The sequence below is a fragment of the Danio aesculapii genome, chromosome 4, assembly GCF_903798145.1.
Source record: "Danio aesculapii chromosome 4, fDanAes4.1, whole genome shotgun sequence".
NCBI lineage: Eukaryota > Metazoa > Chordata > Actinopteri > Cypriniformes > Danionidae > Danio > Danio aesculapii.
The window spans coordinates 34,475,317-34,547,405 of NC_079438.1; positions in this window are offsets into that span (position 1 = coordinate 34,475,317).

Sequence of the window (72,089 nt, forward strand, 5' to 3'; positions counted from 1 at the left end):
CTTTTTTCCCTTCAAAAACTATTTGGTTGCTTTTGTAGTATGCTTTGGGTCATTCTCCATCTGCACTATGAAGCACTGTCCTGAGTTCTGAAGTATTTGACTTATTATGAGCAAAAAATGTTGCCTAAAACACTTCAGAATTCATCCCGCTGCTTTTGTCAGGCGTCACATCATCAATAAATACAAGATAACTAGTTCCAGTGACAGCCATACATGCCCATGCCATGTCACTGCTACCACCATGCTTCACGGCTTAGGATCATGAGCAGTTCCTTTCCATACTCTTCTCTTCCCATTACTCTTGTACAAGTTGATCTTAATCTCATCTGTGCATAGGATGTTGTTCCAGCACAGTGGAGGCTTTTTAGAACTGTAATCTGGTCTTCCTGTTTTTGAGGCTCACCAATGGTTTATATCTTGTGGTGAACCCTCTGTATTCACTCTGGTGTTGTCTTCGCTTGATTGTTGACTTTGACACGCATACACCTACCTCCTGGAAAGATTTGTCCAACTGTTGTGAAGGGTGTTTTCTTCACCAGGGAAACAATTCTTTGGTCATCCACCACAGTTGTTTAAGTGGTCTTCTGGGTCTTTTGGTGTTGCTGAGCTCACTGGTGCGTTCTTTCTTTTTAAGAATGTTCCAAAAAGACGTTTTGGCCACGCCTAATGCTTTTGCTTTCTTTCTGATGGGTTTGTTTTGTTTTTTCAGCCTAATGATGGCTTGCTTGACTAATAGTGAAAGCTTTTTGGATTTCATCTAGAGATTTGACAGTAACATATTTCAAATGCAAATAGCATACTTGAAATGAACTCTGGACCTTTTATCTGCTTATTGTGATTGGGACAATGAGGGAATAACACACACCTGGCCATGGAACAGCTTAGAAACCAATTGTCCAATTACTTTTGGACCCTTAACAAGTGGGAGGCATTGTGTGTGTGTGTGTGTGTGTGTGTGTGTGTGTGTGTGTGTGTGTGTGTGTGTGTGTGTGTGTGTGTGTGTGTGTGTGTGTGTGTGTGTGTGTGTGTGTGTGTGGACTTTTGAAAATAGTAAAGGGTGAGCAAATAGTGAGAAAATGTTAATTCTAGGGAGAACTATCCCTTTAAGTCCAACACAGTTATCACATCCTGCACCAGAATTGGACAGATCTGCTCTAGTATAATGTTATATGTTTTACTCAGGCAAACGTCACTCTAAATATTTCCTGAAAACATATACATTTACTATTCATTCTTTTTTTCCCATCACTTGCTGTTTTTTTGTGCTCTGAGATGCAAGAAGCCCCTCTTCTGTTTCCCTGAATGTTCATTTGCATGTGTGTGTGAGTGTTCGCACAAGTGTTTGTGAAGGCTGATGAAACGGGTGAACTGACGCCAAAGACTCTGTGACATTATCTTGGTGTAATCATGGGAGACAGAACATCAAAGCTGAGTACACAAACCTCAGACACACACACACATACACACACACACACACACACACACACACACACACAAGAAGACGCGTTACTGATGCAGCGGATGTGAGACCTGATCCGGTGAGAAGCTTACGAACAATTCACCACGGGACATGCCGCTAAGGGTCTGGAAAGTCACACTGAACGAAATAGAGAAGAAGAAGTCTGAAGCATGAAACGGAGTGAGAAAGAAGGCTCATAGAATTGTGCAGAACACTAGTCATTTTAATCAGTTTCACTACAAGGAGCACAAAAGCATATAAACTGTTTATGTGTGTGTGTGGTGTTGCTGGGATTGACACTGCAACATTTGAGCACTTAAAGAAACCCTCATCATCCAGTCAAGTGCCGCCATTTCATTCAGACACCATTATGATGGCAAATACTTCAGGATTCTCCACATGTCGACACACACATACTTACAGTACGCCAACGCATGTGTGACACTTTTCCTGTAAGCCTCTTAGCACAATGCTGTTTCAGTACACTGTGTTTTGGAGTGTGTGTCATTTGCTCTCTCTAAACAGGATTAACAGTGTACAGACCCTTTCAATACAGTTCACACATGGCACTGTTCATTACCTTTAAAATATATATATATATTTTACATTCTTATACATTTTACACCTTACACTCACTCATGAAAAAAAGGCCAATCAGAAATAATCGTAATTATGATGTCCTGATGGTAGATGCTATTTACAGTAAAAACATCCACCATTAACAATAAAAACACCCATATGACCCACAAATACAATAGCAAAGGTCTTGAAATGTGGTAGTAAGTTTCTGTTACAAATTCTACACAAAAAAGTGCAGTTTTGTTGTAACCGAAAGTTGCTTTGGTCCAAATTTGACCCAACTTTGGATTACAATAACCAATATTTATTGTGTTTTTTTATTTCAATTAAATTTTATTGACACTTTTTAATCCAGTGATTTGGTTTGTCCACACTTGACCCAATTTTGGGTTACAACAACCCCGCGTTTTCTTTAGAATGTACTCTTGTTCGATTGCTCTCAATCTTGAAATCTGCCAAATAGTCTAAAATGATATAGCTAGGAAAACACTGCTATTTACAGAATTGAATTTGCACAGCGTGTATGTTTAAATGTGCAAATTACCTTTCCCTAAACAAATCCCCATATATACAAATGACTTATGGAGAATGGAGAAAATAAATCTAAAATATGTGTTACAGTGGTGACCTCTGTAGCGCCACTTGTGGTGACATCGAAAATGTGTGTAAAGTGTGAATATTTAAAAATTAGGCTTTTTACATAATACAACAATGTAGCAAAAACAAAAATGTTTTGAAAACTTCTACATAATATATTTTTCAAATGATCAACATTCACATATCTATGCAATTGTCAGAAAATATTGTAATATGCCAGGCCAGTAATTGGCGCTGTCACCATGTTAGTAAACAGTACCTGTAGGGAAGTGATGACATGGCGTCAGGGGCACGGTGCCAGCCTGATGAGGAGACATAACTTTTTTACGTTTTGTCAGTTGAGTCATACGAAAATGTACGATTTTAAAAAGAAGGCTTAGCACCCAACCCTGCCCCTAAACCCAACCGTCTTGGGGGAATGAGCAAATCGTACTTAACTGTATGAATGAGATTGTACAAATTCATATGAATTAGCCACTAAATCAAAGTTACGAACTGCCGTGAGATTGTGTTGAATGTGGATAAGATACGTCTCTGTATTTTGTTGTAATGTGAAGTAAATCCACATTGCTGAACAACACTACTACATACTTCGCCATTGGTGTGTAGTTTTCCACTTGCATTTAATCTACACTCCCCTAAATGCATTCTTTGCACATGCTTGACGCCATTGTTTTTAAGACTTTCGCTTTTGGGTGTTAACAAAAACACAAAAATAGTCGCAACTTTTTTGAAACCAGTTTTCAAATTGTGTTTTCAGTCCCAAAAACAACATTGTTGTGTAAACAACCTGACAAAACTTTAAAAAGTTGACAGTTTTGGCGAAAAGTGGTTTGTAAACCACGCCTTAGTTAACATGAAAATTAACTAACATACCACAAACAGGACTTTTGTTAGTACACTGTAAAAAGCGATTAGTTGGCGTTACTTAAAGTGAGTAAAGTTAGGAGAATTATTCAAATTAACTTTGTTCTCAACTAAAATGTCAAGGTGTTAGGGATTTCTCTGTTGCAGCTTCAAGGCTCTTAAACGACCTTCTTCCATTTGTGAAATCTTCTCCAACACTAGCTTTATGTCAGAGTGCGCTAAACACGTACTCGTTTTCTTTTGCGTTTAAAGATGTCTTGTAAATGGTGCCTCTTTTAGGTTATGTTTCTGTTTCTCGTTGTTTTCTTATTTCTGTACATCACTTTGGTTCCACATGTGGTGTTACAAGTGCTTATAAATAAATTGAGTCGTAACTCTTTAGTTTGGGTCACAATTCATGCTATTAACTACCAGCTTACTACCTGCCTATTATTATTTTATGTTATTGTTATGTTATTATTATTATTATGTCTTTATTTTGAATTACCAACATCTACACATCTTTTGTTACAAAGATAGACACGTTAGCACAGCAATATGCAGGTGGTGCTTAGAAAATTACATAATGGACCAATCCTCATCTCAAACAACTTTTCCCACAATCAGAAAAGTGTATTAGTATACGGAAGGTGCTCAGTGTCATTCACACAGCTACTAAACACCAGTATGGTAATACGCATAAAATTAAGTCATGAAATAAACATTGTTTATCAACATTAGATGTAACATGAATCTCTAATATACATAACTGAAGGGGAAACAACTAAAAAGATCCATAGTAATGTCAACAAAAAGCATAAAAAGTGATGTGCCATCAAGGGAACTCTGCAAAAATCAATTTACAGTTATTAGCCATATATATTAAGGAAATATAATGTTAACCAGGTTACAGATTTTTACTGTAGCAATTTTACAGTTTTTTTACCGTTGAAATCATGGCCATTTTAGTTAATGGTTATTAATACCGTTAATTTTGACCTAAAGTCAACTTAACAGTTCCAAGTTACAACATGTACAATAAGCCAACTGGTTGCTTTTAAACCAATGAGATTACTCACTTTAGGTAACTAATCACTTTTTACACTGTATGGCTACTTTATTACTCAAGGTTTTGATCATTGTAGAGTTAGATGTAGACTAAAACTCAAGCTGAAGTTTTGGAAACACTCTGAAAATGCTAATAAAAGTCCTGCGCAGTTCGTCAAACAAGAAAAGGCCACAAATAAGATGAAGAAACTTTAAAGGAGAACAAACCTCAAACACTCAGAGCCGACGGTATACGCGTGTGTATGTTTGATTGAGTTGTCAGCGCTGTAAGGGTTTGTTATCTGACTGAAAGCATGTGTTCTGTGCTGATGTGTGCATGTGTTCTGTCCCTAATGGTCCTGAGGCAGTCTGAGATAATAATGTGATCTAATCACTTCTGCTTTCTCCACTCCACAAGACGAGTCAACAAAATGGCTCCCGCAGGAATTTATTTGCTGCCTTTTGTATTCGTTTGTGGCTTTGTTACATCAATCTTGTGGAATTGTGCATCTCTGTGCAAAACAGAGAGGTTCTGTAGTAAAAAAACAAAACAAAAAAACTGGGCTTTATTTATTCGTTTGTTTGTTTTTGCAATGTTTTGGTGTTGATTGTTCAAATTGAGGAGACTTTGAGATGTCTACAGTCTTATTTCTTTCTGTCTGCATGTATATATGTATGCGTATCTTAATAGTGTGCGAGATGCGGAGTGCATTACCACTGATGTTGCTAACAAGACCATTAGTGCAAAGATATTGCTGTTGCTTTTCCTGCTATATTGAAAAAAAAGTCTGCTTATTACCTGCCCACGCACAGCTTTCTCTTTCTGTCTGGCTCTCTCTCTTTTTTTCTTTTTAACACAAGACTGATTCCACATTAAAATTCACCACTTTTTCCCCCCGCAAACTTTATCAAATATTTCACCTAATACTGGGGTTACAAAGCATTGATTATATGAAATAAAAAGCATTTCATCTGACAACTTTTCCAGATATTAATATGAATTGTTCAACCAAATATGAAAATGTGCGCTTTGTTTACCCACCATTATGCCAAACATGCTGGATTTTACTTAATTCGAGGAACACAAAAGATGCTTTCAAGATGAAGAGCTTGAAAAATGGACAAAAATCAAATGTGTTATAGTAGTTGATTATTTATGGGAAAAGTAATATAAAAAGTAAACTGACATATTTTCGAAATCCAATTCATGCCTCCGCTATCTATTATATGTCTCCTAACTTTTATATAGGTTACAGGCTAAATAAAGATGCCTTGTCAGAGCTTTACAGTGCATGGTCAAAGACGCAATGAATGTAAGCCTGCCAACTGATCAAATGATAGAATATGTAAACTTAGTTTATATACAGTTTTTTACCCAATTTCTGTTTAACGGAGAGATTTTTTTTCAACACATTTCTAAACATAATAGTTTTAATAACTCATTTCTAATAACTGATATATTTATAAATGATGACAGTAAATAATATTTTACTAGATATTTTTCAAGACACTTCTATACAGCTTAAAATTACATTTAAAGGTTTAACTAGGATAATTAGGTTAACTAGGAAGGTTATTGTACTAGGCAAGTAATTAGGCAAGTAATTAGGCAAGTTATTTTATAACGATGGTTTGCTCTATAGACTATTGAAAAAAAATTGCTTAAAGGAGCTAATAATTTTGACCTTAAACTGTTTTTTAAAAAAATTAAAAACTGCTTTTATTCTATCAGAAATAAAACAAGACTTTATCCAGAAGAAAAAAAAAAATATTATCAGACATACTGTGAAAATGTCCTTGCTCTGTTAAACATCATTAAGGAAATATTTAAAAAAGGGAAAAAAAAAATACAAAGGGGGGCTAATAATTCTGACTTCAACTGTATGTATGTATATATATATATATATATATATATATATATATATATATATATATATATATATATATATATATATATATACATATGCTGGTTCGAAGAGGACTATTATTTTGAGGGCAACGTCACAAGCTCAGATTTGATTGCCCAGAGGAAAAGGGGCGTTTCAGCACTGCCTACATGTGTATAATGAATTTTAAAGTTGTTTATCTGTTTTATTATCCTAAACCAAAAAATGAAAATCAAGCCAAAATCTCGTTTTTACGTTTTTTGTGAGCAAACGAAAAACCAAAAAATGGCTTTTTAAATATTTTTTAAATTTGAAAATGGAAATGGAATGGACGGAAGATACCCTGATTATTTACTCACCCTCAAGCCATCTGAATTTGGTCTATTTTTCTTCCTCCCTTTCTGCAAATCATTTGCTCTTTCTGGATGTGCTTCCTCAGTAAGGATGTGTTCCTGTCACTTTTCACACATGCACACTTCAATAAACTGAAAGTAAGCAAGTTTTTGTATTTAGATACCGGCGTAAGGGGAAAAAATATAGCTGTGGCAATTGGTTTATTCTTAAGCCATTTATGACCTTACTCCAAAGGAAAACAGTTTTATATGATTGCATTGTTAGCTTGTGAAGTGTGACCATGTTAAAATGTGCATGTGGATGTACTCATGCACACAATTACTTATTTACTGCCAGCTAGTGGCAGTTGTAGTTTCCAATTCAGAATATAAGTGCATTAAAATATTATTTTATTAATAGTATATATTTTTTCAGAACATTAAAGACACTGTGAGAAATGTTTATAAGCAAAATATTACCAATAAGCTGCAGTAAACAGTATTCAAATATGCTACGGGACAAAAGTTTTTTTTGGATGGATCATCTATTGAAATGCATCATCACAATTACTGCAGAAGACCTATTGGAACACTCATGGTCCCAAGATTGCCACAGAAATCAGTTATGTTTGGTAAAGAAAAAAAAAATCATGGTTTGGGGATACATTCAGTATGGGGGCGTGGCAACATCAGCAGCCTGAGGTTTCAAGACATTTCTGCTGCCTATTACATAACAAACCACAGGAGAAGGGAAATTCTTCAGCAGGATAGTGCTCCTTCTTATGCTTAAGCCTTCACATCAAAGTTCCTGAAAGTAGAGAAAGTCATATGGCTCCAGGATTGGCCAGCCCAGTCACCAGACATGAACATTATTGAGCATGTCTGGGGTAAGATAGAGGAGAAGGCATTGAAGATAAATCCAAAGAATCTTGATGATCTCCTGGAATCCTGCAAAATGCTTTCTTTGCCATTCCAAATGACTTATTAATTATTTAATATATAATATAATACTTATTAATAACTTATTAATTATTTAATATATAATATAATACTTATTAATAATTTCTATTTATTAATAAAATAGAAGTTAAATCAACAATGTGTAATACAAAACCAAATGTTCAATGCTGGATAAAAAAAAAGTAATAAATTACAATATTAAGCCCATCTTAATTGCTTAATTGTTAATTTTTGTTTTATTTATTTATTTATTTTTAGATATAGATTATGAAAGGCTTAATATTGTAATATATATATTTTTTTTTTACCCAACTCTACTCTGAAAAAGGGACATTTGCTATTTGTTTTGTGAACTGAAACAACACAATTTAGGGTTGTTGTTTTTTTTTTGGGACAACTTTTTCTTCATGTTTCAACACAACTTGCTTGTGTGGAACCCACAATCTTTTACAGTGTAGTGTTTATTTATTTATTTGTTTATTTGTTTATTTATTTATTTATTTTGTTTGTTTATTTTCTTTCTTGCAAAGTAGTATTACTAAGTACTTGGTTTGTTTACATAATACTTTCCGCTTGAATGAGAATAAGTTAAATAACTAATTGACTACACCTAAAATTGTACAAAAATGCAATCCAATTTTTAAGTGCGTCGTTATCATGTAAATATAGCCTACATACACCTTCGACTTTCATTATTAGGAAAAGAGCACCATGAATTTTTTGCTAAATCTCTCTTTTTTTTATTTTAAGTAAACCATACTGAATGAAACTAAATGATAATGACACAATTTTTTGGGAGAAATGACATCGGACAAACTTTGTTGTCTGTATTTCAGTTGGTTATCGTTCAGGTTGGCACTTCATTTACTCCAGCTCCAGCATCTCTTCAGGTGCAATCCCATTTTCAAGTGTGTCTTATCATGTAAACATAACCAACATCAACCTTACACTTTCATTGTTAAGAAAAGAACAGCCTGAACGTTCTGCTAAATCTCTCTCTTTTTTTAACTAAACCATACAGTATAAAGCTAAATATATTATGACACCAATTTTTGGAAGAAATGACATCGGACAAGCTTCGTTGTCTGCATTTCAGTTGGTTGTCGATCAGGTTGGTACTTCATTTACTCTATAGCTCCAGTGTTTCTTCAGGTGCAATCCCATTTTTAAGTGCATCATTATCATGAAAACATAACCAACATCCCTTCAACTTTCATTGTTAGGAAAAGAGCAGCCTGAAATTTCTGCTAAATATTTCTTTTTTTAAAACTAAACTATACAGTGTGATGTTAAATAAATAATGACATCAATTTTTAGGAGAAATGACATGGAACAAACTTTGTTGTCTGTATTTCAGTTGGTTGTCAATCAGGTTGGCACTTTATTTACTCCAGCTTGGACATTTATTTCAGGTGCTCACACGGCTGGACCTGTATCATGGCTGACAGCGAAAACGCGTGTTTATGTTTGCCAGCTATCTAATTGTCCTTCCCTTGATGCCTCGTTCTATATTTACTTCCATTGATTGATTAACGAGTAGATATTGAACACCAGGGAGCTGCCGGGATGACGGCGCATGCAAGAGACAGAGAAAGTGAATGTTGAAGCGTGCTGCCAGTCAAAGTGGGCCTGTAATGAAATCTTCCAGCAATCCTGACAGTCTGTCTCAAGCACAAGCACATTTACTCAAGGGTTCGCTCTCTCACACATAGTATACATCCATCTAGCTATCTAGCTCTTATTTTCCCCATCCTTTTGCGCTCATATGCCTACGTTCAGTCTGCCAGCTTTCCATCTGATAGTGTTGGGTGTGTTTAATTTAAGTTTACTCTCAGCCTGTCGGGTTCAATATCTCTCTCTCTCTCCTGCCTCTTTTTTTTCTCTCATCCCTCTGTCATTCATTGCTTCATTATATCCAGGATAAACCAGCATGTAGAAATGGAGGCCAGCGGATGCTAGACTTCAAAGCACATCAGCAGAAAAGCTTCAGTTTGGCCCTAGTGGTGCTTACAAAATGGCCAGCATGCTCTTAGTTGAAGCGAGGTGGTGGAAGTTAAATTGTTGTTCTTTCGTTGTTCTTTTTTTTTTCTTTTAAACATCAGAGCTTTGCTGGAAGTCTTGCTCTTGTTAAACTTTTCACCACAAGGCGAGAAGCCAGTAAGATGATCAGATTGTTGTTGTCTTTGAGACTAGTTCATACTGGGGTTTCGAGATATCCTGGATTGATTTCAACAGAACTTTTGTTCTGTATACATTCTGTTTGATTGAGAGGTAGTTACTATTTATATACTATGATCTTATAGGTTACACATTTAAAAAAATTCTGGATTCAAAATTCAAAAACACAAACCTTTCTTTAACATTAACCTAGCAGATGTGTTTGTCTATACTTGAATTTGAGTTGAAACAACCCAGCTTTTTTATGTTTCATGTATAAGTAAATGTTTAAATAAGATGAAAAAAAATAAATAAATGTGTATATATGTATGTATATATATATATATATATATATATATATATATATATATATATATATATATATATATATATATAAATGGTGTAACGGTTCGCAAAAATCACGGTTCGGTTCGATACGACAGTGGTGTCTCAGTTCGGTATGTTTTCGATACAGCAAAAAAAGAAAAAAGCCAGAGGATTTCTCTGATTTAAATTTTTTTAATGTATTAAAACTAACATCATAAAAGTATGATCTTGTTTTTTTTTTGTTTTTTTTTACTTTAAACTGTAATAGAGCTATACTACCGGGGTTTCTGCTTAGCAGCAAATAAGACAAATCCTTCTTCATACTCAAAACCAAAAAGCTTCCTATAAAAATTTAATATAATATTGTAGTAGTTATACAAATAAAAACAAAAGAATAATTCAGTTTTTATATGGAACTACATACCTGAAGAGCTTGGAGGGATGCGGTAGAGAGGGGTGTGCGACGTATTTATGGACCAGGGGGGAGACGCGCCTTTTCCGGAAGATTATCATTCGTTTGCGGGCATGCGGGAGTCTCTATGCATTTGCGAGAGACTCCCGAAACTTCTGGGAGACTTGGGATGTCTGGGATTACATTAACGTTACTAGCCATTTTGCGAGCTAGTGTAGTGCGTGCCTGACTGGAGTAGTGTTTGGAGGTGGGCGAGTGTGGTGATATGTGAACAGGTTATTAAGATTGGCTGTTTTGTGTCGGGGCCCAGGGTTGCTGGGGCAACGGGGGCGGAGCCAGCACGAGCAGGCTGACGCAGAAGGCAGTAAGATTGCTAATGAGCGCAAGCTTCAATATAGTTATATTCTGAGTTCAAAAGCAATGTTTTACAGTTTAACATGACAGCGGGGAAGGCAGCATGTTGTCTGCTACGTCATTTGGGATGCCATGTTGAGGGTTGCTGCACTGAAAACATTATATATTGTGCTTATTCTCTTATCTTTTTAGATGTTAGTCTGAATCGAATTGTTGGGGTTGTAATGCGTACCGAATCGAAAGTCTCGTACCGAACGGTTCAATATGAATACGCGTATCGTTACACCCTTAATATATATATATAATATATATATATATATATATATATATATATATATATATATATATATATATATATATATATATATAAATAAATTATTTGTTGTTGATTTATTTATTTATTTGTTTATTAGAATTTTTTAAGAACACTACTCATAGTAAATTAAAGTAATAGCATGCCAGCTAATATTATACTCTAATTAATTTATTTAAATTCAGATGATTTGTATATATTTACTAATTTGTGTAAATGTAAAAAAACAAGTTTTATTGTAGAAATTCATGGATTTATTTGTATTGGATTTATGTATGCTATTTTTTTATGAATAGTTTTATACACTATGTCAATAAAGTTACTAGTAAAATAAACAACCCAACATAATAGGTTAATGCAGTTGTTCAGTATTTACCAAGGAGCTATTGCTTGAGCCAATCAATCAATCTCTCTATCTCTCTATCTCTCTATCTATCTATCTATCTATCTATCTATCTATCTATCTATCTATCTATCTATCTATCTATCTATCTATCTATCTATCTATCTATCTATCTATCTATCTATCTATCTATCTATCTATCTATCTATCTATCTATCTATCTATCTATCTATCTGAACAGTAATCTTTCAATTACAGTGACAGCACTAGAATTAATATAATATATAATACAGTAATAAATAAATAAATGAACTATAAAATTTATACACAATATAAAATTGTAAACACAAACACAAATACACACACAAAATAAATTAAATATGCCTTCTAGGCCAGTGGTTCCCAAACTGGAGGTCGCGACCCCTGCGGGGGTCGCAGAATAATTTCAAGGGGTTGCGAGAAAGATTTAAAAATTGTGTAATTTTCAGTGATTATAATAAATATTTTTCACTATTACTAGTGAAAGCTATTATTTTCAGATTTTTTAAAAGAAATTACTGATGAATTCATAAAGTATTTAGGACACATTCAGGCAGAATGCATCTTTGCACTTGAAACGCAGCGCTCAGGAACAGTTTAAAACTTGTCATGTCAACTTGCCGCAGTAAACAAAGCCTGCAACGCTTGCCACACCTTCGCGCTCTTCTTATTGGCCCACTGCTCTAAGAACTGAACACAAATGGATTGGTTAAAATCAGCTGTTAATCACTCAGTCAACGCCTTCTGTCTTCAGATGACAGGAGCTACAACCGCGAAAATGTAAAGTGCTAAAGATGAGAGAATGAACACAACACTGACAGATTTTGTCTTAGAAACACCTAAAGCTACAAATAATGGCACATCTGATTAATGATCATGTGGTGAATGTTAATCCACCATCTACACTTTTTGAAGAGTGGATAAAAAACTTCCATTGGCTTCAAGTCCGCTATAAAATAACTAAAGCATTAACTGTAAAGTCTGTGGGACGGAATTTTCAGGTAGGCCTAACTGTTTGCCACATCTACACATTTTAAGCACGAGAGGTTCTATTTAATCCTTCATTTAATCGCCAGATGCTGTCAGCCATGCAAGTGGCAGCTATATGTAAAATTTAACACCACATACACCATCGCAAAAGGGCTTGCACTGACTAAGATTAAACTAATATTGCAGCTCATGAAAAGAGCGGTATTGCTATTAAAATGACATATGCAAATAATAAGTTATATGTCAAAAGCATCTGAGCAATATCAGACACCATTCGTGAGAACACAGCACAGTTATCGTTAACAGATTCATTGATGAATTCATGTCAAGCAGTGCGTACAGGGCCGGTGAGCGGTTTGTCCGTGTATCTTTTGGTCACTTAATTATGTTATAAAAATCTATTTTCTTGTGATAACGGGATTTCGTTGAGACATATTTTCCTCACGCATACATATATATTTTTTTGCTAGTTAGTTTTGATTAGTGTTGATTTCAAATGCAATAAATCTGTTTAAAAAACTTGTAGTAACAGTGCAATAATTGGTGGGTGCCACAAAATTTTGGCTGGTGCGCCTAAATCGAAAAAGTTAGAAGCACCAGTACTACCAAGCAAAAATGTTAATTTCGAGCTCTGTATAATAAATATAGTTAAAATATTGTGAACAGCTTAAAAGAAATTTTTATTGTTTGGATATGCTTTGGTAGTGGGGGGGTCACGAGTTCTTGACGATCTTACATTGGGGGTCGCTGGTTTAAAAGTTTGAGAACAAATGTTCTAGGCCATTGATTAAAATGTGATCATTCAAAACACAGCATCACAAATTATAGCTACTCCTAGTTAATACTAGTTAAAAGAAGACAAAAAATAATAATAGAAGAAATCATATTTAGAAAATTACATTAAAAATAGATCTGATTGTCTAGCTTTCATGAAGAAAACTCACTGGCCAAGATTATATTAGGTCTCAAATTCTCAGCTTGAAAACTCAGTCCATTTTTAAACACAGGCCTTCAGATTTGAGTATCACTGATTGCACAGATTTCAAGGAAATACTTATTTTTTCTAAATACACGATTTACACAATACTTTCTTCAATCACCGGCAGTTTTGCCAGTCTTCAATTGAAAATGCCTCGCACATAAAAGGCAATTTTTTCCTCATAAAACTACAGTAATAAAAACAGTAATGGCAGTGCTTTAATGTCGCTCTGGGCTCAAGCATTTTCAAGTGTGTGTGTTTGTGAGTGTGTGTGTGCTCTGCTTAATATACACACTTAATGCATCCTCTGCTTTGATGGCTATAACTGTCTTTTCTTTTAAAGGTGTCTGCGCGTGTGCGTGTGTGAAGATATTTTTCTCGGGAGTCTTTTAGTAAGAGCCAGCAGTCTTTGAATGTCGCTCAGTCAAAAGAGTCGAGCCCTGATTGCGGTTATAAGGAGACTCGGAGAGGCCTCTCTGCAAGGCAAGATAAGCCGAGTGTTTGTGGCTGACTGACAATCCAGCACTGTTAATCATATTAAAGGCAGAAATTGTGAGCTTCGCACACTCGCAGTTTATTGCATAAATATATAAAATAAATTAAAAGATGCCTGAAGGGTGATTTATTTCATTTAGGAATATGTTATCAAAGCATATTTACTTTTTCACATAGATCTGGATTGATTTGTTGGTTGGTTGCTTGCTTGCTTGCTTGGTTGGTTAATTGGTTGGTTTATTGGTTGGTTGATTGGTTGGTTGGTTGGTTGGTTGGTTGGTTAATTGGTTGGTTAATTGGTTGGTTGATTGGTTGGTTGATTGGTTTATTGGTTGGTTGGCTGGTGGGTTGATTGGTTGGTTAGCTGGTTGCTTGCTTGATTGGCTAATTTAATCGGTCGGTTGGTTGCTTGGTTAATTGGTCGGTTGGTTGCTTGGTTAATTGGTTGGTTGGTTGGTTTATTGGTTGGTTGGTTGGTTGTTTGGCTTGTTTTTGTTTAGTTGGTTGTTTAATTGTTTGGATGGTTTATTGGTTGGTTCATTGGTTAGTTAATTGGTTGGTCGGTTGGTTGGCTTGTTGGTTGTTTGATTGGTTGGTTGCTTGTGTGGTTGATGGTTGTTTAGTTGCTTAGTTGGTTGATTGATTTGATTGGTCGGTTGGTTGCTTGGTTAGTTGCTTGGTTGGTTGTTGCTTGCTTGCTTGCTTGCTTGGTTAATTGGTTGGTTGCTTGGTTGGTTAATTGTTTGGTTGATTGTTTGGTTTATTGGTTGGTTAATTGCTTGGTTGTTTAATTGGTTGGTTGGTAGATTGGCTGGTTGGTTGGTTGGTTGGCTGGTTGGTTGATTGGTTGGTTGCTTGGTTGCTTGTGTTGTTGATGGTTGCTAGGTTGATTGGTTGGTTGGTTGGAGGCTAAGATAATTAGTTGGTTGGTTGCTTGCTTGCTTGCTTGCTTGCTTGGATGCTTGCATGATTGGTTAGTTGGTTAGTTCAAAAATATTATTTTCAAAAAAAAATAATAATAATAATAAAGTTAATTAATTAAGTTTATATACGGTTGAACTATAAAAGCCTTTTTTTTTATTTCCCTAAAGATATTTAACAGAGCAAGGGATTTTTCAGTTTTTCCCATATATATATATATATATATATATATATATATATATATATATATATATATATATATATATATATATATATATATATATATATATATATATATATATATATATATATATATATATGTTTTATTTTGGCTAGAATAAAAGAAAGTTTAAAACTTTTTTTTTGTTTGAAAAAAAAAACATTTTAAGGTCAATAACATTAGCCCCACCCCCACCGCCCCCCACCCACCTTGTTTTTTGGTTACAGAACAAACCATGGTTATACTGTACAATGACTTCCATAACCACCTTAACTTGACTAGTTAACCTAAATAACCTAGTTAAGCCTTTAAATTGCACTGTAAACTCACTGTAAACTACAAAAAAATGTAGCTGTCATTACTGTCATTATGTACTGTAAAACATATTCAACTAAAAATCTGAAACTTTTTTGGTGTTTTGAATCGTGGAATGAATCCATGTTATAGCAAATTAGGTACACATGCTTGATTTAGAATGACACTTTTACTTTCTGAGTTTGCAGTTTTATACTTATAAGGAATACTGAATTTTTTTTAGAGAGAGAGTAAATCAATATTTGCATTCAAGCTACAACTACATTGCTCCTAAATGAAGAAATACATTTATTAATATTAATAAATTAACAATAATAGCTGTGGTTACTTTATTAGGTACTTGAAAAAGTAATCAATGTAAAGTAATAGCTTGTTACTTGTGTTGCATTATCCCCCATTCATTCAATTGAAAGAAGTAATCTGAGTATAATACTTGTAATACATCAAGGCTATTAACACTGCATGCATTTTCATTCATTGATTCATTCATTCATACATTTATTCATTCATTCAGTCATTCCTGCATTCATTCATTCATTCATTCATTTATTTGTTGGTTCATTCATTCATTCATCGATTAAAAAAAAGTAATCTGATTACAATCCTTGTAATGCATCAAGGCTATTAACACTGCATGCATTTTGTTTATTCATTCATTCATTCATTCATTCAGAAAGTAAGCTGATTAACACTATTAATTTAGTTTGTTTATTCATTGATCTATTTATTAATTCATTAAAAGGTAATCTGATTAACACTGCTTTCCATTTGTCTGTTCGTTCAAAAAGTAATCTGATTAACTATGCATTTTGTTTGATCATTCATTTATTCATTCAGAAAGAATGCTGATTAACAATATGAATCTTGTTCATTCATTCATTCATTCATTCATTCTGAGCTAAAATATATAAAGCTCATGTTCTTTAATTCATTTAAAAAAGTAATCTGATAATATGTAATGGATCAAGGCTGTTAAAGTAATCTGATTAACTGCATTTCATTAATTCATTCAAAAAGTAAACTGATTAACATACATTTCGTTCATTCATTCATTCATTCATTCATTCATTCGTTCATTTAAATTGACTAACACTTTATTTTGTCCAACCATTTGTTTAAAAAGCAATCTAATTAACATCATTCATTCATTCATTCCATTATTTAAAAAGTAATTCGATTCATTAATTCATTCTGAGCTAAACATGTAAAGCTCATGTTTCATATCTGTTAAAACCTTGTTGTTTGGTCAGTCAGCTGAAGCTTTGTTATTTCTGATGGGATTCAGAGGGTCACTCGGGGCCCCGTTTACAATGAGAGGTCATGAAATTGTAGGCGCAGGTGTTTGTGAGAGCTAAAGCTTGTTATTTCACCAACTGTCTTCAGCACACACACTGAAACACACCCAGAGACTCTCATTAAGTAAGCTTCAGCAGTATATCCGCTCATCAAAACACTGTCTGCACTAATTACTGCCTGTGACAAGAAACACACGCACACACACACGCGCATACAAAAGCTGGCTCCCCACAGTATAATTCATATGCATATAGGCTGCTGCTTTTTCTCTCTTTCACACACCTACACGCAAGTTGTGTTTTTTTTTTTTGCTCTTCTAAGCTGTATGCAAATGCATTTAATTGGTCTGTCTGCTGATGCCACCCATACTGTCAATCAAAACTATTCAAAGCGCTGTCAGGAGGTAGGATTGTCTCCAAGATTTTTGCATGTTTCATTGTGTACATGAAAAAAAAAGAAAAAAACATTTAAAATGTCATGTCACTTGAAAGTACATTTTATTATTAAAGAAACTTGCAAAATACATCATCATCATCATCATCATCATCATTTTTATTATTATTATTATTATTATTATTATTATTATTATTATTATTATTATTATTATTATTATTATTATTATTATTATTATTATCATATGACTGTATCATTTGTATCTTTAACTGAAAACTCACTTTGACCAATTCATTTGAATCAGTTAATGATCATCTGGACAATCGCTCTGACCAGATTATTTGAATCAATAAGTAATCAAATGTAGACTCTCTCACACCGGATCATCTGCCTCACTGAATATTTAACTGAAAACTCATTGTGACTAAATCATTTGAATTAGTCAATCATTAACTGAAGACTTGTTCTGGCCAAATCATTTGAATCTTAATCATTAACTAAAGGACTCGCTCTGATGTGATCATTTGAATCAGTGAATTGTTTATTGAAGACTCACATTGACTGTATCATTTGAATCAGATATAGACTCTCTCTCTGACTTGATCATTTCAAACACTGACTATTTAACTGGAAACTCATTGTGACTAAATCACTTGAATCAGTCAATCATTAACTGAAAACTTGCTCTGGCCAAATCATTTGAATCTAAGAGTCATAAACTGAAGGACTCGCTCTGATTAGATCAATTGAATCATTCAATTGTTAATTGAAGACTCACACTGACTGTATTGAATCAGATGCAGACTCTCTCTGACTCTGTTTGACTGAATCATTGCTCTGGCGAAATCATTTGAATCTGTGAATCGTTAACAGAGGGCTCGATCTAATGAGATATTTGAATCAGTGAATTGTTCATTAAAGACTCGCACTGACTGTATCATTTGAATCAGATGCTGATTCTCTCTGACTGAATCATCACTCTGACCAAGTCATTTGAATCTGTGAATCATTAGCAGGACTCACTTTAATGAAATGTTTTTGTATCAGTGAATTATTAATTGAAGACTCCCACTGTCTGTATTGTTTGAATCAGATGCAGACTCTCTCTAACTTGATCATTTGTATCACTGAATATTTAACCGGAAACTCATTGTGACCAAATCATGTGATTCAGTGAATCATTAACTGAGAACTTGTTCTGGCCAAATCATTTGAATCAATCAATCATTAACTGAAGTCGCTCTGAGATTATTTGAATCAGTGAATTGTTTATTGAAGACTCGCACTGACTCTCTCTGACAGGATCATTACTCTGACTAAATCATTTGAATCTGTGAATCATTAACAGAGGACTTGCTCTGATGAGATCCCTTAAATCAGTAAATTGTTAACTCTCTGACTGAATCATTACTCTGACCAAATCATTTAAATTTGTGTATTGTTAATCAATGACTTACTTTGATCATTTTAATCAGTTCATTAATAATTGTTAATTATGAATTATTAATTGAAGATTCACACTGATCATTTTGTATCATTTGAATCAGATGCAGACTCTCTCTGAATGGATCATTTGGATCAATTAATATTTAACTGGAAACTCATTGTGACTAAATCATTTGAATCTGTGAATCATTAACTGAACACTTACTCTGGCCAAATCATTTGAATCTGTGAATTGTTAACAGTGGACTCACTCTGATCATTTGAATCAGTGAATCGTTAATTGAAGACTCACTTTGACTTTACCATTTGAATCAGTGCATCATTAACTGCCCTCATCATTAACTGCCTCATCATTAACTTGCTCTGACCAAATGACTCATCAATCATCAATTAAAGGTTAATGATGACCATATCATTTAAATCAGTAAATCATTAACTGAAAACTTGCTTTGTCCATATCAATTGAATCAGTGCATCTTTAACTTTGCTCTGACCACATAATTTAAATCTGTGAATCATTATTGTGTGTGTGTGTGTGTGTGTGTATATATATATATATATATATATATATATATATATATATATATATATATATATATATATATATATATATATATATATATATATATATATATATATATATTGCCAAAATCATACTTTGGAATTTAGTAAAGTAAAAATAAGCAATAATATAGTAAAAATACTTAGTTACTATCCCCCATTGCTAATTTGTATTACTTTGAATAAATACACATTTCTAAAGATGGTATTCTAAATATTTAAAGTCTGAGTGAATCAGAAGTTGCTGAGACTTTCATTTTCGTATGTCGATGTGCTTCTTACTGAAATAGAATATTAAGTTGGGGGCCAAAGCTGTCAAACTGACTTCATAAGAATAGGACCACAACTCAGAAACAAATAGTCAGACATTAAATGAAAATTTATTATTATTATTATTATTATTATTATTATTATTATTATTATTATTATTATTATTATTATCTTGCATGGATTAATTGTTGACTTAAAAAATACCAATGTGTGCTGGTAAAATAAACATTGTCCATTTTGATTTCACAAGGACTTTAAAACATAGTATTGTATTACTTCAAATGTTTATTCAATTCAAATTGAAAATCGAAATTAACTAATACAAAATATTAAATTCAATGATGTTGATATCACTTGCCAGTTTAATGTCTTAATTTTTAACTCTACATGAACTCAACTTAGCTCAAGCATCACTCTCAATTCAGTTCAGAATGGCACACAATTCTGTAAACACAAGAGGAGAACCAAACGGAACCATTGCTTGCCGTCATTAACACACGTGCTGCATTTCTAATGAAAAGCCTAGTTAGTATTTTTGTCAGAGCAACACAAAACGAGCTGTATGAAGTGTCGGTAAACTAAGCATGAAATGGTGCTGATGCAAGATTTCCTCAAGAGAGAGGGATAGAGAGAGAGTGTGTGTGTGTAGTCCTGATGAGAGAGTGTTTTGTTATGTGTAGGAGGAACCTTCTGGATTGGATTGAACTCTTTCTCCATTTCTTTCGGTCTTTCTCTTTCCTCTTCTCACAAATTCAGTGTGAATCTCTCCTCCTCCAGCTCTCTCACACCTCCTACACACACTCACACACGCTCACAGACACACACTCACTCTTTTTCCGGTCTTTTCCTTGTTCTTCTTTCACATCAACAGCGACATTCAGCTGCTCGGCTTGTTTCTTCTTTCCTACACCTCTGTTATCGCCCGCGCATGTTTTATTCTTTCTTTTTTTTCCGGCATGTTTCCACTTTGCTCTCACTCCATTCTTTATGCAGCGTTTCTTGCATGTCTATCTTTGGCGCGTTATTCATTTGTGTGTGAGAGTTTCTGGGTTTGTTACGGGAGGGTGTGCTGCTTATAATCTGCATTCTGTCAATGGTTATTATGGAAAAGAGAATGTATTATGCAACTTTAGAGTTTGAAATAGTAGTAGTCATTGTCATGGGACATACAGGGGCTTGTCACATGAACTTTACTGCCATCTAGATACATGTGTTGTGAAAATTGGTAGTTTTGATATGCTACTAATTATAATAGTTATTTCATAATAATATTAAAAATAATAATAATAATATTAATAAATGAATAATTATTTTATTTATGCATTCATTCATTTTCCTTTGGCCTAGTCTCTATTTCAGGATAGTCAACTATTCCAGGATATAATTTGTGCAGTGAATACCCTTCAACCACAACCCATACACACTCATTCACATGCACACACATACACTACAGCCAATTTAGTTTATTCAATTCACCTATAGTGCATGTGTCTGGACTGTGGATGAAACGGGAGAAGCCGGAGGAAACCCACACCAACACAGGGAAACATGCAAACCCACACAAAAATGCCAACTGGCCCAGCCGGGACTTTGATTAATAATAATAATAATAATAATAATAATAATAATAATAATAATAATAATAATAATAATAATAATAATAATAATAATAATAATAATAATAATAATGATAACAATAATAATAATTAGCAATTTTACAACAGCAATTTGAATTCAAATGTAAAAAAAAAACTTACTCTCTGTTTAAATGCTTGGCTGGAATACAATTATTGGATTAACAGGTAGTTTTATTTTATTTTTTTTCTAATAATTTGAAAGCAGTAATTTAATAGTAAACCAATTAAATAAATAAAATAATAATACTAATAATAACAACAACATTTTTGGTAACTTCAGTTTAAATTTAAATGTTTCTTTTTATTTTGTAAACTTTATGAATGGATATTATGACAATAGTAATAAAAAAACAACAATAAAATAGTGATGTCGACTGATGTTCATACAATGAAATGAAAACAAATCACAAGTCAAAAGACAATTAATAATGTGGTTTAACAAAAACAACATAATTCTTTCACCAAAAAATAAGAAATAAAGTAAACAAAGTTCCATTTTGTCTCATAACATTAGTTATTATGTCTCAAAAAAGGGCCCTATTATACACCCAGCGCAATAAGGCGCAAGACGTGTTTGGTGCAATTGGTTGCTATTTTCAGACCAGCACAATACTAAATTTCATGTTTTGCACCACGTTGTTTAAATGGCAAATCTATTTGTGCCACTTTATGGACTCATGGGTCTAGAGAGGAGATGTGTTTAGGTTTATTGTTTGTGCGTTGCATATTTTGAGGAACTGAAATAAACTGTATGCGCCACCAAGTAACTAAACTGAAGTCTAAAGTCCAGCACAGTGCACGTTAGTTATTTGCCTATGCAGGTCCAAAACATGTTCACATTGTTTAATGCACACAGGATGTACAGCAATGCACAAATATCTTTACAAATGAAAAAAATAAAAGATTAAAATATTACAAATATTATTTCTTTCTGCATCCATGTTGGGGGCTTGTTTTAGTTTATTCATGACAATTTGCATTTGTATATTGTTGTTATTATTAGCAGTATTATTTATTATATGCATATGTATACTTGTTTTAATAAAAAAACAAGCTAAGATGTGTCCACCTGTCTCGTTATGGAGACGTCTGCATCACCATATGGGGCATAAGAATAGGACATGTGTTTGGATGTAACCAAACTTCGTTATTAATGTTTATTTATTAGTTTGCTGGAAATTAGAACTGAATTTAGAAATGGTTTTGAAACAAATATTTGCGCTTAACAAATGAAATTAAATATGTAGGCTAATGGACTTCTTCAGTGGAGTGCGTACAACACCGTTTCATTATCCACTAAAGTAGAGGAGTAAAGTAAAGAGTAAAAGTAACGTAAAGAGAAAGTAAAGAGGCCGAATAGAGGATGCCTGTTCTTTATCCTGGCACTGCAGATGGTCTGTTTAACTGTTTTTTCGCTAGTAAAACATTCAGTTTTTCCACTTACAAAGTCTGCCATGTAAATAGCAAATGCGCCATGGTGTGACGCAACTGACTCTTAAAAGGGAATGCAAGTTAAACTCTGATTGGTTTAATTCACGTTATGCGCAAAACTTACCCAGAGCTTATTAAGAGAATAAGCACAACTCTGTTAGACCATGCACCATTTTTCCGTCCTTAAAAGAGCAAAAGTGGATTCGGACATACCCTTATTGCTTTTGCGCATGTGCTTCAGACATTGTGCCTAAATCGTTAAAATAGAGCCCAAAATATGAAATATTTTGAACTGAAAATAAAAATGAATATGAATATGAATATGAACTGAAAATAAAAAATGTTTTATGACATATTCTTTAAACTGGTTAGACCTCTTATACAATGTCTTCATATGTGTTTCTAAAGCTGTATATTGTTCTGTGGCAATAGTTTAATAATTAATCCAGTGAACAATAGTGGTGGTAGTAGTAGTAGTCATTGTTGTTGGTAGCAATAGTAGTAGTATTAGTAATAATAATAATAATATTAGTAGGATACGTTACAAAATGTGCACCAAATACATCAATCTTGAACTCATCCCCAGTGACCCTTTGCTCTGCACATATTTTATGTCTCTCTTTTTTGAAAGTTTATAGAGCTCTCTCCTAATTAGCTGATGAGCAAAATGTGCTAAATAAAGACCAACGCAAATGTGAAGAAAATTGCACACACTGGACTGAAGTGCAGAACCAGTCTTGTACTCTTGACATATTGCATTCTAGATAGGAAATAGTAAGAGTATTAGGCCGAACGTTGCCTCTAGCTAAGTGCTATCTGACATGATTTTTAACTTCTCTTTCTTGACTGATTATTTGATCTGCCTGCCAAATGAAGTATACAAAAGGAAAATGAAAAATATGGGGTTAGTTGTTTGTCTGTTGTATGTGGACAATCCCCTTGTTCCTTAACGTGTTATACACATATGTTAGTGTAGCTGTGTATGTGTGAAAGAGCTGTATGCAGCTGTATGTGAGCTCAGCATGAGGTTAAATAACCGAGAGCAGAAAAAATACTTTACAGAAGCATGTTCATGCATTTACAACTATTAACGCAGCGGGAAGAAAATCACTTGCTCTGATGCTTGTGTATGTGCTTGTGTGTTTAAATCATCAACATTTTTTTTTTCTTATGCATAAATAAACACTTTTTTCATCATTGTTCAACAGTTTAAGGATTTCTAGTTCTTTATTTTTTATTATACCATGTTGGTGACTGTAGCATGAAGAAGGTACATTACAAAGTACATTTCTGTCTTAAAAAAAAGTCAAAAATTAGAAGGAGCTTTGAATGAATTCATAACATCACTAGTCTCTCACATGGCCATAGGGAGCCATAGACCTGGTTGTTTCCAAACACCAAAACCACACCTCTCTATGACAACCACCAGCTCTTCAATGTACAGGTCACCTTGCATTTCCACTGCTAAAAGGGTACCAATGGTACCATATTCTTCACCAGCACATGTAACCTCTTGTTAGAAAGTAATTCCCTCATTCCAAGTTCATAATATTCCAGAAGGCGATGATAATAGTTAAACATGGCAGTTTGTTCATGTTTTAGGTTGCTGAAAGAATCATTTGCTCCTTTGTTTTTTCAGGCCTCTCTTTGTTTTTCCGCACGTTACTCTCGAGTTGGTCCATTTCTGAAAGGATTGAATGTCAGAAGCACTTCAATAATCACATGCACGTTATTATCATCAGCTCAAGAAGTTTGTTATTTTAAATATAGACACACCTCTCTCTCTCTGTCTCAACGGGGCACAGAGTAGATTCTGCTTATTTTCTTTGCTTTGTGGCTGTTCATCAAGACTATGGCAAGATTTGTTTAAGCTCGGGTCGACCAATGGCTTGTTATTATATGTATATATTATTACTGTGTAATGTCTAGGCTGTGTATTTAAAATAGTTTTAATTTCCCTGGCTTTTCCTCCCACTAGTGATGTTTCTCTGTAAGCTAATAGCGTTCAGCTGCTCGTCTGGCTCCGACTTTTGGTACCCTTTTGTTGTGCTAGGTATCCTTTCAATAGGGTACCGAAAAAATGTTACAATACTTTTTGCTTCTTGGTACAGTTTGACAGTGGAAACAGCCATAAAAGCATACCGTACCATACCATATCACTCAGTGAAAACGAGCGATTACCAGTTGCTTACCCTTTGGTCTTCACTTACCGATCGCACCACCACCACCTCCCCCACCCCCTCTGTCTACACTTACCAAATGGTGTGATGTTCAGTAACTACCTGGGCAAAAATACTGTCCCTGTCTGCCAATAGTCTGATCCAGGACATCAGGACATCTCACAGGACATCACTAATCTCTCACAGAACATCACTAGTCCCTCAAATTACATCAGTAGTAGTGATCTTGATCAGCTCCTCTTCAGTATTTTTAGCAGTTTTGTAGTGTTTGTAACCCAGAACTTTGTATCTAAAAAGTTATTTGTGGTTATGTATGTTGTTTCATGAGCCCAGTACAGATAGAGGGCCATAGCCCACCACAGTAGACGAATCAGCTCCAACAGGAGCGACCCAGCCTACCATTGCCCCCATGCCAGAGCCTCTGGTTTGTTTTGACCACATCCGTGTGCCTGCCATATTGCTGTGGGAAAAATCATGGAGTTTGAGGGCATAGAGGGAATCCCCACAAATATAACTCTATTGTTGACAAGGAACAGTACCTCAACACTCAATGACTACCTGAACATGGTCACTCATTTCATCTGGTACCACCTAATCCTGCATCCCTTGGTATGTCAGCCTGTTCCAAATATTTTGTGTTGTCCCAATTAATTGAAACAGGGTTCCCACAAGGTGCTTAAAGTGCTTGAATTTGGCTCTTAGAAATTCAAGTCCTGGAACACCTGGAAAATTGGCTTAATTTGTTGAAAAGTGCTTAAAAGTGCTTAAATTATCAAGGAGAATTTGTATGAAAAAAAAAAAAAAGATTTGTAAACTCTTGTGACAATTTAATGCAATAATACCTGCACAAACTACTGGGATTCCGAAGCGGTGATTTGACTGATATGAAAAGTGACCAATCACAGTCGACCTTGCCTAGTTTTACGTGAAACGTAAGGGTGGGACAAAGGCCTTTCTGTGTTGCAGTGACAGGAAAAGAAAACTACTTAAAAACAAATGTTTTATTGAATAATCTTTTTCAAATGTGTTCACTATATAGATTTCGATGTTATTAGCAAGAGTAATTAAACCGCGGACACACTTCCTGCCATTTCGATGATCTACACACACGTTTCGCTCTCTTCTCTTTGCTCTCTTCTTCTGACCTGTCACTCTTCTGAATACAGTCTGTATGTCGGCGCGGGAATGCAGGTATTGCTCAATTACTCATTTCTGCAAATGTCGCGAGTGCGTCATTTTAACATGAGAGTGCAGTCATATACGTTAATTGCAAAAACAGATATGCAAGCTCTTAAATAGGCTTTTTCAAATGAACAGCAAGTCCTCTAATCATCACGTGTGTGTGCTCAGACTGTATACAATCGCGATCTCTTCGCTATTAAAGTAGAACTTATTTATCTTTGCTCCTTGACTAAATTTAGTCAAAAACTATGAAGTATTTTGAATTAGATCGATACATGATCGATGACAATGCTAACGGACTTCTTATTTGGCTGTATCGCTAAGCGAAACTTACTTTGAGGAACTTTATTTCTTTACGACAAAAGAATTATGCTAGAAACGTTTCTGTTTGTAGTATTTGTGTGATTTATACATAATAGAAAAAAAAACAACAACACTAAATTGTACAGGCATTACAAGTGAAAGCAATCTGTTGTTACATTTATCAAAATAAACAAAAAGGCATTTTCTGCTTTTTAAGCTATTGAGAAACAACCTATGTGTCCATGCCTGAAACTCCTGCTTTGGGTTCTTTGTTCAATCAACAGGATTTTAAGTCTAATTTGCAAGTTAACAAGCTCACTGACAGATTAGGATGTGATCGGAGGAAAATTTGCAAAGGATTGGCGCTCAGCAGTTTTTTTTTGTGAACTGCACCCCACCCCTGCTGGGGTGTTGCCAACACCTCACAGACAACACCTCAAATTCAATATCTAGCACATCAAATATTTTGGACTAGTCATCTGATTCGACACCACATAGGGTCAGATGTAGTGAACTACAGCCAAAAGAGAGAAAGTCATTGGTTTGCTGGCCATTGTGTTCATGCACTCAACAGAAATGTCTGTGATTGGCCAGAATGGTCATCGAGTCACTTAGTTTATGTTTTTAGTGATGTGAGAATATATGAAAGGCCATGTCTATCAATACACTGACAGATCAGCTGATTAACGTGAATTTCAAATGCTTCCTTAAAAGCTTTCAGAACTATAATCAGCTACTGCTAGCTGTCTAGCTGTGTGTCAGTGATGTAGGCCTCATCACACAAGCAGCCAATAGTGTTTGTCTCTTTCTGAAGGCTCCACCTTGAACATTTTATTCGCTGTGGTTTGGGAGATGGACATACTTGTTGGAGACAACAGATCATGTAGTGTGTGCCAAACTGTAGTGGATCATATACATATTGTTGTGTAGTGTTAAAAACCTAAAATCAAGTCAATATAGCGATCTTCTGATGGTGATGAAGTCATGTTGTCATGGTTGTAGATTTGTGCGCTCTCCCAACTGTCTGTTTTATCACGTGGGTTTGTTTTGCTTTGGTTGTCCACGTGTATTTGTTTTGGTGCGTCTGTATAGGTCAGTGTTATGACGGAACTCAGCTGTTCTGATTAGCTAGCCAGCTGAGGTTCATTACCTTGTCTATATCTGGGCAACGCTTCTATGTCTCCTTGTCAGTTCGTTGTGTTTGTTCACGTGTCTCTGTCTGTGCTCAGGACTATGAGGAACAGCTGCTGGACCCTGTTGGTTTTTCTGTTACCTGTTTATCTATAGCCCAGTCTCCTCGTGACTGATCCCTACCTTGTTTTGTTTATTCTGACTTTGTCAAATAAACTTTTTACTTGCAATTGAATCCCTCTCAGTATCCTTATTAACTGTGACACTTGTAGTGTGAATTAGGCTTTATCCCATGTATCACTTTCTGTTTCCTGCACTTTTTCTGCTCTTTATTTAACACTAGAGACCCCACCCTCCCTCCACAGATTTTAGTTGTACCTAGTTTCCCTTTGCTTTGTTTCCTGCTACCTCCTAGTTTCATCACCCTCACCTAATTGATGTAGTTTATCTGTGTATTTAAGTTCCCATTTATGTTCAGTTCATGGGCAGTTATTCTTTGTTGCATCTTTGTGTTTGAGACATATTTGACATGTTTTGCTGTTTTGGTACAAATAAAAAAAAGAATTCTCTGCCAAAAGTAATAAATAAATATAAATATATATATATATATATATATATATATATATATATATATATATATATATATATATATATATATATATATATATATATATATATATATATATATATATATATATATATATATATATATATATATTGGTTGGTTAATTTGTTGGTTGGTTGGTCAGTCGGTTGTTTGGTTTGTTCATTCATAAACCTAACATCTTAACATCTTCGTGTTTGGTACATATTTGACATTTTGCTGTTTTGGTAGAAATAAAAAAAGGAATCCTCTGCCAAAAGTACAAATAATAATAATAAATAAATATATATATATATATATATATATATATATATATATATATATATATATATATATATATATATATATATATATATATATATATTAATCGGTTGGTTGGTTGGTTGGTTGGTTGGTTGGTTGGTTGGTTGGTTGGTCGGTCGGTCGGGTCGGTTGTATGGTTCGTTTATTCATATTTTCATATATTCATATTTGTGTTTTGCTGTTCCTCTTGTTTCAATGGGTTATATTAAACTTACTCTTTGAATCAATATTGTCTCTTACACTATTTATAGCAACCCATGACAGGTAGTGTGTTCATATTTACCTTTTTATGAATTGCAATGCTCCTAAATAACTGAATAGATTTTATTTATATAAATATATCCTTTTTGAGATGGCGGGTTTATTCAATTTAATTGATTATACAACCACTGCCATGGAACGCATGTGTGTACACTATATAAGCATCCTGTTCTCTTTTTTTAATCCGTTTTAAGACTCGGTTTCAAAAGCCTCACTTGTTTAATTATGACAAAGCAGCTAATTATGTAAACAATGTGTTTAATTTCTGATATCCGGACACATCACGGAGGTGCCATGTTCCCAGTGTGCAGTGTGTATGTGAATGAATGTTTGAAAATAAATCCATGTTACTGATTACAAAGCTTCACCTGCTAACCTTGTGTGTGTGTGTGTGTGTGTGTATGTGTGTGTGTATGTGTGTGTGTGAGTGCGTGTGCGTGTGTGTGCGTGTGTGTGCATGTGTGAGTGCGTGCGTGTGCGTGTGAGGCAGCAGTGTGTATCGTATGTGCAGCACGCTGTCAGTTTGATAGGGCTTGTGGGATTGGCTGAGCACTGATCCGTAAGCCCACTTATTATACAGCCCAGATCAGCACTGCAGCCTCCTCTGAGTATCTCCATATAGCTGGCCATTCTTATAAACACATCCTCTTCACTTCCATCTTTCATCAAACTTTGGATTCTTTTTTTGTTTTTCTTACTTGATTGTAATGGTCTATCAAAAATTCAGTGAGTCTTTGGTATTTGATATTTTATTTTATTATATTTTACTATGTATTATTTATATATTTTTTTCATTTATGCATCTTTTATTTTGCATATACATTTAATTTTACATATATTCTTATTTGATTTATATTATCATTTATTTTTTATTTTGTATATAATTTTATTTTATTTATATATTTTTGTTTTTTTATTTTATGTATATTTTTGCATTTATTTTTAAAATTTTGTATATAATTGTATTTTATTTCATGTATATATTTTTAATTTAATTTAATATTTTTTTCATTTATTTATTTTTGTATATAATTTTATTTTATGTTATTTATATTTTATACTTTAATTTATTTTTTGCATTTGTTAAATTTTTTATTTTTTATATAATTTTATTTAATTGATAAAATTTTATTTTATTTTATTTTATTTATATATTTTTTATTTATTTATCTTTTATTTTGTATATAATTTTTTTTTTTTTAGGTGAATTACCTGTAATTTATCAAATAAATAAATTAAAATCTAATTTTCCTTTACTTTTATAATGCAATTTTTATATTGTTGATTGAACTGTGAGGTGAACTGAAGTCAAGTAAAATCCAATCACATTTGAAACATTAATCAAGTTTACTTTTTTAACGTTCCTCTTTTAACTCTTTCTCATCCAGATTCTAGTTTTCTTCCCCATGTACAGTTTACTGTGCACCTGACTGGCTATCTCTCCTTCTCAGACTCATTTCAATTCTCTCTGATTCAAGTTCCCTTCATTCTCCGCATCACCCGCCACGTCTTGCCACTTTATTGCCCATTTCTTTATCGCTCCTTCTCTCTCAATCCTCTATTTTCCTGTCAGTCACACTGGGGTTGGTGGCATCTCACTGTGCCTGCACATTTTGGCAATAGTGCTCACACCACAGGACATGCTAAAGTTCAAGGTGTTCTGGTATGAAATGACAGGTTGCCCTGATATAGCAAAAATAAAACTGGGCATCAAAACCACAAGTGCATACTGGCACTTACTATCCATTGCTATTGGATACCTCTTATTTTGAACCAATAAACTTTTTGGTAGGAATCAAAAAAAAGAAAATCCCCTCCCAAAAATTTATTGGTTGGTTGGTTGGTTCGATGGTTGGTTGGGTTGTTCATTCATAAACTTAACATCATTCATTTATTCATAAACTTAACATCATTCATTCAACTTAAAACCAACCATATTTTTTGGTAGAAAAAAAGGTTGGTTGGCCAAGGTTGGCGTATGTGTGTATATATATATATATATATATATATATATATATATATATATATATATATATATATATATATATATATATATATATATATATATATATATATATGTATATATATATATATATATATACGTATATATATATATGTATATATATATATACACATATATATATGTATATATATATGTATATGTATATGTATATATATATATATATATATATATATATATATATATATATATATATATATATATATATATATGTATATATATATATATATATATATATATATATATATATGTATGTATGTATGTATATATGTGTGTATGTATATATATATATATATATATATATATATATATATATATATATATACATACACACATATATACATACATACATACATACATACATACATACATACATACATACATACATACATACATACATACATACATACATACATACATACATACATACATATATATATATATATATATATATATATATATATATATATATATATATATATATATATATATATATATATATATATATATACACATATACATATACATATATATATATATATATATATATATATATATATATATATATATATATATACATATACATATACATATATATACATATACATATACATATACATATATATATATATATATATATATATATATATATATATATATATATATATATATATATATATATATATATATATATATATATATATATATATATATATATATATATATATATATATATATATATATTTATTTTGCAATAAAGTTAGTATTAAAATAGATTTGAAACCAGCTTCATGATAAGCGAATATATATATACAAATGAACAACCAAAGTTGGGTCTTGGAAGATATAAAGCAAACAAACAAATAAATTGTTGTAAGATGATAGATCACAAACAATAAACAAACAACATAGTGTAAACCATCTTATTTAGTTATTTTTTTTTTTAACCATACTAATGTACAAGTCATTTCTGGCATGCCACTATTGTTGTCAAAACAGCTTCTTTAGAAGTCATCATAATTATGACATCACAACTCTTGGCTCATTAGCATATACTGATCCATATTGCCCTACTGACGCCCATTCTGTTTAAAAATAACTGATAAACAGCAGTGCAAGCTGTTTTATGCATTCCATTGCATAATTCAGACAATCAAAGCGAGTCTCATTTACATAAAGAGCAGCACATTTTGGCATATCAGATATTAAATCTGAAATGAAAATGTATTCTTATGCATCACGATATTACTATTAACATATCTGTACTTTAACATACTATGTCTTGGACTTAATACGTCAAACATCACATTGAAAATTGAAACCATGCAGTTATTCCAAATAATTAAAGTATATGCTCTCTTAATTGAACAAATGATTAGCTCACGCTCAGGTTGGTGATTAATATGTGCTTTGTAGGTGGTTTAAGATGCTTAATAAGGAAATTGCTGTAGCAGTCTAAATGAATGAATTAACAAGCATATATTCATGCTAATTAGTTTGTTATTAGTAATTTCTCAGTCTTGAGTTGTCTTGAGTCTTCGGTGCTTACGCTGCAGGTGTAAGAATATAGGGATAAAGTATGGAATAAAATTACTGTCATAAATATTTCGTCAACTATTTTCAAATATTACTGTCATAAAAATATTCTGATTTAGTTAAAGTTGCAATTAAATAATGAGAGTAAAAATGTTCTTGTTTTATCTACCTAATATGGGATAAATCTGTCTAATTTAGTTTGTGTTCTCTGGTGATCTTATAGGGTGTTTGAGAGTTACTTAAACAGTTAAAAAAGGTTACTTAATCAACAGATGTCATGTTATAGTTAAACACCGTTAAGTGATTCACTGAGAAATTCTGCGCTTGCTGCCTGTAACGTTAACTTGCATTGTGCTAACTATCCTCGGCCTGTTCTTAAATTTGATTCTGTAAAATGTCTGAGAAACACAGCGAATATGGACCTCAATAAGTCTCATCCTTTATTACAGCTCATGACGGACATTTCTCAAAGAGGGAATAGCAAAAATCTTACCTGAGACGGTGTGTGGGAGCTTGAGTGCCCAGCAGGTGCGCCGTTTTGATCGAGGACTCTCGCTTGTTTATCAATGCCTGTAAGAGCGGTGATGTAATTTTGACAGTAGAGTGTCGCTGTTTGATTTGTACTCGTAATCAGGTCTTCGTGTCCTTGGTGAAACTGTATTTCGTGTTTGTAAAGTACACCCATCGTAAATTTATCAGTCATATACAAACAGACAAAGAAAATTTTGTATCTGTGTCTGTTCTAATCGCAGATTTCGGAAATGTACTCTCGTAAAATTACGAGTACGTTCCGTTTTCCTTTATGATTTTCTAATTATGAATGCGTGAATTTTATTTTCGCTCGAAATATTTATGACAGTAGTTTTATTCCATAGATAAGCATTCTAATACCATTCTAAAATGATTTAAACTTTTGAAATAAAATCTGAAATAATTATTTTTGATTAAAGTTTCTGATCTAGTAATGGTGATTTATGGAAATTCTGGTACTCACCTAATCGTGGAAGTAAGACGCTATTATTTACATCTGAATTGGTCAACCTCTGTATTCATGTTTTTTGTCAGTCGCATTTCTGACATGCATAACATAACTGGCATGCAACAGAGAGAATGCAATCTAATTTCCACTCAACTTTAGAATGACTCTATTCTTGTTCATTTAGTACCGCTATCACAAGTATTTTTTCCAAGCATTTTGTGGCTTCTCTTACTGTTTCGTTACTTGGCAACGTTTGCCACTGTGATGGTACAAATGTACTGAGGTTCAAAACCAAAAACCTGTGTGAACACAGTAGGGATGCAACTAACTATTATTTTGAAAATCGATTAGTTGGGCAATTGCTTTTTTTCAGATCAATATTTTTTTTTTATGTTTTGCTTATTAAAACAAAATAAAACCATAAATCAGGTTTTTATTTATGTATAAAATATACTTTAAATAATGCAAAAGCCACAAATCATGTTTAATAATCTTTAGTTTTGAGATTTTAAACCTTAAATGACAATCAGTGTCTGTTTTTGAACAGTAAAACTTCTCTAAATAGTCAAAATAAAAATAAACAAAAAGTGAAACAGATGTTGTACTCCTGTTATATTCACATTATTAAATTAGCACAAAAACATGCTGACAATAAGATATTAAGCAATAAAATTTGTAAAATATCACAATTATAAATTAACAACAAATGTTTCTTTTTGAAACAGGTAGAACTGTAAGGTTTTTAGCATTAGCTGAAAACCACAACATAGACTAATTGTAATATTCATTTGCTGCTGTAGTTTGCTGATTTTAAAAATATGGTTATGTCACACTCTACCCGCACCATTTAATTTAAGCTAATCTATATTGCCATTTAATTAATCATCACTATAGCTCATGAGGTGATTGCAATGTGATACTGGCAAGTTGTAACTGAACTGATCTAGTGCAAATATCCTAAAATTAGCAAACAGTATAAACAAACTTTAACTTAAAATAGACCATTCTGACACAATGCGTATGGCTGTGATAGGCAACTTTCATGTTACAAAAGCTCAGTTTTGCAAAGAAAAATTTAATTGATTTTAATTATGAAAATATAACTGTATAGCTGTATATTAAGAGTTCATGGAAGTAACATACCTAATTCCTCATGATAATACTATGAGTCTGTAGTCCTGGTAAAAAAACAGGCCATTCAGAACAAAACATAGGGTGTTCTCCTGTACTTAGTTGCAGCTGGAAGGGCGTCCGTTGTGTAAAACTTATGCTGGATAAGGTGAAGGTTCATTCCACTGTGGCAACCCTTGATGAATAAAGGGACAACTGTGTAAACTGCTGAATGTGAGGGTTATTTATTTAGTTTTATGCATTGTGTCATATCACTCAGCTTTTACTGTCCATTTTTTGGAGTGAAATATCTTTTTGAAGCATAAACATTTTAAACTGCATTTTATATACATTAAATCCAATAAAAGCACCCATGTAATTTGTGCATTTGTGTAAATGTAGCATTCTGTAGTGCATTTAGTTATTGCCCAGCAGGCACATAACATCATAAGACATTAATATTAGTTTAGATTTAGGTTGTGATGTCAGGTGTCAGGTGACCAAAATTCAATGTCTAGTCAATGTCTAAGGACAGCGTTATTTTGATGTCCAGTAACGACATCAAATTATGTTGATATTTGGTTAATTTTAGGTTGTGTTAGAAAGTGACCAAAATCCAACGTCAGGTCAACATCTTAAACCAACCTCATTTTGATGTCAAATACTGACATTTATTCATCAGGTATGGCAACCAAAATCCAACATTACGTCATAGTGGTAACGTCCACACAACGTTAAGCTGTAACATCATTAGACGTTGATATTTGGTTGATTTCAGGCTGGACGTTGGACATTGACATCAGCCTGACATTGGGTTCTGATGTAAACTTGATTTTCATTTCCAAAAAAAAAGCAACGTCCTCACAACGTTGGGTTACAATGTCAATTTGGCGTCATGTTGACATCTTGTGCCTGCTGGGTGTTTAAGGCCATTTCAGTCATCATACAGTAAACATCTGTCATTTTCTCATCAGTGACATGCATCTAAACAGTCTCTGGGTCAATGCGTTTGCTACAATTATAAAGCGCCCATGTCTTGAGTTAGTTCATTATGAGGCGATTTACCTTCTATGTGCGATTTGATTGGACAGGAATCACAGGACTGATTTTCTAATCCCAATAGACAAGAAAAAAATAAATAAAGCAGGTCAAAGGAAAGTAGTGGAGTAAATGTACTGATACAGCACTTAAAATGTACTCGAGAAAGTAAAAGTACACATTTTTAAAACTACTTAGTAAATCAGAATTCCTGAAAAAAACTATTCAAGTACAGTAATTTGAGTATTTGTAATTTGTTACTTTACACCACTGTCCAAACTCAACATTTATTAAGTCAGTGACGGTTTCAAAAAAAAAGAAAAATTATTAGGAATTTGTGTAGTTGGATGGATGCTGCTTATTATGTGGATAGAAGCAACACTTCTAATAAAAGATTTTTATTGTTTTTATTTTTTATTTTTTGATGTTTTTTTCTTGGTAAATTTAGAAATGTGTGCATTTTTTATTTATATAACAGTATTATTACAGTACAAATAGACCTTTTAGCATTATTAGCATTATCCTGAAATCTGTAAATTCTTAAACATTATTTAACACTGTATGTCATAGAACAAACGTGAATCTCTCAGGAGCACTGATTTATGTCACATCAATTAGTTTTCCAGGAAACATGAGTGCCACATATTAAAAAAAAAAAAAAAAAAAAAACAGTTCACAGTTTTTTGTTTCCTAGTTTAGGCAAAAATGACATGCATATAAGCAATGCCCTTTAAGATTAAATTTGTTTATATACCATTTAAGTCATGATCGGTCCTTCTGCTTTAGTACATCATAAACATTTTAACCAGACGATGCTGATGCTGAACGTTTCATCAGTACAGCAGTTAGCGTGCACGCCATGCTTTCTTCCGCATTGCTTTAATTTAATCCTCCTTCCATTCTTTTTATTAAATTCTATATTTCGCTCTCTTTCTGTGATGGTGTGGGATTAGTCAAGGGGATTTGGGGTTCTTGGGCTGTCATCTCTCTCGTGTATGTGTGTGTGTGTGTGTGTGTGAGTGCAATAGTTTCCTTGTGGCATGAAAGTGTTGCATCATTCGCCTGCGTGTCACTGGTAGTTGTGTGGATATGTTCTAACCAGCTCTGCAAGATGATGCCCATGCCTGTGCTTGCATTTACAATCTGCTTAGCTATCACTCTGTGTCATCAATACACCAGGGTTATGATGTCATGAGCACTGTCATTTAGAAAAAAAAAAAGAATAATGCGGAGGGCATGTTGGTGTAGGGGTGGACTTCTTTGTGTAGTCAGGTATGTTCAAGTGTGGCGTTTGTGATTCTTTAGATTATTTTGGTCCCAGTTTAAATTTGTGGCAATAACACGTATGTACTTACACTGAAATTAGAAATTTGTTACAATGTACATAATGTGCTCATAAATGATTTACATTGTACTTATGATTGAATTAATACCTGCATGTAATTACATACAGTATGTAATTAATTTCTGTAATTATATTTTTTAATTACACTGTTGACCATCCGTTACACCAGTGGTCCTCAACATTTTTATCACCACGGACCAGTCAATACTTGACAATTTTACCGCGGAGTGGGTGGGGTGTACATAGATTGCTAGGCAATCATGAACCATTTTCTCACAGGATGATAAGCTGACAAAACATTGCTGCAACTCTGATACAAGTTTTATTTATTGATGTATTTATCCATACAAAATATAAAGCTTATCGGTCAGTTGTTGTCACGGGACTCGCAGTGCGAAAATGTTTTCAACTGGGTGAGCCTGCACGCAACGCTCCCAAGCCACGCACCACCACTGAAAATAACGACACGATATCTGAACGGCCGCCATCATTTGTGATCTTCTTGCACAGACCTGCTGGATTCACCTGATTTGTTGAAAAATGGGTTTCGAATCCATTCCATGGCAGTTCGTGGGTCCTAACCCTACCCATATCCCACCTCAATCACGTTATGAACATTGTATTTTTTTTTTTATGCAAGTCCGTAGTAGTTAAGGCCACTTCATATAAAATGGGACCATTATTCTGTTCAAGCAAATGTAGAGATGAATACCTCATTGTTAAGTTCATTACAAGTCCTTAAAAAATTAATACAATCTCAGCAAAAAATAAATAAATAAAATACAAAGCTTTATGAGCTACCATTTACAATATTTATGTGATAAAAAAATGAAATAAAGAGGTAGATTGATCTTATTAATAAGACATAGTTGAAGTCATAATTAAATATTTCAATTAAATATTTATTTTTTAAATATTTCACAAATGATGTTTAACAGAAAAGGGAAATGTTCACAGTATGTCTGATGATATTTTTTGATCTGGAGAAAGTCTTATTTGTTTTATTTTGGCTAGAATAAAAGCAGTTTTAATTTTTTTTAAAATCATTTTAAGGTCAAAATTATTAGACCCTTTAAACTATATTCTTTTCCGATAGTCTACAGAACAAACCATTGTTATACAATAACTTGTCTAATTACCCTAACTTGCCTAGTTAACCTAATTATCCTAGTTAAGCCTTTAAATGTCACTTTGAATTATATTGTATATTGAAAAAATCTTCTCTCCATTAAACAGAAATTGGGGGAAAAATAAACTGTATGTTTAATTTCGGGTGAAATATAATTTTGTCTGCTGTCTTCCCAACACAATCTCACGACAATTGTAACTTTTTGATTTAGTGGCTAATTTGTACAATCTCATTCATAAAATTTGGTCATCCCCTAATGACAAAATGGTTTAAGGGCAGGGTTGGGTGTCATGCCTCCTTTTTAAAATCGTACATTTTCACATGACTGAACTTAAAAGATATGAACTATGAAATCTATCTGCAACATGATAACTATATACAGTTGAGTTGCAGGAGTAGTTTTGGCACATTTCTGTGTTTCAAAAAAAGTCAAGTAACACACACACACACCGTATATTGTTAAAAATCAATTATCATGGCTATTTCAAAGTACTCTGAGACTGATGTCAATCCAGCATACTGTACGCAGTGGGCAACTGTAATACTGTGTCTCTCCAGATGGACTGACTGATACACATCTGTTTTGTTTGAACTAAAACAGGCATTTTAGTGGGGCATCTAAGCACTTCTAAGCCCCCTGCTAGCTAGAAGATGCTTGTATCGACCACAGACAGTGAGATGACTGACCACTGTTCAATAACCACACACATACAGAGAAAGAGCAGACATTGTTCATGTTTCACTGAGAAGTGACCAGAGCTCAGGACAGACACACACACACACACACAGAGACTTGCATCTCCTTACCAAGGCTGCATTTATTTGTTTAATTATAAACTAAAAGTATAGCAATATTGTAATTTTTTTTTTATTTATATATATATATTTATATATGCTGCTCAAATTTGAATCAAAGAACTGTTCAAAATATTATCAACTTTAAAAACAAATGCATTGCTTAATATTTTTGTGTAAACCATGGTATATTACCTTTCAAGGTTATTTTACAAAAGTATTATTGTATTATTAATTTGTTTGTACAAGCACACAGTGACGTTCAGTTTATTCATAATGTTGTTATATATATATATATATATATATATATATATATATATATATATATATATATATATATATATATGATCAAATCAATGCTTTTATTTTTGTCATTTCTGCTTTTCAACAAATCCTGAAATGTATACATAATTTCTACTGGAATAGGAGGTAGAAAAAAGGTGCATTGATAAAGACATCAATTAAAAATGATTGAGCATCAATAAGAATTTATTATAATAAAACAACCAATCGTTCATTCATTATCTTTACTACTTAAGCCCTGCTCACACTGTGAGATTTTGGCCAAGACGAGAAGATCAATTTGGAAAATCTGAAAAGAATCCTGAAATGCTAGGTTAAAATTGGTGATCTTTGATCGTTGGTTTGACTTGTTCCCAGACAGCCGGTTAATGCCTGTTGTGATCAAATTTTTCCTCCGATGATGATTTCAGATACTTTCCTCCAGTGTGACAACAGCTACGATGAGTATCAATCCAAGAACAAATAGGAGCTCCGAATTTGATGACGCAATCCATGCGACAATTCAAATGACCGCGGGAAAATGTCAAAACAGTTTTTTTCTTCCTGGATATATTATTGAAACACGTTCTGTGAAAAAAATTTCCACTACAGTTTGTTTGCGTTTGCTGTGAGGAATTATTTCAGAACGCGGGATAGTGAAAGTGTCACGGGTGGATGACATCAAAATCCCGGGGAATTTTCATTCGTGTTTGGCGCGTCTTCATTGTTGTTCAGTCTGACTTTATGACAGCTGAGATCTTACAGTGTGACATGGGAGCCATGTTCGTGCAGTCTGACATGCTACAATCATTCAGGAATATAAAAAAAATTGTACAGTGTGAGCCAGCCTTTTGTCCCTTTATTAATCAAGGGTCGCCACAGCGGAATGAAGCTTCAAATGAATCTACTTCAAAATGGAACACTGCATTCATAATGCCATAAACACATCAGAATAAAGCATTTCCATCAAATGGTAAACAATAATAATATTAAATATTTATAATAGTAAATATTTGGGCATTGCATGGAAACACTGTTGTTCTAAATTTAAAGTACTTTCATGGACTTATATCTACATTTCAATTCAATGGTTTACAGCAGGGCCTAATTTGTGCCAGGAATATGCTGGAAAACACCTCTGAAATCTGAACCGGCGCCTGATTTTACAGATCCCCCTCCTCCCCCGTTCGCTGTTCACTTTCAGTTTCTTCCGCAACTTCCCAACCCTCTTCTCTTTCTTCTGCGACTCCCCAATCCTCTTCACTTTCGTCAGCGACAACCCAACACCCCCTCCCACCCCACCTCCATCCTCGGGTAACATGCCGGATCCGTTACTTTGATCTGTTCCGGGACCTCGCAATTTAATGATTGTAATCTGCTGAGAGGAGTAACAAGTACACTGTAAACACCAATACATGTAGAACCAGAAAATATTTATTAGGCCAAACATTACTGTTTATAAACATAAACATACTGTATGTAAAAATGTAAAAAAAAAAATAATAATAAAAAATACACAAAAAAAAAGTAAAGCAAAAGTATGTTTTTTTTTTAGATTCAGTAAATAACACAATTGTGTGTGTGTATGTGCGTGTGTGCGTGCGTGCGTGCGTGTGTGTGTGTGTGTGTGTGTGTGTGTGTGTAAGGGAGGGGGGTCTCAGAGGGTGAAGCATTTATTGTCTGGAGAAGCATCATGCAGACATACTGTAGGGTTGGCCATCAAACACTTTACTGAGCTGGGCTGAGAAGAATTCCTCTATACTTTTTTAGAAGAATTTAGGATTTAGAAATGGTAAATATGGGGTAGATAAAAAAGACTACGAATTGTGAATGGGTGGCAAACATTTTTTTTTTTTTAATTAGGACCAGAACAGCCATTAACCTATGTACTACAGTAAAGCAATGATTGTTTAGTGATCCGTAGGCTCAGACAGAATCTGCGCACGCAGAAATCCGCAGATTTCCGCAGGTTTTTAGCCCTTCATTGAGTCTCTGTATTTACTTGTGTAAATTTATATTTTATATTTATAGTTTTTAAATTCATTTCACTAATATCATTGTGATATAATAATAATAATAATAATAAAAATAAAAATAATAATAAGATGAAAATGTTCATATGATTTATTTACAATACAGTTTATAAAGTCATATTTTCTGTCTTTTAGATATATTTTATGAGAGACTTGCTTTCTTTACCAAATAAATTTATATAATTGGATGTGCATTGTAAACATTAAATAAAAGTTAAAATGTGTTAATTTTTATTTCATATATTAAGTTTTTAGTTCTCCAAAAATATTTCTGCATAAATCTGTAGATTTTTCTACACAAATAGCAAAAAATATCCGCAGATTCTGTCTGGCCCTAGTGATCAATTAAGCAATTAGTGTTTCCACATTTGACCAGTGAGTGAGTGTGATCTGGTGAATAAATGCAACATTTTGAGGTGTTGTATTTGGAAAAAGAAAACAAGTCAGTTCCTGTTAGAATTTTGTGTTTTAGGTAGAGCATTGTGTGTTCAAGGCTAAGAGAAAGCTTATGGCTTTGGAGATTCGGGGTGTAATTTTGCGTTTTGAATATGATGCTTCAGAAATCATGTGACATGTAAATATTTTGTGTGTAAACAGTTAGAAACAACTGTAACTGCATCTATAATTAAATATATAGTAACCTGAAATGTAATTAATATAACAAAAAAAAAAATAATTGTGCAATTTTAATTTTTTTTTTTCCCTCAAATAAATGAGGCTCTGATGAGAAGACAAGAGTATCAAAAATATTGTAAAAATTGCTAACTTATGACTGGTAAAGTACAATTCATGCTAAACACACACATACACACACACACACACACACACACACACACACACACACACACATGCAACTAAATTCATAGACCAGCACTCTGTGTCAAATAAGATCCTGTCTCTTAAATATTTTGAGTGTGTATGTTCATGTGTGTGTGTGTGCGCGTGTGCATGTGTGTGTGCATCAGATCCAGTTTTGGTGTGTGGTGGCTATTTTTCGCCTGATCGCTCTCCACATATCCATTTCGGTGTTGAGTAGATATACTCACACACACACAGACGCACACACATCAAATTGAAGAGGTTGATAAGAAGATGTTGTCTGATTGAGGGATGAAGAGTAAAGGATGAAGTTTGGACTTCACTTGTGGTGTCACTCGCAAGCATTTGCGAAGGAATTTCTAAAAATAATAATTTAAAAACACAGACGAAAACAAAACAATCCTAAGAAAACAAAACAAAAAAAAAATTCATGAGTTTCTCGTTTTTTCTTTTTTTTTGCTGAACAGACATGTCTACATTAATATCTTAAAGGTGCTATAAACAAATATGGCTATATATAGCAGTGTTTCCTCTAGATTTTTTTCCAGCTGTGGCGGCAGGCCTATTTTTACACAGATCTACCAGCTACCTGTGGCGTGATTTCAATGACAAATGTCATGAGCACAGTATTAGAAGTCGAGATCGCATTTATGTAATAGCCTACAAGCATGCTGATCTTTTTGCTTACGCGCTGATTTCCTCTACTCGTGCACAAAACTTCTTACACACCCCCTCAAATATAAGCCGCTTCAAGGGTTGTGCAGATCTTTTTGTGCGCTCTCAAATAAACGCTGCTGAAGTGCAATTTAGTTTGTTTATGTAAAAAGTATGTCTCCAGCATTTATTAGAGTTGCTAGGAATATTTATGAATGTCTCCAATAGACCTACAGATCGGTATTAATGCGTCCTGAAGTAAAGTGAAACGGCTATACGTCGTGTTTACTGGCCTCATGCATCTGTCACTCAGTCAGCACGTCACCTTAAAGGGTTAAAGAAATGACGCACAGCACTACTACGGTTACAGAAAAGTTCGCGCTGTTATAATTTACTTACCCTTTAATATGTTTTGGTGCGATTATTACCCGCTAATGTTTTGAATGAGAAGCTGTAATGTAGCCATGGCGGGATGAATTTTGGTGCCCTACCATGGAAAAATGAATGAAGCGGAAACCATGTACAGGCATAGTCTATAAGAGTTTATAATAATATTATATATGTCATAATAATAAGAGTTTAATACATGGAAATTACCATATCATGAGCCTCAAACACCATTGTTTCCTCATTGTCATATAAATTCTGAAAGAATGTTCTACATCAACCAGACCTGAACGAGCAGCCGAGCCAACAGAAGTTAAGTCACCAAAACAGGACTGATACTTTAGTTTTAAGTTTATCTAAGCATATTTCAACATATGCTAGCAGCTAGCTCTCTGCAACTCTAGCATAGTCGCCCACTGAAGCTAAGCAGGGCTGCACCTGGTCAGTACCTGGATAGGAGCCCACATGGGAAAGCTAGGTTGCTGCCGGAAGTAGTGTTAGTGAGGCCAGCAGGGGACGCTCAACCTGTGGTCTTTGTGGGTCATAACACCCCAGTATATTGATGAAGATTCTATACCATATCATATGTTGTTAAACTGAGGTCGTTAAAAAAAAAAAGAGAGTAGGGGTTTGCCCACTGGCCTCTGTCCATCATGGCCTCCTAACTATACCCATATCATAATTGGCTTAATTAATCTGTCTACTTTCCACCAATCAGCTGGTCTGTGGAGTAAATGTGTCATAAATAAAAAAAACCTAGTAACCCTAGTGCCCTAGTAACATATTTTAGGTTGTTAGAAATGTACAAGACAGCATCTAGTGGATTTGTTAAAACTGCAAGAAGACATAGCCCCAGAGTAATCTGTTCTCAAAATGTAGCCCTGGACATGTATTCCCAATGAGCCTGGGTTGGCGTTGTCAAAACAAAATATTTGTATTATTTAATATAGGACAAAACAATGTAATAAGATAAAATATAAGCACTAAAAAGCCAGGTATTTCTTATTTTAATTAAACTTTGTTTGTTTGTTTGTTTGTTTGATCAATTGTTCAAGGGTCATGAAGAGAAAAGAAAAACAAAGTTAAATGGACTAGCAAAGAGCCAAAACAACATCATCTCACTGCAAAAACTGCCGCTGTATTTATTTTAAAACCATATATGTTTCCAGTAAATTAGGCCCTTTAATATTGCTATGGACAATTGGGGGCCTTGCAGTCAAAACATTGGAAACCCCTGCTTCATGATAATGTCCTAAGAAATTACTGGTCTCTTTCAGTCAATGAGATTTTTTTTCTTCCATTTTCACCAGCCGAAAATCGTTAGTCTGATCATTTAGAAAAGTAATAGCACTCTTCCCCTCAATAAAGCGCATTTGTGGTATCATTCACATCTGTAGCACAGACGGTGGGGGATTCATTGTATATGGTAAAGTTAAATACTAAAGGTTAAAGGGTTTTGTAAAGCCTAAGCAAAACAACTTGTTATAATAATGTTACAAAGATTGCCACTATCAAAGCTGTCCCAAACACACTGAGGTAATTGAGTTTATTCACTAACACACGGCATTACTTTGCATATGAAAACAAAACACATTAGCGTTATCAGAAGCGCTGACGAGAGCAGAAGGTCTGAACGAGCGGCTATTAGCTTATTAGCCCCTTTGTGTGAAAATCATTTCCTTTTGAAGCGATCGTGTTCTAGTACACATGTTGTGTTGTAATGCTGGTGTTGTTGCAGTGCTGTGCTAGCATTACCGCTAATACATAGCACTGTGTCTACACAAAACCCTTTACAACCCTGCTCCCACAGGCCAAGGGTTCTGTTGGTGTTTAAGACAGTTGTAAGCAAAGCTCTTTATTGATTTGTCATTTGAAAAACCTTACCACTTTCATTTGTCTCATGAGCAACACACAGAGAGAACCAATTATAGCAGCACCTTCTCTGTGGAGAGAGAAGAGTGGTGGGAGAATGAGAAAATTTATCTACAATAACAACATACAGTATACAAAAACTAACTATTTGTCAGTCTCTGTGTGTATATATACATATACACACACAAATATACAATTGAATTTTTTTCTTTTTTAAATATTTCCCAAATTATGTTTAACAGAGCATGGAATTTTTCACAGGATGTCTGAGAAATTCTTATTTGTTTTATTTCAGCTAGAATAGCGATTGGCTATCATCTACTCAGGAATTTGCATGGCAAGATCTAACTGGTTGACACCTGTTTGACGATTTAAAGTTCACTCAAAGTTGAACTGACGCTGAAAAAAAAACAAAAATCATTTAAATTAATTTCAATAATGTGCAGGGCAATTTCATTTGGTTAACCTACATTAGCGTGTACGCTGCTATGTAATTCAGGTAAAAAATCACCAGGCCTGCACGGTGTGACCAGAGCACGACTAGTCGACGTCAATCAAAAAGCATCATTGCAGAGAATTACAATTCACCAATCAACTAAATGGTGAAACCCTAAGTGTGTGTGTATATGTATATGTATATGTATATATATATATATATATATATATATATATATATATATATATATATATATATATATATATATATATTATAGGTAGGCATAGATTATTTTTTTTCAAATGAGCCATTTTAATCTAGATTAATTCCGAGATTAATCAAGATTAAAATGGCTCATTTGAATTTTGCCAAATGCATTCAGAATATGTGTGCTATCCAAATAATAAGTCTTTGAGAACGGGTTTCTTAAGCCAGGTGGCGCATTAGACCAGGGGCTTATCTTCTGTTTCCAAAATGCATCACAAACTGCTTGAGAAACTGTTCTACTATGATAATTGGTGATGAAAATAAATGATGTTCAATAAGATGTACTTGTGTTTACTAACTGTTTATTCAGTTAAACATTAATTTTGAACTGTAGGCCTACATAAGCTCCAAGCAGGGATTTTTGATTACCTTAATCCGACTAAAGTCATAACTGAACTAAACAGAAATGAAATTAAGGCACGTGGAGTATGCAAATATTAGTGGCATTATTGAAGTAAACACAGCGGTCTTAAGGACCTTTCGCCATATTTTCTGATAAGATCCATACGCGGCTGTCAGTAAAAGGTCCGCACGCACGCACACACACACACACACACATCGCGAAATGCGGAATTTTTTTCTTTTCATTTGGCGTGCGTTATTAAATTCCATAACACTCTTCCACTAGTCCTTTCTCCTTATTTACATCGAATACTCCAGTTTGTCACGAGGGCATGAATCAAATGTTCATGAGTTAAAGTGAAACTGCCGAACTGCAATTAAATATTTGATTCAGAAGGGCACTTTTTTGTCAGATGGCTCACCGGTCAGGTATACATCTGCGCTAAAATATCAAGGTAAAAGTCATCATAGCTCGCGTAGAATAGACTCAGCTCCCAACCCAATTTTGAGAATAGATTAACGGCGATATTTTTTCTCGCAGCACGTTAATGTCGATAATGGCCCACCACTAGTGGTGCTGTCTGTACATTGAGGAAAAAAAATTACTTAAATTATTTAACCAAATGGCTGACTTTCCGTTTGTGTGTGTGTCTCTTTCTCTCTAAATATTTATGTTTATCTGTCTGTCTATTTATCTATTTATGTCTGACTGTTTACCTGTCTATGCATGACAATGTTTAAATCAGCGGTTTGACAGTAAATTTTTGGATGAGAATTTCACTTTATGCTTGCTGCATTGCTACTGTAAAATTTCTATGGAATATATACATTTCTTACACTGTGTCCTGACTACATGTGACTTGACAAGATTCCAGCATTACGCAGTTTGGATATCTGCATGAAACACAATGCAACACAACAGAAACAAATAATATATCTATTTACTTAAATATCAACCACTGCACTCTCGATGAAATGATAAAGGTTATCATATAATTTATACAAATGAAACCAATTTAACCTCATTAAAAGTACATAGGCTGAATAGCCTACTGATGCTGTTGACTTGCACTAAGTCACTAAATTTCATTTTCAAACATTTGCTTTTTTCAGGATCTGAGGTCTGTTGCTGCTTTTAGGAATATGGCAATAAATGTCACATAAAAATGGTGTTCAAACTCACTTTGGTAGCATTTAACACTGTATAAAGCACATAATCCATACCTGAGGTGATCATTGTCTTTGGACAAAATCTAATTTTATTATGAAAAAGATAGCTATAATCACCTGTCACAGCACATGTAGTTGGGACACGGTTTTATGGTATTTGTGGTGAATCTTTTGACACCTACAGCTACATCAACATATATAAGGTATTTGCACAGTTTCATACTGTAGATAGCTTTGCACGACGGGCAGACAAACAGAGATAAAGATTTAGTTGGTTGTTACGAACTTAGAGTCAGACAGACACATTCCTTCATACTTTTACTCCGATGACACAGGAAATGATACAATGCACTGCCCTCCCCTACTGCGAAGTGATCTAGTTCCTTTAAAGATCACACACACCTACACACATGCGTATATGCCACCAGGAGAGCTGAGTATTGGTGGGTGTTATCTGAGACGGCCTTAAAGGAAGAGAGAAGGGAAGAAATCAATAAACAACACAAAATACACACTTATCTCCCAGCACCACCTCCAGCCCACAAGCACACCCACACGCTGCCTTTATTTCCTCACAAACTGTGTATATATACGTATTCACCAACACGGCTAAGCTTTTTTTTAATACTCCAGACAGCTGGGCCAAGACTGGACACATTCATACACACGCACACTTGTGTTTATGGTTCATGAGTACTCTCCATTGGCATTATGTATATTATACTGTAAAATCACTTATTTTATAGTACTACATTATACCCTACCCCTAAACCTAACCCTCACACAAATCAAGTGGCAAATTTTGAAAGTCAAAATACCCAATTAATATGATTTTTAAGTGTCTTGAATTATGAGGATGTAATACGTCCTCATAAACCACCTTAATAGAGTACAACTAGGTTATGCCCATGTCATTATATAATATTGTGCCCTCATAAATAAGTACACACACACACATACAGTCTTAACTGGTAACTCGTATGATAGACGCACAGGTGCACTGTCTCTTGGCTTGTGGTTTGATGTCTGATTCTGTTGACAGGAGGTTGTAATTAATTGCCCACGCACTCTCTCTGCTCAGCCCCGATTGGCTGTTTTCCTAAAATGGTGCAATAGCCGACGCCCACAAGTTCACTCTGCTGTCATCGCGGTTACTTGTCCTCCATGCCTTGTCAGCTACCTCTCACCTGAGATATAACTAATTACAGTCACACACACACACAAACACACCAGCTTTCCAAAGTGAGAAAGGCTCAAGACACCTGTCAAGGCCTTTCTCACTTTATTTTTCTTTTGTGTTTTTTTTTTTTTCCTTCTTTCTTCTACGGTTTCTCTCCTACTGTCACTTTTCCTTGTTCTATTTGTTACGCGGTGAGGACAACAAATAAGAGACAGCCATCACCCTCCTCCTCTTTCATAGTCTCGCCTTGTCTCTTTTCTTTCTCTCTCTGATGTGTTTTGACAGTGAGGGACGCAACACAGATATGTATTGTCAGAACAAACTCAAGAAAACAGTACGCTAGTTAAAGGCAGCGTGAAATGGTATTTGCAAGCCATTCACTTCCTAATATACTGGGTTAAAGAAGTAAAAAGGCGAGAATAATATGCTCTGAAGTATTCAAATGAAGGAGATTAGATTGAATATTGTGTTAACCTTTTATAAAAACGAGTGAAGTCAAGAATGTGTGCTTTGTTCAAGAAAAACAGAGGTGTTCACTCGGAATTTAGACATCACTATAAAATGACCAACACCCAATATTATAATAAAGTATTTGGTGTACATGGAGAAGCCCTTTTGTTCAACTACGGCCTTACTGAAGATAATTGGTATTGTGTTTTTGGTTAGTTAACTTCAGTACAATATACCTTACTAAAATATTGGTACTCAATACCATTGTCAATACAATAGGGAAATATTGAAAGCATTAATTCAGATTACATTTAGTTTTTTTTTTTTTTTTTTTTAATTGAAAGTCGACAGGAAGTAGGAGTTAAGATGGTCCTTTTTTCTCCCGTATGGTGACATACATTCATTTGAGAAATTAGGGGAGAAATATGAGGCCAAATTTACTTTTGCAAAGTAATGAAGTGCAGAGATACATAGTTTATAACAAACATCATTCATTTATTTTCCTTCAGCTTAGCACCTGGAGGAAACCCATGCGATCACATGCAAACTCCACACAGAAATGCCAACTTACCCAAGCAGGACTCGAACTAGCGACCTTCTCGCTCTGAGGTGACGGTGCTAACTATTGAGCCACCGTGGTGCTATTTATAACAAACACTACAATATAAATATAGACATAAGAAAAGTTCAATTTAATTTAATGCCGACTTCAAAAAGCCTCAAGCATGGCTCAATGTTAAGGATTTTAACAAACAAAACAAAAGCAAATAAAACTTTGTTTCTGAACCACATATTAACCCCTTTCAAACATTACCGAAAGGAAAAAACACAAAAGGAAAAACAATTCTTGGAAAAAAGCGTGTTAATGTTTCGAATACCCTGGCGTGAGACTACTACTGCAGCCAATCAGAACATTCAGACGCATCCACATCAGTGCTGTTTATGAAAAAAAAAAAAGCCTATGAATATTTTTACAGACATTTTAGCTGCTATGTTAGTCAGATAACGTTTTTATGTTCCTGTTTACCTTCAAGTATGCTTCAGTTGCTTGATGCGTGTGCACATGAAGAAGTTTTCTGGTGAGCGCCAGATCACACACATATGTACATCTCTACATGTGAAAGTGTTCTTCCATATGTTTTCACTAAAGTTGTTCACAATACTTATCCATCTACAGAATTTTTAATGTAGCCAAATGTGCTCGTGCTTCTGCCTTCGGACGTCTCTGGGACATAGCAGCTGCATGAATGCTAAAGCTTTAAATAAAAGTGAACAAAAGCCTAATCCCTTCTATGTTTACAAATAGAAGCGCAGCCGTTTAGAGCTAATTTCTGGTTAATGATGTCAGAATTTACTGGTAGTGTTCCTGAAATTTTCCAGATATTTATCGATATCACTGTGTGGAAGGGGCAAATATTACAATAAATTAAGCCATATAATAATAATAATAATAATAATAATAATAATAATAATAATAATAATAATAATAATAATAATAATAATAATAATTCAGTTCCAGTCAGTGTTAGTTTTGTCCAGAAACTGAAAATTGACAAGGGGAGCTCTGGAGCACTCAATCACCATACAGGGTGCTTAGACAAATTCCAAATAGAGTCAAAATAGTTTAATTAGAATGTTAGAATAACATTAGATTAGTGTCACAATCACCAGCGATCTAGCAGTTGCAGATCGCTGGAGAACTACATGTACCATGATGCTGTGCGCTAATTAACACCCACTATAGCTGACATTAATCCAGATGCTCACACACACAGCTGAAACTCATGATCAATGATTACATGGGCTATAAAGACACGTTTCATTTTTCACTAACATTGCTGAGTCTTGTTCACTATTTTTCTGTAGCATTGGGAAGCATTTTCCTAGTCTTGTTCTTCTGTGTTTTGATCCTTGCCCTGTTGGCCTACCCGTACCAATTGCCGGTTTCTGACTACGCTTCTGGATTACCCTGATGATATTGTTTGTACCTGATTATCCATGGCCTGCCTGACAGTTCTCTGTTTAATGAACTGCATGTGGAACCTCAACTCCGTTGTCAGCATCCCACCGTTATAATCAGAGCCCTGTTACGACTTTTTGTTTTGTTTTATTTTTCCTTGATTGGCTACAGAACTAACTTGCCTAATTAGGAGAAATGGACATGCCCAACTGAGCCTGGTTTCTCTCAAGGTTTTTTCCTTATTCACTTTCGTCAATTGGTAAATTTTTATTTGTCGCCACAGGCTTGCTTGGTTTGGGACTTGTGAAGCTTAGCATCGATAGATTTGCTCTTCAGTGTTTGGACTTTCAGCTGTGAAAATTAAACTGAACTGAATTAAACTGAACTTCAACTCTGAAAACTGTTTCAATTTACACAGTTTAATTTTTTTTTGAGCTTTTCAGTTAAACAGCTTTGACGCAATCTACATTGTAAAAGTGCTATAGAAATAAAGAATTGCATTGAATATTGAATACTTAACCTTATGAAGTATCTTGCGAAATATCTAGAAAAAATATGTACTATCATAAGGGCAAATATATATATATATATATATATATATATATATATATATATATATATATATATATATATATAGATATATAGATATATATATAGATATATATGTTCATAAATATATATTCATATTCACTGGCCTGAACATTACCATCTATGTAAGTTAATATCTGAATAATACTTTTCTGGTCTGCCACACAACACACACACAAAGTTTGCTTTGGTTGGCAAGCAATTGAGTTACAAAGCACATGAAGCGAACATTAAAAATATTTTCTGCCTCTAGTTAAAAGAAATTTGCGAAGATTATGAGAGGAATGAAAAGGAAATTGAGTTAGCGTGAAGTCATAGATGGTGACGCTAGCTTTAAAGAGAGTCATTGAGCGCTCGGTGTGCCTTTAAAGAATAAAGGTTTCTCTGTCTGCTCTATTAGTCATTTAAAATTCATTAACATTCTGATGCCCTCCTTCAGGGGACAAATGCGCTGAGACTGAACGGTTGAGCAAAGAAATAAAGCAAAGAAAATAGTGGAACAGACAGCAGAGTATATTTGTTGGTCCAAATGTGAATCTAAATTCCTTCAAAGTATGTGTGTGTGTGTGTGTGTGAGAGAGAGAGAGAGAGAGAGAGAGAGAGAGAGAGAGAGAGATCTGTGCAATTGCATCTGAAATCTCAGGATGTGTGTGAAGGATGGATGTTTTGGTGTGAAATAGGCTGTGATCTTACAGATGGAGGTGAGTGTAGTTTGCTGTCAGCAGCTGACAGACTTTTGTGTTGTGTGTAAAAGCACATACGTCGGAGCTTCTGCACTGGCATTGTTGTGTCTTGCTGAGAGGTTTGATTGTCGCTGCATGTCGCTGTTAATATGAAAGTCCAAAGTGTCCGTAGCCGCCTTTTTTTTCTGTGAGCGCTTCCAACATGCCACTGTTAGCAAGATAATGTGGGTGTGTTGACTTTATGCAAGCGAGCAGGGATGCTATTTTTATTACTACTCCATTTCCAGCTCATTGGCTGTAAGTCTGATGCAAATCAAAACTTTCCAATATCCTTCTTTATTTTCAAAAAAGTTTTGAACAAGATTACGAAGTAAAACAGTGACAAAGACGGTTAGTAAAATACGGTTAGCACAAGGGTGTGTTTTTTTGCTCTTGACATTAGTGGGGACATACATGCCTACAGCGCATACATAGAACAGCACAAATTCTCTTTCATTCTTTTAAAAACACAAATAAAGCCTTTAAACACTTAATAATATGAATAACAATTAATGAAACATGTCCCATGCTGCAAAAGTCAATATACTTGATTATACTGTAATCTGGCTTTGAGGAGTTTTATCCAGATTATTATTTTTCATAATCATGAAAGCCAAAATCAAAACTGAATTTCGATGAACTGCACAGCCTTGATAAATATTATTATGATGGAATCCAAACAAACCTGACTTTAAAAACTTGACTCTTTGAAAAGTTGCTTACTGTATGTCCACGTCTTGTACAGTGCAAAGGGAAATTCCTTGTTTTGGCGCTTCTCACGTTCAAATGTAATTACAGCTGTCATTAACAGCATACTGTAAATAGGAAATTTGGTCAACTTTGTCTCAACCAACCAATATAAATCATTGTATGCAAGGGAAACTTTTACATTTATAGGTTTACTACATATGAGCAATATCACATGAGTAGCAATGCGATATGGCTGTAAATTGGCACGGGTGGGTGGCAAGCATTGGCTTGAGGCCACAGACCTTAGTGTACCACCATAATCGTGTATACAAAAAGAAAATCAAACACGGAGAGTCTCAAAAATCCTTTTGTAAGATAAACTACTTTCTTCCACCATTTATTCACATCTGCAGCTGACTGTCAGAACAGCAGAAACCATTACTACTTCACAAACGTCACTTTAGAGCTAGTGTTTGAATGATTCTTTAGCGAAAAATCTAAAGTGATAACAAAACAGGTGATTTTGCTCACATTTTAAGATTATAAGGCTGAACGACATGAAATGCCATCAGTCTACAGAGAAGCCAAAGCAAACACTACAAGAATACTATGTTATAAATATATATAAATTGAACCATATTTATTTTTCCTGTTTTTATTTTGTCAACTAGTCCTGTAATAATGCATGTCAGTCAATCAAGATATGGTCTAAATTGCCCACCTGTCCGTCTATGTACTTTCATAATCTTTTTTTCCCCCTTGTTTTCTTTGTTTCGTGCCACTTTTTTCCTCACTATCGTTCTTTCTCCTTGTTTCATTCAGGTCCTCTCAGGAACTCTTGGATTAGTAGCTAAAGCTAATGAAATGTAATTACTGGGTTTGTCGATAAGAATCGATCCTGCTTGTATGTGTGTGTGCCCCCGTGTGTGTGTCTCAGATAGGCCTTATTTTCTGCTGGCTGTCCGTTGAGATGCCTGATAACATTGACCTGGCGGCTGAGGTCTCAGGTAGGCCTGTCTGACTCTTATCAAATCAGTCAGATTACACACACAAACATCCCAGCACACACACACACACACACATACAAAACAAACTCCATCAGGGCTACTGATAGTGTGATAGATTTTCCTGTATATCTGTTTGTGGGTCAGTTTCAGCTCAAATACAGTATTTTAATGGTGGCGAATCATTGAGGTTTCAGCAAAATATCACTATTTTGACTTACTGAAGATCTCAAATAGAGTTTGTAAGTTTTGCTTTTAATTCCCGCAGTTTCTGCCAATTTCTCCATGTGACTCCTGTCTTAAAATCTTGGCTTGTGACTGCTTGTTTTTGACAGATTCTATTCGACAGCTCTCACGTCGTTCGATATGCAGTCTGTTCCAAAAAAAAAAAATGCTTGAATGCACTGCTTTTGCCTCCACCTCTCCATTACTGTTCATTAAGGTGTTTTGCTGAGATTTAGCTTTGTGTGATTACAGTTATGGACTTCAATAAACTGCATTAACAATAATCTGTTAATTAAAATCGCAAACAGCGTGTTTCCTTAGATCTTAAAACAAAACATTAATTAAACTTTAGTGTAATTAATCGCATTGTTGATATGTAAGGAGAGTAAACTGTTACTGCCCACTGCCTCACAAATGCTCAGTCCAGTCAGTTATGCTTTGCTCAGTCATTTTCTTTGTGTTTTCGCCCATTTAGTGGCCCTCTAGAAAATACCTGGCTTCATCAATGCCCCTCTCACTCGCCAATATTTGGCTTCACCATCATCAATAAGCGACACTCCTACTCTCTAGTTTTGTACTACATTCAGTAGTATACCACTCAATTATATACACAGCTTTTGTTGTTTAACAGCTGCTGCCATTTAGAAATCAAATGCACTGATCCAATACGCTGATACACATTTGTTTTCTTACAAACCTAAAAACTTTTAAAAAATCTTAAGCTACTACTTTATATATGTACTATTATATTATAAATAATTTTTTTAAAAACTGAAAAAACAACAGAACTAGCTGTGCTTACAAGCATACTCAGGTATTTTGATGTAATTTTGTGTTTACTATACGAGGATTTTGTTTTCGTGACAAAGCTTCTACAGTGCAACAGGATTACAGAGACAGGACAAAAAACAGATAATAAATATATATTTTTTTTAAAATAGAAGTATTGAGTGCAAATATACAGATTGACAAGTGTATGTACATGTTTATTACTATATATAACGTGATATGTGCAGCTGTTATGTGCAAATTGGCATGTAAAGTGTGTTGCTAAATAAGTGTATATGTGTATAAAAGTGTATGGCAAGTAGTGATGTTGGTTCCGCAATTATTATCATCAAGTGTTCATGAGATGGATTGCCTGAGGGAAGATTTCTGTGTCGGGCTGTTCTGGTGCGCAGTGCTCTGTAGCGTCGACCAGAAGGTAAAAGTTCAAAGAGGCAGTGTGCTGGGTGTGAGGGGTCCAGAGTGATTTTGGCAGCCCTTCTGCTCGCTCTGGATAAGTACAGTTCTTGGGGAGTAGGAAGGGTTGTACCAGTGATTCGCTCAGCAGTCTGAACTATTCGACGTAGTCTTTGGAGGTCGTATTTAGTAACTGAGCTAAACCAGACAGTTATTGATGTGCAGATGACTGATTCAATGATGGAGGTGTAGAACTGTTTCAGCAGCTCCTTTGGGAGGTTAAACTTCCTCAGCTGATGAAGAAAGTACAGCCTCTGTTGAGCTTTTTTGACAATGAAGTCAATGTGAGTGTCCCACTTCAGGTCCTGAGAGATGGGGGTGCCCAGGAACCTGAATGACTCCACTGCTGCCACAATGCTGTCCATGATGCTCAGTGGGGGGAGAGCAGGGGGGTTTCTCCTGAAGTCCACTATCATCTCCACTGTTTTGAGCGTGTTGAGCTCCAGGTTGTTGTGACTGCACCAGACAGCCAACTCCTTAACCTCCTGTCTGTAAGCAGACTCATCACCGTCCTGAATGAGGCCGATAAGTGTGGTGTCGTCTGCAAACTTCAAGAGCTTCACAGAGGAGTCTTTTGATGTGCAGTCATTCGTGTACAGGGAGAAGAGCAGTGGGGAGAGGACACACCCCTGGGGGGCGCCAGTGCTTATTGTGCGGATACTAGATGAGAATTTTCCCAGCTTCACCAACTGCTGCCTGTCCGTTAGGAAGCTGTTGATCCACTGACAGACAGAGGTGGGCACAGAGAGCTGAGTTAATATGGGCAGGAGAAGTTTTGGGATGATAGTGTTAAACGCCAGCTGAAGTCAACAAACAAGATCCTCACATAGGTCCCTGGTCTGTCTAGGTGTTGCAGAGCATAATGCAGTCCCATATTTACTGCATCATCCACAGACCTGTTTGCTCTGTAGGCAAACTGAAGAGAGTCCAGTGAGGGTTCAGTGATGTCCTTCAGGTGGGCCAGCACCAGTTTTTCAAAAGACTTCATGACCACAGATGTTAGTGCCACCGGTCTGTAGTCATTTAGTCCTGTAAGTTTGGGTTCCTTTGGGATGGGGATGATGGTGGAGCGTTTGAGGCAGGAGAGCTCCAGTGATCTGTTGAAGATCAGGGTGAAGATGGGGGCCAGTTGGTCAGCACAGGATTTTAAACAGGCTGTTGTTATAAAATCTGGGCCTGGTGCTTTTTTCCTCTTCTGTTTCCGAAAGACCTGGCGCACCTCCTCTTCACTGAACTGTAGGGCATGTATGGGGGAGGCGGGGGGGGGGGGGGTGGTGGAGGTGTTAATGGTGGCGTGAAGAGCAGTTCAGAGTGGGTTTGGGGGGTTTTCTCAAACCGGCAGTAAAACTCATTCAGATCGATTGCAAGTTGTTCATTGTCTACAGTGCTGGGGGATGGTGTCTTGTAGTTTGTGATGTTTTTCAGACTTTTCCACACAGATGCTGAGTCGCTGGAAGAGAACTGACTCCTTAGTTTCTCAGAATAGTTCCTTTTTGCGACTCTGATCTCCTTTTCCAGTGTGTATTTGGCCTGCTTATACAAGGCCCTATCCCCATTTCTGTAAGCAACCTCCTTGGCCTGACGTAGCTGTCTGAGCTTTACAGTGAACCATGGTTTGTCATTGTTGTATGTGAGTTGAGTCCTGGTAGGAATGCACACGTCTTCACAGAAACTGATATAGGATGTTACAGTCTCTGTGAGCTCATCCAGATTGTTTGCAGCAGCTTCAAAAACACTCCAGTCAGTGAGGTCGAAACAGGCTTGTAGATCCCGCTCTGTTTCGTTAGTCCATCTTTTCACAGATCTTAATACAGGTTTGGCTGTTTTCAGTTTTTGCCTGTAGGTTGGAATGAGATGAATCAAACAATGTTCAGAATGTCCCAAAGCTGCTCGTTGGACGGAGCGGTACGCATCATTTATTGTAGTATAGCAGTGATCCAGTATATTTCTGTCTCTTGTGGGACATGTAACATGCTGTCTATATTTTGGCAGTTCAAGGGATAGTTTTGCTTTGTTAAAATCCCTGAGAATGATTAAAGCAGAGTCTGGGTGTTGTTGCTCTATCACCGTGATCTGATCAGCTAGTTTCTGTATCGCCAGGCTCGCGTGCGCGAGTGGAGGAATGTAAACACTGACGAGGATGAACGAGCAGAACTGCGTGGGGAGTAAAAAGGCTTACAGTTAATAAACAGTGCTTCGAGAGCTTCACAGCGCATCTTTAAAACTGTTACATCTGTACACCACCTTTCATTGATGTAAAAGCACGTCCCGCCACCGCGCGATTTCCGCATTGATTCTTCGTCGCGATCCGCTCTGAACAGCTGATAGCCCGGTAGGTGAAGCGCACTGTCCGGTATGGTGTCGTTCAGCCAGGTTTCCGTGAAACACAAAGCAGCTGAATGCAGAAAATCCCTGTTTGTCTGAGAGAGCAGAATGAGTTCGTCTATTTTGTTGGGTAGAGAGCGGAGATTTGCCAGATGGATGCTAGGCAACGCGGTCCGAAATCCGCGCTGTCTGAGTTTCACAAGCGCGCCTGCACGCTTTCCTCGTCTGCGCGCTTGAAAGCGTTTGAGCAGCACCGCAGCTCCTCCGACTACAATGTCCAACAGAACATCAGATAAATCCAGGTATGGAAAAATATTCGGTGGTGTATGTGCCCGAATGTCCTACAATTCGTCTCTGGTGAAACTAATTGTAGGAATATGACTCGAGACAGGACAAACTAACAAAAACACAAACACTACTGCAGAGTACGACACGGAGGCGGCCATCGTCATCGGCGCCATCTTGGATTCAAGAAGGTGTAAAAAGGTGTAAGAGGAAATGCAATTTGTTATTCACAAGCACAGAAAGCAGTGTGCAAATCCCAATGTCTGAATCCAATTTTGTACGTCTTGCTCATGAATGGTTTCAAATCACTTCCAGTGCAGCTGATGGTTAATTTTTCAAATTAATTCACAGATCACATGGGATTCTTATTATTATTATTATTATTAGTAGTAGTAGTAGTAGCAGTTGTTAAGCTGTTCACTTAGTTCTTGAAACAAAACAAAAAAAAATGCATAAATTATTAATAACATTGATAAATGTTATACTCAAACAGTTATTTTTAATGCTTGTTCAATCCACTTAAAATTTTAATTAACTGATTAATTTAAATAATTTGTGTTGGGACCACAATTGTGTGGAACTCAGCGTTTTTGTACAGTGTAAGATGCCAAATTTAGTTGCTTATAGCTCAGCTATAAAACATTTACGTTAAATTCAAAATGATGATTTCTGTTACCACACTTTGCATCATTCTCACTCTCTTCTCAAATGGGCCGGTGGGCCAAATCAAAGCTTAACATGGGCCAACTTTGGCCCGCGGGCACTAGTTTGGACATCTCTATGCTAGAGTTTATATTTGCTAAACATATATATTCAACTGTTTTTGCAAAGCTGTTTTTACAAGCATAGTTACAGATGATTAATACATTTTCAAATTACATTCATGAAAAAAAAACATTTATAATTAAGATCACATTACAGATGATGGTTATATAATAATAATAATAATAATAATAATAATAATAATAATAATAATAATAATAATTACTGTTGGTCATCAGGATCCAGAGAAAAGAAAAAAGAAAGAAAAACCTATCGTGTAAAAGCCTTTGCTTTGACATCTCACCATGAAACATCTCTGTCCATCCATTTACTCTCTGACCACCTGACCATAATTCTCAGTGCTCCGCTCAAATGCCATCTCACTGCTGCGTTCTAGTTTTCTACAAAATGTTATCTCCCAAGAGAAATCACAGTAAATTTCTGCCCTTCTGCATCAACCTCTTTTGCTCCCTTATATTTTATTTTTAGTACAAACTGACCTCACCTCTTTTTTTTTTGGTGTCAGTTTATTCTGTGGACCATGTTGGTTGCAAACACTCTAAAGAATTAAAAGCCTGAACTCTTTCAATAAGTAATGACCCGGGATGGCACGGAAAGTCAACGATAAATGCAAATATAAATAAATAAGTGAATATGTACAATTCATGAGCTTGCCTGGCGATTCAGTCTTTCATTGATAATGGTATACCGACGTGGCTTGCTGGATGGAGGCTTAAGCCTGAGGCAAAACTAGAATCCACCCTCCCAAACATACATATGGATTCTCACATAAAATGTTATTATAAAAAACTTTCACACATTAAAGCTTTTTTTAAAAGTTAAAATTAGCCAAAATTAATTATTGACTATGTAACCAGATGTGTTCAAAACAATATCCTTACCTTTTCACATTGCCAATTTACAATGCGAATGCTTCATTATTTGAATGGTACTGGTAGGTCTTTGTGGGATATCAGGCCAGGCCTCTATTTGTCTTTGAATCATTGTGTCACGTACAGTATATAAATACAGAAGGAATGTTGGCTATATCTCATTTGAGGAGCTGCAGATGGAGGATCATTTATAGCCTTTTATTGCATCAGCTGGAATAAATGGATGATCGCAAAAGATAATGAGTGCTAAAGATTGTAATATTCATTTTGTGTGTAAAATAATACTTTTTTTGTGGAAATCAAATGAAATGAAAATAAGGGATTAGTCTGTATAGACACTGCGATCGGAATGTAACAACAATACATACTAAAATCACAGAGTCATGCAATGCTGACATTAATACAGTGCATTTTTTCAACAATAAGTGAAGTAAACAGTAAAACAATGTTAATGTGCATGGTTTGATATGATATAAGCTAATTGTGTATGGTTTGACATGATAATAATTAGATATAACACATAAAGACAGACATTTGACTTATTCAGATGGAATTATCTAAAGAAAAATCTTATTTGGGTCAAACTGTCAAGATGTCAAAAAACTGTAGAATCTCAAAGGGCTTTTTCCACACTGGTGCAATGATTGACAGCCACACAGGATGCTCAGGGCTGGGGAGTAACAACATACATAAAATATGCAATTTAAGTAACTGTGTTTTGTTGTAATAAATTTGATATATGCTAATCAAATTACAGGCCACTAATTCTCCATTAGTAAAATAAAAAAGCACACCAAATTTGCATTCAGTTAACAGATCCATGCAAATCATACATGAATACAAGTTTATGATGTCTAACAATAACATTGCTTGCTTTACAGATGAACTTGCAGTGACATGGTAATGTGGGTTCAAGATATGATTCTTTGTGAACAGAGGATTATTTTGAGTCGGTCTTAAATTAATAGTTTCTTTTGTTTAGCAAAACCAGTGTGAATGATTCATAAACCACATAAATGCAGTGTGTTTTCTTTATGCATTGTTAAAGATCTGTGGTTTTGAAATTACATTGAACTACAACAACATTACTTGCAACCATAGTTGCTTTGGCTATCAATTTTGACTCAGTGTTTCTTTTATGACTTTACTTCACGGATAATACTCACTATGGAGAAGTGATCACTTAAATTGTGCTCCATTCATTAAATTTGGACTATTTGATTTTTATTGGTCAGTGGCAACATACCAAGGTATGTTATTTCAATATAACATCCAATGAAAATAATAACACAAGCTCATTCTGTGTACTTTAAATCATCTTGACCATCAGCGAATAGATTCGCATTCAGATGCTTGTCTGTGATGCTAGTTTTTTTACTCTTTGGCTCCATCTTGTAACTGAATAATATGCATGTTAGTGTATGCTTCATTCATCCATTTTCATTTCTGTCAGCTTTGCCTTTAATTTAAAAAATATATATAAATTATTATAGATCAGGACAATCTTTTGTGTCTATTGTTTTAATGTTTTGTAGCAAGTAGCTATATAATAAGTGGGGTAAAGTACATCCAGCTTTTGTTTTCTAAAAATAAAGCTCTTCAGGATTATACAATAGCTGATAAGCTTGTAAAGTTTGAAATATTTGCTTCTGATTAGTCAATGGCAACATTCCGAGGTATGTTTTTTCAAGATAACATCCAATAAAAATACGAACACAGGCTCATTTGGGGTACTTTGAATCATCTTGACCAGCGATTGATCAGCGAATACGTTCACATTCATATTTATATGCTTGTCTGTCACTTTGACTCTTTGGCACCATTTTGTAATTAAATAATACTTAGGTTAGTGTATGCTCTAAGGTTTCTTTGCCTAAAACTAAAGAATTTAAAAAGCTATTACAGCTATTACAGAATTAATAAACTATTACAATCTATTGTGTCTAATCTTTATGTTTTGCAGCAAGTAGCCATGTAATAAGTGGAATAAAGTGCACCCAGGCGGTTGTTTTCACTTAATTAAACAACTATTATACAACAACCGATAAGCTCGTCAGGTTTATAACCTCTTGGATGCTGCTTATACAGTACCTATTGTGTAATGTAGAAGACTATGTCAGTTGCATTGGCTACTTATATGATATGTTTAATGTTGAAGCTCAGAATGTAGCATGAACAATTCCCATTCATTTGTGTTACATAGCTTAAGTATTCCAAAGTATCTCGTTTAAGTTACTAAACCTCAGTAATCTCACAAAATGCATTACCAATTACTTTTAATTAGCTTTTAGAATGTAATCTGTACTGAAATACACTTTAAACATTCAACCCATGTATAGAATATGCTTCCGCATATGACTGCAATGGCACCTTTCAAACAGAGATGGCAACACACAGTCAAAACTTACAATATAGATTGCAGCTTTAAGCTAAATAAAGTAACACAATGGAATTGCTGCTTAGGTTGACTCTGTTTTATAAGGTGAGCCCACTGCATCTCTGTTATCCTTTTCTAATTTTGAAATTTATTCCCAAGTTACACAATAGGACCAAATTGTTCCTTACTACACCCAAGCCTTCTTCTCAGTGTAGACATCCATGACAGTTGGAAGACAGACCCCATTGATATACTGCTCCAGGCCCTTTCTATCTGCGGGGAAGACTGTTCCTGTACAGACAGTAATGGAACAATTCAGGAAGCACTGACACACCTGTAGAAGTTGGAGAGGATGGGGGTTTGGAGACCAGCTCTCTCCCTAGGGAGAAGTTAATAAGGAGAGCTTCAGTGCCCATGAGAGCTTGTCAATGTCACTGTATATATAGTCAATGAATATAAGGTTGCATGTCGTATCCTATTCGCAAGCACATTAGCTAGAAGATTGCATTGCCTTCCACCAAAATGGAGAACGGCTGAGGAATGCCTTATCTAGGTGGAGGGTTCATATTTAGTTAATGAGTAGACGTGTCAAGCGAGCCATCATGTCAGAGAGGAAAGTTGAGATCTTTGCTATGATTGCTGAGGTGGAACCTCCAAGACTCTTTAACTAGAGTTCTGCAGACCAAATTGTCAGGTTAGGTTTGCATGAGGTCTGCCATCTTTCCATATATACGATTCTATGATTCTGTGTGTGGTTTATTACCCATGATGACCATTTAGCCTTGTACAATATGCTCAGATAGACTCAGAGAGCAAATCAGCATTTTTTTGTTTTTTGACCAATTCAGGTCAACACCAGACAACCAGGGTGTAATAACTACATGTGACATGACACTGCAACATGTGATTAAAGACTTCTTTTTTGGTTTTAAAATGAGCTTTTGTCCTAACCATCTTTGACAGATATATGCAAAATTTCTATTTCAGAAATGGTTTATATTTCTCGAATGCCGGGGCTGAACAACAGCATAAACTACTATGCCAATGATCACCTCAGATGCTGATTATGTGCTTTATTCTGTGTAAAATGCTACCAAAGTGAGCTTGAATATAATTTTATTTGACATATTGACAGCGGCAGCTTCAGTCTGGTACAGAAAGCCTTATTGATGTCACTGAAACCTTGTCTTGATGCATGTTTTTAAACATGGTGTTAACATTTCATACCTCTCCTTGCAAACAATGTAGACACATTGATGTTTAGATGACGTTTAGAAAATGTCAATTTCTTGCCAGCAAAGTCAGGGTTAAGGATAGGAGCAAGTCTCATAACTAGGCTAAGTCTTTATCTCTCATGTGAAAACAGGGCAAAATGCATAATGAAATATGTGTGCTGTTGATTTTTTTGATTATCTGCACAATGCCAAGGCTAATTGAAGTTTGATCAATGTGTACTCATGCTGGATGGAAACAGAATATATAATAATTTGCATCTGTTATGCTGAGTTCACACCAAATGTGAAGAGCACATTGTGTCACTCGATCTAGTATACGCACACATTGTCATTTACAGTGTTGTGCAAGTTACTTCCAAACTGTAATACATTACAGATTACTTATTACTGTGATTTAAAAGTAATCCCTTACCTTACAATATTACTGTCTCAAAATTGTAATATGTTATATTACTCTTATATTACTTTTTAGTTACTTTCACCAAAATAACTACAGAATTAGAACTTAACATTCTAAAATGACTAAATGTACTGCAGAGCATTTTACATCCAGTAGAAAGCGATATGATGTAGCAGAATGACGGTGACCTATCCAGGCTACTAACAATATAGTATATATTTGGCAACGTGAAGGCTCAAGACAATGCAAGAAAGGATAAGAGCCAGAATCACAAATGATCAAAGTCTGTTGAAAGTATGGTAAAGGTAAAGTGATTATCTGGCAATATCTGTGAATAGCTTGGCTATTTTCATATTAGACACAACAGGCCTATATGTAAACTCCAATGCCATGACGAGATGCATTTTTTTCTTAATCTTGCCATTATTCTATTCACTTTAAATTCAGGTTCACAACACAAAACTGTCATGCACAAAGTGAGCATGATGAACATAGCTTTCTCAATATAATGCTCGTGCACCGATTTCCTTTGTGGACAAAACTGCTTGTGAGCTCTCAGATATACGCTGCTCGCGTGCAAATTTTCTCATAGTCTCTCAAATATGCACTGCTCACGCACAAAATTTCTTGTGCGCTCACAGTACACTACTCGCTCAGTGAGATTATATGCAGACTTACAATTTGTGTCTTGTGTTCCCTCTTCCTTTCATGCTTTTTGATATAATTTATATTTGTACACTATTTATTAACAATAATTAAAATACTAAAATAGACTTACATATAACATTTTTAATCTAATCCACTATAACCTTTTTTGTTGTTTGTTATATGATGAAATATTTCCAATTTCAAACACTTAAGACACAGAGAAAAGAAGTTGAATGCAAAGAATACATTTTTAAAAAACATTTATTGAACATCCAAATGGTGCACCATACTAATCAAATAAAACAACATTTAAACAAAAATATAACGAATGCAAGCAGAAATGTAACCGATAAAAATAGGGGAAAACTTGATGAGGTACTATAGCCTACTGAACTATTCACTCCTCAAATAAATCTCACTATCAATCCCATTTTATCATGGCAACTAAAATAAATTGAACACGTCTCTGTTGTCTTCCACATTGCTGATGAGATTGTGGAGGACATTTTCCCTGTCATGTACAGTGTTTTGAACAGTTCTACAGTAAAGTACTTTAATTAATCAGTTGTGCTAATACTAGTTGCTATGGTAACACAAGCGTAATATAAACAAATTACCCAGTGTAGTTTTTTTTTTACAATATAGGGTATACTATACTACAATTCACCACACTTTACTGTAGTAAAACTACACTTTGTATTTCATTTGATCAGTTCACTATTCTTAATACTACAGTATTCTGAAGCATTCATTAACAAATTGTAAATAATACTAGCCTAAAATATAGGCAGTATATCTAACACTCAAAAACACAAGTATTTATTATAGAATTTATCATAACCTTTTAGTGTTTCGTGTATTGCTAATAAATACTGTAGCAATATATAAACCATATCAACATTCTGGGGATAACCAATTGAACAGGAGGATCTCTGGAGAGCAAAAGCAGGAAAAGAAGAGGAAACATGAGGCACAAAATGTGAGTCTGCATCATCTGACGGAGCCAGAGCAGATCATTCGCACGTGAGCACCCGTGTTTTGAGTGCATGCGACTGCGAAAAAAAAATTGCGGTCGAGTTGTCCACGAACAGAGAATTACATGAATGCGCTCTTGTAAAACTGAGCTTACGACTGTTGTCAGTGAAATAACGCCATATGCACATACGTCCATCTCGCGAATGTACTGTCTTCTGCTCATCTATTTTACCGCTCTTCCGCTGCACGTCAGGGCTTGACCTTACTGTGAACCGGGCTGAGCCAATAGCCTCGGACCTCGAGCTCAGAGGCTGAAATCATTCCGCATTCAAAGTAAAAAAGTTCCAATAGCCAGAGGGATATTAATGACAACACGCGCATATATTCACTAACCACGAACAGAAAATAGAACTTACTTGCGGCATTTTTTATTTGGTAATGTCTTGCGGGCGAAAAGTTTGTTGTAACGCACGCGTTACTGAACATGTACCGAGTAAAATATTACTGAAAATGTATAAGTAATGCCTTACACTACTGCGTTACTGGAAAATGTAATACATTACTGTAATACATTACTTTTGTAACGCATTACTCCCAACACTGGTCATTTACCTAATGGGAATTTTCTGCTCAAGTTTCTTTATTTATTTATTTACTTGTTTATTTATTTATTATTTATTTTTCTACTAGGGATGCACCGACATGGATTTTTTGACCGATATCGATAACCGATAAGTCTTAAGATTTGGAGGCCGATAACTGATATAAATTAGCCGATAAATATAAATATGTCAAAATGTTGTATTTTTATATAGTGATTATTCTATGTTTACACATGCAATATTTTTTTTCCCTGAGGCGATTTAAACCAAAATACACAATGACACTCTTTAAACATATCTACAATGAAAAGGAAGAATAGTGTTGCTTACTGAGTTATTAACGCATAGCAATACCACACAAAGAAAGGACAGACTTTGAACTAATAGAAAATGTGAGGAAAGCTCCATTATAGTGCACTGGACAAGTCTGAACAAGTTCCACCAATGCAGGCAATTATGTACAATTACATAATCTATCGGCTTAAAGATATCGGCCTAAGTTTGATATCGGACCGATAACAATAACATTAAAAATAGCATTTATCGGCCGATAATGATTTAGCCAATTATATATTGTGCATCCCTGTTTTTACTTGGACAGAAGATAAATGTTTGAGGTGAATTCTGCACATTTTTGACAAACATATCACACATTCCATGTTATTCATGGAACCTGGAAATTTAATTGTAAATTATAAAATTTGTATGCAATCTACTCGCATGGAAACCTAAATTCAGAATTGGTATGAATCCAGCATTAGCCTGATTTTACAAAAATCAAACAAACAAATATATATATATATTTTTTTGCAGGTCAAAGCATTTGCATGGCATTTTGATAAGACAGATTACTGTTTGAGTTTGTGTGAAATCAACATTTTAATGTACTTGTGAGTCAACCAATATTTCAGTCAAATCTCATTTAGTAGAGCATAGGTCACCTTATTGACATGCCCTTTTGAAACATATTGACTTTCTTACAATCAACATGCAATACTCAAAAGATATAATAATTAAAAATGTCCATATTTTACCTAAATGTACAGGATCATCAGTAGCCATCACCACATTTTAAAGTATTACGTGAGAAACGAGTAATAAAAAGCAAAGCTTTGAATAAAAATCCCTTAATTCACCAAAAAAGTTGGACTTGTTCAAAAAAGGTTAATGCTGAAAAATGGGAGATGAAAACACATTTGCAGAATTAACCTTTACATAGCGGGCATTGCACCCATGGATAATCAGTTGTCTACACTGTTTGCTTTGTTTACTGTTGGTCACTAGGTTACAGGTACAGATTCGATTTTCTCTTCTTTTTTTTTTTTGCAAATTTTAAGATAAAAATCATCTTATTGTTAGATTTTGCTATATTTGGCTTTGCCATTCGTGGGTGGCTCGCCAATGTATTAGATGACTCTAATACATAAAATAAGTAAGCTGATAAGTAGGTTCTTATGGGGAGAACACTTTATTGATGACAATACAGTTTCTCAGCATCAATGTTAACCCATTGTCTTCAAGTAACTTAACCCAAAGTACTGTCAGTACGGTCCCAACTCTTGAGTTCATGTAGGCCATTTGGTTCACACCTTTTTAGGTGCAGATACTTGTTTGCATATGAAACAAGTCATACAACCTGTCATTATGTAAATATCTGTTGATATACACATGACATCTACATTGTTTTAAGAAACTACATGATAGTATTTTGTCAAAAGTAGTAGTTCTAGGACCTTGATTTAGCATGATTTTTTACAATTGTGATCATGTTTGCAGCATCAACATATATATAAACTGTCCACCCATATTATTATTATTATTATTTTGAAAAAAAAATGCTGAATATTTATGTGTTTTGGCTGGTTGCAATAAAATGTGTTTGTCAGATGAATATTTCAGATAAAAAGTTAACTTTATCTTTGGTGAAGGTAATCCCATAATCAAAAGTTTTGGAAATGTGTGTGTTAACTAATTATACATTATGATAAAGCCTGGTTGCGAACTACTTTCTCACCATAGGTGAAGTACTCCAAATGTAAAGGGTTAGTACTTTAAACAATTAAGTTGTCCCTCCCAAAAATAGTGTTTTTTGAGCTCAGGTTGAATTAGAAGTTTGAACAAACAACAAACATTTTTTTGAGTGTTTGGATTTCATCTAAAATATCTTGTAAATTGTCCTAACACAAAACTATTGTGTGGAACTCAGTGTTTTTAACTGTGCAAATGGCAACAGTACTGAGACATTTAAAGTTCAGAGGAACCAACAACCATTGTCAAAACATTCCATCTGACTTCATTCCAACTATAATCATTCAAAGCTCCAAAAATACCCTTGAGCACCAATATATATATATATATATATATATATATATATATATATATATATATATATATATATATATATATATATATATATATATATATAAATATATATATATAAATATATATATATATATATATATATATATATATATATATATATATATATATATATATATATATATATAAATACAACTAAAGCAAGTGCCAAATATGAAAATACCCCCTGTATGCACTCAGTACTCGAAAGTATTAATACTGGAGCTTGTATCTGCTTACCCATTTCTTATCTTTCACCTTCCACCATTCTTCCCTAGTTCCCCCATTTTGTCACTCTGTGTTCTGAGACCTGCACGTTTCTGCCTCAATGGCATGCTAAACTCTCCACTTCCCGCTGGGATGGTAACATTCTATCAATATATCAGTAATAGACTCACACCGAGTGGATAACGTTCACACAACGTTGCAATCAACACCTCCCACGGTGTGGTTTCTCTTTACTGAGCCTGTTTCAGAGGTCTACGGTTTACTTTTTCTGCCTAGAGAGATGTGCAGACGAACTGCTGGGTTTAAGCATGTGTGTGCATTTGTGCTGGTGTGAATGACTCCATATATGAACAAATCTTTTCAGCCAACAACCAATCAGCGCTATTATGATCATAACACAAAATTCTTAGTAAAATAATCGTATACTTCAAACCTAAAATTTTATTATTTTACTTACCTCAGTGGAAGCTTATATTTCCTGTTTTAACAAAAAGCGGTTACTCTTTAATTGAAGGGAGTGTTCATAAGACATATCTTTTATTTCACTTAATTCAATAAATTTGTCATTAAAATGTCTTAGTTAACATGTCGTTAATTTGTCAAAAAATTTTTGACAGATTATTGATGTTATCTGAGAAATTTTAATGACAAATTTTGATTGTTTCACTGAAATAATTGTAGGTTATTCATTCATTCATTCCTTCATTCATTCATTCATTTTCTTGTCGGCTTAGTCCCTTCATCAATCTGGGGTCGCCACAGCAGAACGAACCGCCAACCTATCCAGCACATGTTTTACACAGCGGATGCCCTTCCAGCTGCAACCCATCACTGAGAAACATCCGTACACACTTATTCACAACCATACACTACGGACAATTTAGCCCACCCAATTCACTGCACCTGTATCTTTGGACTGTGGGGGAAACCGGAGCACCCGGAGAAAACCCACGCGAACTCAGGGAGAACATGCAAACTCCACACAGAAAAGCCAACTGACCCAGCCGAGGCTCAAACCAGCAACCTTCTTGCTGTGAGGCGACAGCACTACCTACTGCACCACTGTGTTGCCTAATTGTAGGTTAGTCAATAATCTGTCAATTTTTTTTTTTTTTACAGCTTCATTAATATTTAATACCATTTAATGACATTTTAATGATATACACATTTTACTCAGATTTTATCTAAAATATTAAACTCTGCTGTCATGTTTATGGCAGATTTATGACAAGTTATTTTGTCTAGGTAATGTCAAGTAGGCCTAACAGACAAAGACAGGTTATGATGTATTTGTTTATGTCAAGTTGTCATAAAAAAGACATCTCAAACAATGTCATATTTGCATGTAAATTACATAACTGAGCGAATGACAATTAATGACTATTGTCATAAGCATGCATAAAATCTCATATTCATTACATGTCATGTCAAAATAATAAAGGTTTCACAAACCCTCCTTCAGGTAAAGTGATAACTTAATTTGACTTATTTCTGATATTTGGACTAAAAACAAAATACAAAAAAGCATATGTATAAAAATGCGCTTCTGGCAATGGAGTTGAGGATCTAAATGCAGTGTCTTTATTAAGCATAACACAATAAACATTACAAGACGAAGCAAGCAGTATGTTTAAAAGGCAATCCAAAAGAGTAGTCGGGGTACAGGCAAAGAGATCGGTCCAGGAGGGTAACAGCATAAACAATACACTAAGCGAGGGTCAAGAAACACGGCATGAAAAGACAAAACAAGGAAACACTTCATAGTGTTACAAAAATCAATGCTCAGCCAAGTGTGTGTGTGGGAGAGGTGAATGTATAGTCCAGATTTCTGGGAGTTGTAGTTCGGTTGAATTAAAAGACCACTGGCAATCATAACAATATGATTATATTATGAGAGAATATTATTTCACATTTTTCAGCTCATTTCTAATGACTGATTTATTATATCTTTGCCATGATAACAGGAAATAATGTTTTACTAGATATTTTTCAAGAAACTTCTATACAGCTTAAAGTGACATTCAAAGGCTTAACTAGGTTAATTGGGTTAATTAGGCAAGGTAGGGTAATTAGGCAAATTGTTGTGTAATGATGGTTTGTTCTTTAGACTATCAAAAAAAATATATATATAGCTTAAAGAGGCTAATAATATTGACCATAAAATTCATAAAAATTCGAAACTGCTTTTATTCTAGCTGAAATAAAACGAAAAAAACTCTCTCCAGAAGAATTATCAGACATATGTGTGTGTATATATATATGTGTGTATATATATATATATATATATATATACATATATATATATATATATATATATATATATATATATATATATATATATATATATATATATATATATATATATATATATATATATATACATACATACATACATACATACATACACACACACACACACACACACACACACACACACACACACACACACACACACACACACACACACATATATATATATATATATACATATATATATATATATATATATATACATATATATATATATATATATACATATATATATATATATATATATATATATATATATATATATATATATATATACAATATATATATATATATATATATACACACAGCTACAATTTACTGTATATGAAATCACAGCTTTTTCTAGCAGTGTAATATTTTGTGTAATTTAGATTTAGCTTTTTAGCTTTGTAATGCAGTATATAAACACTACAACTGAGGAAAAAATGCAACTAACAAAAACTGTGACTGAAAGTTTGAACTTTTGCTGAAAAAGAACGTTAATGAACACATTTCTACAATAGAAAGACTGAAAATAGCCTAGTTTCAGCCTTGCTACAATCCTTCAGAATCACTGCATACTGTAAACAAACCTGTGGAGATGCAGAGTAAACAAACTATTTTCTGATACAAATGATGTAGTTACAAATGAATGCAATGCTGAGCTGAGCTGTTCACTTGTTGCTCGGCACACAGATCAAAGCGTGGCTATTTCTGCTGTGAAAAACAGACACCGAAATATGTGCCCCGCTCACCCTGTCACAAACAAGCTAAACAAATGAACACTTTCAACACTATTAATAACTACGCAGACGTAAATGACAGCATCTTTTGGTAGCTGATGAAAGGAATTTGCACGTCTTATAGTGCAACAGTGTTTGTGTAGGTACAGAGATATGTGGTAAAAATACTGAAAATGCAGGGGTGTCTTGGGGGAATTAAAGAGATGAATTCCTTAGAAAACCACACACAAAATAAAATGGTCATTGTTTATTCACATTTATGTTGTTACAACCTGCATTTATTTATTTATTTATTTATTATTAATATTATTATTTTATGTTTGTTTTTTTTTTCTCTCTCTTTGCTTCTAACACAGACAACAATTTGGATTACTGTCTAAATGGGGAAGTCTAATTTAATCAACTAATTACTAAGTCTGCATGAAATCTTAATTTATAAGGTTCATTTTGCTAGCTCACATTGTTCTTCTTAAGGTATAAATTTAATATGTGCAACTTAATCCTCTGAAAAAAAAAATATATATATTTTGGTAATCTTCAATAAAAGTCTTCCATTTGCTTCCATTTTTCTGGAGTGACCATTTCTGTTAGCGTCAACCTGAGGGCTTTCATAGCAACTGCATATCAGTATCCTCTCTTTTCGTTAGTTTGCTATAAGGGAATGACGTGCAAAATGAAAGGCCCCACCTCCTATTAAATGTTCCATTTTAGTAGAAAGTCCATACACATACGGAAATAAAAGTTTCTTGTCCATGCAGACTTTAAAGGGCACCTATTTTACTCTTTTTTTCAAGATCTTTTGTGTCTTAAGAATGTGTCTGTAAAGTTTCAGCTCAAAATACTCACCATAGTATTTACTATATCATTCTGAACATGGGACTTTTCAGCTCTAAACACACTGTAGCTATTTTTGTTGCCTGTGCCTTTAATGCAAATGAGCTAGTTCTCCCCACCGCCCATTCCACTGTGCATGTCAGAGCCATGGAGATCTCACTGTATTGCTCTGATGCATGTAGCCTTCACATAGATAAACAGCACAGTGACAGACAAGAATGAAGCAGATCTCCTTTAACTACAGTAAGAACTTTCCCAATGGTTATTTGATGCATTTGTTATGGAGTTAAT